The sequence below is a fragment of the Diceros bicornis genome, chromosome 31 (genome assembly GCF_020826845.1).
Source record: "Diceros bicornis minor isolate mBicDic1 chromosome 31, mDicBic1.mat.cur, whole genome shotgun sequence".
Classification (NCBI taxonomy): domain Eukaryota; kingdom Metazoa; phylum Chordata; class Mammalia; order Perissodactyla; family Rhinocerotidae; genus Diceros; species Diceros bicornis.
This window is the reverse complement of record NC_080770.1, coordinates 19,733,915-19,806,003: the sequence shown is the minus strand read 5'-3', so window position 1 is coordinate 19,806,003 and position 72,089 is coordinate 19,733,915. Positions and strand designations below refer to the sequence as shown.

The 72,089-nt window shown below is 34.4% G+C and overlaps 2 protein-coding genes and 5 pseudogenes across 2 annotated transcripts; 5 read left to right on the top strand and 2 right to left on the bottom strand.

Annotated features, from left to right (window-relative positions):
* Positions 1 to 10,450: 10,450 nt before the first annotated feature.
* LOC131395407 (olfactory receptor 10AG1-like) lies at positions 10,451 to 11,394 on the top strand (annotated as a pseudogene).
* A 3,566-nt stretch (positions 11,395 to 14,960) lies between these two features.
* On the top strand, positions 14,961 to 15,958 carry LOC131395406 (olfactory receptor 10AG1-like; annotated as a pseudogene).
* A 13,808-nt stretch (positions 15,959 to 29,766) lies between these two features.
* On the bottom strand, positions 29,767 to 30,895 carry LOC131395405 (olfactory receptor 5T1-like). The gene has a single exon (XM_058527292.1). The coding sequence runs from the start codon at positions 30,757 to 30,759 to the stop codon at positions 29,767 to 29,769; it is 993 nt and encodes a 330-aa protein (XP_058383275.1). The 5' UTR covers positions 30,760 to 30,895.
* A 10,816-nt stretch (positions 30,896 to 41,711) lies between these two features.
* LOC131395404 (olfactory receptor 10AG1-like) lies at positions 41,712 to 42,669 on the top strand (annotated as a pseudogene).
* A 941-nt stretch (positions 42,670 to 43,610) lies between these two features.
* On the top strand, positions 43,611 to 50,781 carry LOC131395403 (olfactory receptor 10AG1-like; annotated as a pseudogene).
* Positions 50,782 to 57,979: 7,198 nt separating this feature from the next.
* Positions 57,980 to 58,945, top strand: LOC131395093 (olfactory receptor 10AG1-like). Its single transcript, XM_058526893.1, has one exon. The coding sequence runs from the start codon at positions 57,980 to 57,982 to the stop codon at positions 58,943 to 58,945; it is 966 nt and encodes a 321-aa protein (XP_058382876.1).
* A 5,964-nt stretch (positions 58,946 to 64,909) lies between these two features.
* Positions 64,910 to 65,809, bottom strand: LOC131395096 (olfactory receptor 10AG1-like; annotated as a pseudogene).
* Positions 65,810 to 72,089: the final 6,280 nt, after the last annotated feature.

Sequence of the window (72,089 nt, the reverse complement as noted above, 5' to 3'; positions counted from 1 at the left end):
GTTTAATTTTTAGTTTATTTTCTGTTAAATTTACTCCCTCCTGTCTTCCTATTACATCATCTTAAAATTCACCAAGACAAATGGATATACAAATTTTTAAATCAGAAAGTATTATCATAGAAAGTATTACACATCTGAGTACTAACCCTAGATTTTCACAGTGTGCATGAAATGCCTCTCCTTAATGTGCATAAATAATAAAATGGGAGCAAATACACTTACCTCACAAGATTGGGTTGAAATAAATTATAAAATCAGTGTGAAAATTATTTAAATCTTAAAATAGTCCCGGATGGCTAGAAAATGCAATGAGTTAAACTTACTTTTCAACTTGTTGTACGAAGCTGTCTTCTCCAACCAAACCGTTTGATGTCTTTTCTGGCTATTTTCCCATTTTGTTAGGACTTCTAGAACAGTGGTGAACAGAACAATAAATGTTATTCTGGAGGTAGATACAACTTGTTTGCAAACAAAGACAGAGCATGGTGTTTTGTTTTGTTTTGTTTTTCAGTTTTCTTTCTTTGAAACACATAACACTGTGACCATTTTGTCCTCCACAAGTTATTATCCTACTAATCTTTTTCAAATTTTAAGCAAATACCAATGTAAAATTTTTCTCTATACATATACTCTTTATCCCTGCAAAGTCCTTGGGTGTATTTTTGAGAAATATTTCTGTCAAAATCAATCATGGCCATTCTTTTAATATATTATAGTTTTTTAAGAAGTTTCTAAATTTCTATAAAATAAATATCACCTAATAATAGATGACATGTTTATTATAGACACTATCGCTAACAGAATAAAATCATTATTTAAATCACAGTATTGTGTTTTATTTCTGGAATATTTCTCCATGTTGTCAAACTGTTTCTCTGTCAGTAGAGTATAAAGAAAGGAAATTGCATGATAAACAAAAAGTTAAAGAGTCACCTGTATCTGGACAGAAAGCCTCTACCATTGAAACATATTTAAATATTGTGTCTATTATATTTAGGAGCAGGGTTTCAGCATGGTGACCCGTGTGTTTCCTTCAGCTTGTCATAGATCAAAATGTATTTAAAGGAATGAAAAATGTGCCGTGTGCAGGCCTGACTGAATTCAGTGACCTACAGATGATTTATATTCCTAACATGGAACACACTACATTTTTGTCATATTGAGACGACCATACAGCAAGAAGAGAATGAGCAAACTATCGTTAGAAGGAAAAGAAAGTCACGTGTCTTCTTTTCCCAGGATGTTCTCCCAGTTTTATGTGACAGATTTTCCTAATACATTGATTAAATAGCTTTTTAAGAGTGGGATTATGAAGAAAAAGCCTCATTTAATCCTTATAGAACTCGAGAGTAAAAAAATATAATTAAGCTAAATATTGATATTTATTTTAATTCAGACAACTCACACATTATTCACCATAACTCACACTCCCAACTGAATTATAATAATTCTAGCTTAGTTTGAATGGTTCTGTTAATAAAATAACATAAATCCACAATTGTTAACATAAAATATTGATGTATAGTTTAGGCATCACGAAAACTACATTTATGTTTACAAATTTCCTCATTTTTTCTCTTTCTTCCTCCATCTCTCCCTTTCTCTTTCTTTCCTCTCTCTCTTTCGAGAACACACAGAATACAAGCAAAAATATTTATTAAATTGAGTCAGAGACCAAACAGGAACTGGGCAGAGAGGAAGAAGCACAGTGAAAAGACATAACATGATGCAAGCAAATTTTGGGAAAGGCACCAATAGGTGGTCTACTAAAAGAATTCATTGCAAAATACATGTTAACTGACATACGCAGGGGAGATTTCATCTACATTACAAATCTAACCGTTACTTAATCAATGTACTTGAGATCAGACAACTGTGAAAGATTAAGTATATTATATTTAGAAGCTAAAGCCCTGCATTAAAATCTCAGATCTAGCACCTGTTGACAGTGTAACCTTGGAAAAGTAACTTTATTCTTCCAAACCAAACAATAACTAAGATTATCCAAATTTTCAGGCATATCTTGGGCACTACATGAACATGGTGTGATTTCAGAGTGCTTATTTATGAGACGCATTAAAATACTTTGTATTAAATTTTAAGTGTTCGTTTTATGCGACGAGTGCAAATGATTGAAATAAGACATTCAAATTTTATTTAACTACAACAAAATAAATAGGTAGCTGTAATTTTTCCTCTAAGCATTGAGCAGTGAACTGGCTCCAAACCAGAAGCTAAGTATTTCTTATGTTAAATGTACATATGTTTGTTATATGACAATATACATTAAAATGCAATTCTCATGAGATTAAGCCCAATGAATCCCAATACTAAATGTTATCAGGCACCTTAAAAATGCTTCTTTGTCATTATATTCCGACTTTGGCGTATCAGTAAAATAATAGTGTGTTTTCTTAAATTCCCCCGATAATTTGGTTCATAAATTTCTCTTAACCCTCAATATCTCTGATCTTGTCTGTAGGGCAAGAAGGTGGTTTATGAATGGGGATATGTTTTATTCCCAATCCATTAGAGCAATTATCCACCTCACCTTAGTTCATCGAGAAAGGATAGACAAAACGTATGGGGTTTATTTCTTTCATCCAAGGTGTTCTTTAGACAGGTATTTCTGTCAACTAATATTTAAGGAAACTGGAACTGATTGTGTTTACATTTAGTTGATTTCACGTTAAGAGATAGAGACTAGAAAGATAAAAATATAGATCGCAAATTTTTAAAAAAACATGATCATTCCGGAAAACTAAAATCAGTTCCTCAACCCTCATGAGGACAGTACTACAAACACTAGTCTTGAGAAGAAGGAAAGCTGAGACAGCAGCTACCACATGTCGTTAAGTGGCTACTATAGGGTAGAAATTTTGTGTATGTTATCTTATGTAATCTATACAGAAACCTGCAAACTAAATCACTCAGCATCCATTTGTAGACGAGAAAACTGAGGACCAGCTAGACCTATAAGTTGACCAAGCTCACACAATAAATCTCTAGTAGAACAAGGATTCAATATAGGTTTCTGTGTTGCCACACATTAAACTATTTACACTTGACCATACTGCAGACTCATTTTGACATGCCATAATTCTGGAAATGTTGTCCCCTAGACATAATGCAAAATAACATCCTCATGTACCAGAATTCTTTTATAAACCCATCAAGCTTAAGTACCATGATATTAAAAAAAAAAAAAAAAATTTGTAGTTTCTAGGTAAATTAGCTAAATAATAAAATACATTTAAAATTCATTTGTATCTTTCCATGAGAAAAAAAGTTATGATCCCCCAATAGCATATACCCAGTGGCTGGTTGATAGATAATTTTCTCTCCATTTAATAATTTTTCTAAATTTTAAATATAGTCATTTATTTCTACTATCCTTATTCTGACTATTATCTTCCATCAAAGAAATTAAAGCAAATTTCCAACTTAGAGCTCTATTGACCTAAATGTTTTGAGAGTCTTTCCTATTTGCCCTCCTATGTTCCCTGGAGTTCCCTGATTTAATTTTTAATTCAATTCTGAAATAACTAGAAATGTCTCTCTCAAATTCAAATGTCAAAACATAGAATGTAGTTTTACATTCAAGGTATAGCTTCTAAAATATTTTGAAAGTGATAAAACACTTTCCTCTTACCTGTGGAAATGAACTGCTCACTCAATTAAGGTGTGCTATGAATCTTAAGCATTTGGACCCTTATACCAGGTTCTCCAGCTCTTCTTGAAGTATGCAGGGATGTTTCAAGGCGGAAACACACTAATCGTCTTCTGGGAAAGAAAAGAAACAAGATGATTTTGTTTTTTTTCCACAGTAAACAAGTGAAAGGTCCTGGAGCAATGAACCATATAATAATAAATGATTACGTGAATGAACTTTGGTCTCTAGTATATAATGATCCCTCAGTGGAAAAGGAATACGCATAGAAGTGGAAAAGAAATCTAATGATACGAACATAGTCCCAGCTCTGATACTAAATAACTATGTGCCATCGGATTCATGACTTAAATTCTCTGAAATCCAGTGTTCTCTACCTGGGAAAATAATCTGTTTACTTCTCTCAAAATCCAGTAAACACGTACATAATGAAATAATAAGAAAGCATAACCTATGATAGAATTCATAATCACTTAATAAATATTACTATAACTGCTAAAGTGCTACAGTTCTAAGTGTGAGAGATACAGTTAAGCTCACTGAGAGTTTAATAGAGGAGATAAGATATGAACACATAAATAGGAAGTATTGACAAGGGAGATGGGACAATATACAGATAACTATAACATTTGATGTAAAAGAACATTAGTATTAGAGATCTGGGGGAGATCAAGGTCAGGCTTTTGGAGTAGTAGGGTCTTGTCTTTTCTTGGGGATTCCACATACTAATCTATAGATTAGTACCTGGTGATGTACTTAAAGAATTTTTCAAAAAATTGTGAAAAATAGATGCCTGAGCCCTAAACGCTGAGATTCTAAATTAGTAGTTGGGCAATGTTGGCCATGGAATCTGAATGTTAAGAAAAAGACAAAGGAAAGAAAGAAAGAATAGAAGAAAAGAAGGAAAGAAAGGAGTAAGGGAGGAAGGAAAGAAAAATGATATTTGTAGATAGCCCAATTGCGAACAAAGTACCTATCACGTAAACGCAATCTCAAATGATGTACCTATTCAAAGTAACCCTAATTAAAATTAAAGAGGCATTTTTGCAGAAATTGATAAAGTTATTCTACAATTTCTATGAAAATGCAAAGGAACTAAAGTAGTCAAACCAGTTATGAAAAAGAAGAATAGGGTTGAAGGATTCATATAATTTTATTTCAAGATTGGCCACCAAGTTATAACAGGCAACAGAGTGTGGCCTTGGTGAAAAGATAGCCATCTAAACCTATGGAACAAAATATAATTTTCAGAAATAAATTCACATGATATACTCAATGGATTTTTCACAAAATAGCTAAGGAAAATCCATGGAAGGATAGTCTTTTTTTAAAAATGACATTGAATATGTAGAACAGCCTTATGCCACAAAAGAGAGACATTGACTCATTCTTTGCACCATATATAAACCTTGTCTCAAAATGAATCTTAAACCTTAACATAGGACCTAATACTATAACATTTCTAGAGAAACATAAGACAGCATTTGTGTGACCATGAGTTAGTCACAAATTTTTATGTAAAACACAAAATGCATGAATCATAGGAGAAAAATTGTAAAATGTTTTTCATCACAATTAATTCTTCTGCTTTGTGAAAGACAGTGTTGAGGGAATGAAGAAACCAGCCACAGACTTGTACCAAATATTTGCTAAACAGCTGTCCAATGAAGAACATGTATCCAGAATATAAAAAGAACTCTAAAAACTCAATAATATGAAAAAAAAGAAAGGATAAACAATAAAATAATGGACATAACCTTGAACAGATACTCCACCAGAGAAGATACACAGATGGCAACCCAGTGCATGAACAATCTGTTCAATACCATTTTTGTGATTAGGGAAATACAAGTTAAAACCACGATGTGATCCCATACACCTATCAGAATGACGAGAATGTTTCAAGTATGGTAATAAATGACAATAGCAAGTGCTGACAAGGGTACAGAGCAACTGGAGCTCTCATTCACTGCTGGCAGACAACACAATGGTGTAGCCACTTTAGAAAGCAGTCTGATAGTTTCCTATGAAGTGAAACACACAATGACCACGTGACCCAGCAATTTCACTCCGAGTTATTTACCCAAGACAGGAAGGAAACATATGTCCACACAATTACCTGCATACCAGTATCTATAACAGACTTACTCACTCTATTCCAAAACTGGAAATAATCCAAATGTCCATCAACTGATGGATGGATGAACTAACTGTGAACACCCATCGTCTTGACTCATTCCTGAACTTGTTGTTTTATGATGGACTTTCTGATATAGTCACGGTGGTTGTGTTGCCAATAAGAAACTAATTTTTCATCAAATCTCACATTTAGCAGACTAGTCTACTGTCCCCAACAAATTCACTGGTGATTAAGGACTGTTTTACTTAAAAATTATCTCTTATTTAATAATTGATGTCCCAATACTATTTCCCTACAAGTCATTATAATCATCCTTGTTTCTTTCCCATTTATTTAGCTATCATGGTACTTTTTTTTTTTTTTTCCAAAAGACATCAGCTAATATAGAGTAAGGTATGGTAAGCCTCTGGAGAATAATTTCTAATGATTCTAGCTTATATTTTCACAAGCTTTATCCATTTGACACATTGATGTTACCTCTTTCTGATTTAAAAATTAACCTATGATTAATATAAGGACAGACTAAGAATAGAGCCTTCACACAAAGATATTGTAGAGGATTTCAGGTGTGGTAATGAATCTTTTAACTGTTTCCACCCCGTAAACGAGCAGAGATGGAGACAGCCCTTAGGAGAAATTGGAATCAGTTATCTGAACAAGGTCAGGATTGTTTTTTCATCTCTCTGTTCTGCTTCTCCACCTGTTTTCCTGAGTCTCTGTAGAAAAGCTTTGACTGTAGGGCAGAATCATAATAGTGACATCCCCAGAGTTTCATACCTTATTCTTTACTAATGCAAAAACTATGAATGCATCTTTGCATTTTCAGAGAAATAATATGATGTAGAGTTAACTATTTTGCCACAATATGGAATCACCTATTCTCCAAGATTTCTTGCCTGAACTATTAATTATTTTTGTGGAGAACAGCAATAGAAATTAAAATTAAGATGCTAGGGATATTCGTTGCGTTATTTTGCCAAGTCTTTCCAGTTGAGCATGATGACACTTGAAAAGAGAGAATCATTATAGTGCCCAAACAAACAAATTGCAAGAAGTTACCACTAAGAATATCAAGTTTGTCTTTTTTTCCTTCAGATGTTTCCCATTAAAATACTGGCAACTCATTTGGATTCATTTTCAATCATACTGGACTGGTAAATGATGAGTGAAGCTTTTTTTTTTTTTTTCCATCTCTCTCTCTTTTAGCATAATACTTGCTCAGATTGCTTATTTTTGGTATAACCTTAATTTACCCAGCTAGTTCTTTCATTGTCTAAATAGATATCACCACATAAGTAATACCATCTAAATAAAAACCCCAAACATACAAATGAATTAAGGCGATAATTTGTTACTGTCTTTTTACCTTATAAAATGAGAATTACTGATGATCAAATGGCTATATATAGTGCCAATCTAAAATACATAAGTATTTACCATAAATTATTCTGCTGTGTAAATTTCATGTTAAAACTTAAATATAAAGGTATACATGTTACAGCATGCTATTTTGTGTTTTAAACTTGATTTAAAAACAGGTGAAATTTAAATTTACATATAGGAGAAACACACTGTTAGTGACCAAGAGTGAGGACTGTGACAGAGTTTGGCTTGATGCTCTCCAGATATATTTCTGTTTCTTTGACATACGGTAAACAAGATTCCCTGGCCCCCTCATGTCAATGTTAGACCACGTGATCAGCTTCTACAATGGCATATGGGTAGAAGTGATATGTCTATTACGTGTTGAGGCTTTCAAGAGTGCATTTGTTTCCTTATTTTCTGTCCGTCTTTAATTCTCAGCTCTCTGAGTGCTGAAGATCAAATAGGGAACTGCAAAGGGGAACTAGGAATGAGTGGGACTCAGATGAAAGGAAGAAGAGTTTCTTAATCACTGACTGCAAAACTACTGTGTTATGAGTGTAAGATGTTTCTTTATTTTGTGAAGCCACTGATACATCTGAGATGTTGTTTCAGTTTTTAGATTTTTTTTCAGGAGATGGAGATATTTAATTGAATAAAGAAATATCCAGTTCTCCATCTGAATGATAGGCTAGGGATTAGGTTGGTCTACTCTGATGGTGGATGGATATTCAATTTGTCTCAGCCTGCAACTGACAAGCTGAGGTAAATCAAGAGTGTAGTTCTCATTTGTAGATAAACATGAAAGAAGCCCCTACACAGATATTGAATCAGTCATAGTAAAGCATACAGAGGGGCAATGTAGGAGAGGCATGCTGTAGTAAGGAGAAGCAGGCTTAAAATTCAAAAAGGAATGCAATTTTAGAAACACATTGTCAAACGGTCAAAGAACTCCATAATAGGAAACAACAAATGTAATTACACGTAGAAGTGGCTATAGGGCTTGCAACTTCATGCCTGATAATTTTATTTCCATACCCGCCTGGAAGTAGTTGAATTGGGAAAAGGATTTTGACCGGAAAGTTTCTTACTTTTTTCTTTTTTCTGTCTCAAATAATCTTTTCTAAAATTACATTTTCAATCAGCTAGATAACTTCTCTGATGCCCAAGTAGACATCATAACACGAATGAAACATCGAGACTTTTGTCAGCAGACATTATATGCTTTAATTTTAACAAAAGTTAATCTAGGAACAGAGCATCCCACCAAGAGACCAAGCAAATCATGTTCATGTGATGAAACATGTGACACATTTTTCTAAAGTGTGGATGATCCATATCTGGATGAATTATGGAAATAAAAGTAAAGAAGGCAAAAATCAACACCAATTGCTATAGGTCCGAAATACAATGGATAGAAAGATTTTTAACTTTTTCCTGAAAGTAATACTAGATGATCAGGGGATATTTCCCCACCAGGGATCCCCACCCATCCACCGGGGGACTCCCCTATAGTGGGGGAACTTTATGCCACGAAGAGGCTGAAGAGAAGGACAGGTCATCTACAGAGACAGTAGTTTTAAAAATTAAAACTGGATGATTCCCAAAATGAAGCAGTCTTCTGGAAATTAAATTGATACACAAGAGAAAATGTCCTCCAGGTGCACATGACTGCTTCCTATTTAAGAGCAGCTAATATTTGAAGCTAGCAAGGATATTGTGAAGCTAGCAAGAATTACAGGGACTTCCTGACATGAAAGAACTTAAAAAGTTTATAGGTTAAAAAACCACCTACACTCAGATAGTTTCATGCCAATCTATAAAGGTAAGCTATAATTGTGTCAGACTATTTTATATAAGGATAGTTCCAAATTTGAGGATCAAGATAACAGAGAATAAAACAGAAAAGCATGAAATTCTGAGATTTTTATCTGAAAATGATTGAACTACTTAAGATATCTCATATAGTTCTTAACTTTCTTAATTATAAAGTAAAATAAAATTAGATATATTTAAAATAATGATATTTATAATAAAAATTATTGACTTAAAGTAATTTTGAAAACTAGTACAAATGGAAAAATGGAAATATGAGAGGATATTTGCTTAGTTTTGGTTGTCAGAGTATTAAGGCAAAAATATCAGCTGATGAGGTTAGAAGGTGGAAACAGATACAGTAGATATGATGAGATAGGAAAACACATTAATATTTGTTTTGGAAAGTTGGAGAACAAATATTAATAAAGAACAAATATTAATAAAACGGGAACTGTCAAACAGTGTTGACTGCCCGATATTGGATTACATTAACATGAAGTGAAGCAAAACAGTGTGTAATGTGTGTGTATTTGTTTTTCTTCAGTCCCATGCATATGCTATCACAATTTGCATGCCCAAAGTAAATAATAATTGAGTTTAATCAAAGTTACACTTTATTAGGCACAATTACGAAGGGAAAATAGAAGTAGGGAATTGTATTTTGTTGCAAGGGAATTATACCACAATGGAACATAAAATCTTAGGTATTGAGAGAAACGTGAAAAAAATATTGTGATGTATGGGTCACATTCTTGATTGAGTTAAAAATTAATTGATACTTATCATACACTGTCAAGGGGGTAAAAGGGAAAGTTATTGAAGAGCATGATGGGATTAATGCTTTCCATATTTAGTATAAGTGATGGGAGAGGTACATAGGGTGGAATGATAACATTGCATGTATTTATTCCCTCAAAAACAAATGATTGGTTTAAGAAGATGGATTCTCCTTGGAATATAAATGGGAGAAACTAAAATTCATTTTGAAGAAGAATTAAACAAAAGCTTTATGGGAAAAGATTTGAAATGAAAGAAGATGGAATAAGTCAACCAACACAGAAAAAAAAATGATGAACCCAGACAAAAACAATAGAAGAAGCCTGTTTCACAATTCCACACTTAATAATAGAGTGATTAGATATTATTAGACATAATAATTAGATATTATTCTTGCTTAATAAACTCTAAATAACAGTGCACACTTCTCATTATATTTGGCATCATTACATCCAAGTATAAAAAATGTATATTAAGATTTTATTTCTGGGATTGATTTTAATTGCACATCGGTTCATTTCTGAATTTTCAAATCTTTTTTCCTAGAAACAGAGCAAAGTAATGGTGGAAAAAATTTAAGAGATTATATAGATACATTCATGTATCTATCCAGTTAATAGAAGAGGAAAATGTGGTTCAAAAACATTAGTGAATTAACCATCTTGAATTTGCTATATCTGCAGATGAAGAACAAATTAAAAACAGAAGAACCTAATATCACCACAAAGACAGAATTTGTTCTCTTGGGATTTTCTGATATTCCCAATCTCCAATGGATCCTTTTCGGGATGTTTTTAGTCATCTATCTGAGTATCCTGATGAGCAATAGCATCATAATACTGATAACAAGAATTGACTCTGCTCTCCAGACGCCCATGTATTTTTTTCTTAGCAATTTTTCCTTTTTGGAAATCTGTTATGTCACAGTCACTATTCCAAGAATGCTCATGGACCTTTTGACCCAGAAAGGAAACATTTCTTTCTTGGCCTGTGCTACACAAATGTGTTTTGTCCTTATGCTTGGAGGCTCAGAGGGTTTCCTTCTGACAGCGATGGCCTATGACCGCTATGTGGCCATTTGTGACCCTCTGCACTATCCTCTAGTCATGAACCACAAGGTCTGTGTCCAGCTAGTGGCTGCCTCCTGGATCAGTGGAGTTCCAGCTGTAATCGGACAAACGTGTCAGGTTTTCCCTCTGCCCTTTTGTGGGTCTAGCAAAATTAATCATTTCTTCTGTGCCATCCCCCCAATACTCAAGCTAGCTTGTGGAGACACATTTACGAATGAGATAGCAGTCTATGCAGTTGCAGTAGTATTTATCATGGTTCCATTTCTTTTGATTGCTGTGTCCTATGGCAAAATTATCTCCAACATTCTGAAATTGTCATCAGTCAGAGGGAGGGCTAAAGCCTTCTCTACTTGTTCTTCTCACCTGATAGCTGTGGTCTTATTCTATGGAACAGCTACTATCACTTATTTATAACCCAAACCTAACCAATCTGAAGGAACTGGGAAACGGCTCTCTCTTTTCTACACCATTTTGATCCCAACAGTGAATCCTATTATATATACTCTCAGGAACAAAGACATCACGATTTGGCACTGAGAAAACTACTAGGTTGTTAATGTTGACTCAAAGACTTGAAATTACAGAAAGAATTTGCTTATTTTGCAAGAAGTTACCACTAAGAATATCAAGTTTGTCTTTTTTTCCTTCAGATGTTTCCCATTAAAATACTGGCAACTCATTTGGATTCATTTTCAATCAAACTGGACTGTTAAATGATGAGTGAAGCTTTTTTTTTTAAATCTATCTCTCTTTTAGCATAATACTTACTCAGATTGCTTATTTTTGGCATAACCTTAATTTATCCAGCTAGTTCTTTCATTGTCTAAATAGATATCACCACATAAGTAATACCATCTAAATAAAAACCCCAAACATACAAATGAATTAAGGCGATAATTTGTTACTGTCTTTTTACCTTATAAAATGAGAATTACTGATGATCAAATGGCTATATATAGTGCCAATCTAAAATACATAAGTATTTACCATAAATTATTCTGCTGTGTAAATTTCATGTTAAAACTTAAATATAGAGGTATACATGTTACAGCATGCTATTTTGTGTTTTAAACTTGATTTAAAAACAGGTGAAATTTAAATTTACATATAGGAGAAACACACTGTTAGTGACCAAGAGTGAGGACTGTGACAGAGTCTGGCTTGATGCTCTCCAGATATATTTCTGTTTCTTTGACATACAGTAAACAAGATTCCCTGGCCCCCTCATGTCAATGTTAGACCACGTGATCAGCTTCTACAATGGCATATGAGTAGAAGTGATATGTCTATTACGTGTTGAGGCTTTCAAGAGTGCATTTGTTTCCTTATTTTCTGTCCATCTTTAATTCTCAGCTCTCTGAGTGCTGAGGATCAAATAGGAACTGCAAAGGGGAACTAGGAATGAGTGGGACTCAGATGAAAGGAAGCAGAGTTTCTTAATCACTGACTGCAAAACTACTGTGTTATGAGTGTAAGATGTTTCTTTATTTTGTGAAGCCACTGATACATCTGAGATATTGTTTCAGTTTTTAGATTTTTTTTCAGGAGATGGAGATATTTAATTGAATAAAGAAATATCCAGTTCTCCATCTGAATGATAGGCTAGGGATTAGGTCAGTCTACTCTGATGGTGGATGGATATTCAATTTGTCTCAGCCTGTAACTGACAAGCTGGGGTAAATCAAGAGTGTAGTTCTCATTTGCAGATAAACATGAAAGAAGCCGCTACACAGATACTGAATCAGTCATAGTAAAGCATACAGAGGGGCAATGTAGGAGAGGCATGCTGTAGTAAAGAGAAGCAGGCTTAAAATTCAAAAAGGAATGCAATTCTAGAAACATATTGTCAAACAGTCCAAGAACTCCATAACCGGAAACAACAAATGTAATTACATGTAGAAGTGGCTATAGGGCTTGCAAATTCATGCCTGATAATTTTATTTCCATACCCGCCTGGAAGTAGTTGAATTGGGAAAAGGATTTTGACCGGAAAGTTTCTTACTTTTTTCTTTTTTCTGTCTCAATCTTTTCTAAAATTACATTTTCAATCAGCTGGATAACTTTTCTAATGCCCAAGTAGAAATCATAACATGAATGATACATCCAGACTTTTGTCAGCAGACACTACATGCTTTAATTTTCACAAAAGTTAATCTAGGAACAGAGCATCCCACCAAGAGACCAAGCAAATCATGTTCATGTGATAAAACATATGACACATTTTTCTAAAAGTGTGGATGATCCATATCTGGATGAATTATGGAAATAAAAGTAAAGAAGGCAAAAATCAACACCAATTGCCATAGGTCTGAAATACAATTGACAGAAAGATTTTTAACTTTTTCCTGAAAGTAATACTAGATGATGAGGGGATATTTCCCTACCAGGGACCCCCACCCATCCACCAGGGGACTCCCCTATAGTGGGGGAACTTTATGCCACGAAGAGGCTGAAGAGAAGGACAGGTCATCTACAGAGACAGTAGTTTTAAAAATTAAAACTGGATGATTCCCAAAACGAAGCAGTCTTCTGAAAATTAAATTGACACACAAGAGAAGATGTCCTCCGGGTGCGCATGACTGCGTCCTATTTAAGAGCAGCTAATATTTGAAGCTAGCAAGGATATTGTGAAGCTAGCAAGAATTACAGGGACTTCCTGACATGAAAGAACTTAAAAAGTTTATAGGTTAAAAAAACAACTACACTCAGATAGTTTCATGCCAATCTATAGAGGTAAGCTATAATTGTGTCAGACTATTTTATATAAGGATAGTTCTAAATTTGAGGATCAAGATAACAGAGAATAAAACAGAAAAGCATGAAATTCTGAGATTTTTATCTGAAAATGAGTGAACTACTTAAGATATCTCATATAGTTCTTAACTTTCTTAATTATAAAGTAAAATAAAATTAGATATATTTAAAATAATGATATTTATAATAAAAGTTATTCACTTAAAGTAATTTCAAAGACTAGTGCAAATGGAAATATAGAAATATGAGAGAATATTTGTCTGCTCAGTTTTAGTTGTCAGAGTATTAAGGCAAAAATATCAGCTGATGAAACTAGAAAGTAGAGACAGATACAGTAGATATGATGAGATAGGAAAACATATAATATTTGTTTTGGAAAGTTGGAGAACAAATATTAATACACTGTAATGGGAACTGTCAAACAGTGTTGACTGCCTGATGTCGGATGACATTAATGTGAAGTGAAGCAAGACAGTGTGTGTGTGTGTTTGTTTTTCTTCAGTCTCATTTATATGCTCCAGCCATTTGCATGCCCAAAGTAAAAAAAAAAATTCAGTTTAATCAGTTAGACTTTATTAGGCACAATTACGAAGGGAACATAGAAGTAGGGAATTGTATTTGGTTGCAAGGGAATTACATGACAATGGATCATAAAATCTTATATAGGTCTGGAGAGAAACAGATAAAAAAATATTGTGATGTATGGGTTACATTCTTGATTGAGTTAAAAGTTAATTGATACTTATCATACACTGTATAGGGGGTAATAGGGAAAGTTATTGAAGAGCATGATGGGATTAATGCTTTCCATATTTAGCATAAGTTATGGGAGAGGTACATAGGGTGGAATGATAACATTGCATATATTTAGTCCCTCAAAAACAAAGGATTGGTTTAAGAAAATGGATTCTCATTGGAATATAAATGCGAGGAACCTAAAACTCATTTTGAAGAAGAATTAAACAAAAGCTTTACGGGAAATGATTTGAAATGAAAGAAGAGGGAGTAAGTCAACCAACACAGAAAAAAAAAGAAGAACTCAAACAAAAACAATAGAAAAAGCTTGTTTCACAATTCCACGCTTTAAATAATAGTGATTAGATATTATTAGACATAATAATTAGATATTATTCTTTCACAATAAACTCTAAATAACAATGCACACTTCTCATTATATTTGGTATCATTACATCCAAATATGAAAAATATATATTAAGATTTTATTTCTGGGATTGATTTTAATTGCACATCAGTTCATTTCTGAATTTTCAAATCCCTTTTCCTAGAAACAGAGCAAAGTAATAGTGGAAAAAGTTTAAGAGATTATATAGATACATTCATGTATCCATCCAGTTAATAGAAGAGGAAAATGTGGTTCAAAAACACTAGTGAATTAACCATCTTGAATTTACTATATCTGCAGATGAAGAACAAATTAAAAACAGAAGAATCAAATATCACCACAAAACAGAATTTGTTCTCTTGGGGTGTTCTGATATTCCCAATCTCCAATGGATTCTTTTTGGGATGTTTTTAGTCATCTCTCTGAGTATGCTGATGAGCAATAGCATCATAATACTGATAACAAGAATTGACTCCTCTCTCCAGACCCCCATGTATTTTTTTCTTAGCAATTTCTCCTTTCTAGAAATTTGTTATGTCATCTTGGGAGCTATCCCAAGATTGCTCATGGATCTTTTGACCCAGAAAGGAAGCATTTCTTTCTTGGCCTGTGCTACACAAATGTGCTTTGTCCTTATGCTTGGAGTCACAGAGTGTCTCCTTCTGGCAGCGATGGCCTATGACCGCTATGTGGCCATTTGTGACCCTCTGCACTATCCTCTAGTCATGAACCACAAGATCTGTGTCCAGCTGGTGACAGCCTCCTGGATCAGTGGAGTTCCAGCTGTAATCGGGCAAACATGTCAGATTTTCTCTCTGCCCTTCTGTGGGTCTAACAGAATTAATCATTTCTTCTGTGACATCCCCCTAGTACTCAAGCTTGCTTGTGGAGACACATTTGTAAATGAGATACCAGTCTATGTAGCTGCAGTAGTGTTTATTATGGTTCCACTTCTTTTGATTGTTGTGTCCTATGGCAAAATTATCTCCAACATTCTGAAATTGTCATCAGCCAGTGGGAGGGCTAAAGCCTTCTCCACTTGTTCTTCTCACCTGATAGTTGTAGTCTTATTCTATGGAACAGCTACTATGACTTATTTACAACCCAAACCTAATCAGTCTGAAAGACTCGGGAAACTGATCTCTCTTTTCTACACCGTTTTGACCCCAACATTGAATCTTATTGTATATACGCTGAGGAACAAAGACATTATGGTAGCACTGAGAAAACTATTTGGTTATTAACATTGACTCAAACACTCGAAATTATAGAAAGAATATGCTAATATGTTTATCATGTAGATACAATGTAAAATATCTTCTACTTTTGTTCCTATGTTCCTAAATAATGATAATTAATATCATCATAGCAGCATCACATTATGTTATGGGACGTTACTTTCATAGGATTAAAATAAGGGCTTCTGTATAACCAAAGCAAAAATTATCTCAATTGCAATGATCTATTTTGAAGATCAATCTTCCTTCTCACTGTGAACTAGTGAGTTAAGAGATTGCCTGAGCAATACAATGATAGTCAACCTAGTGCGTCATATAACCAGGAATTAGGGTCATGTTCTGTGATAAATTTTCTTTAACTTTTCCCACTCTTTCATATATATTTGCTGCCTTTCTCTGTCCCTATGAGTGGACTTAGCCAATGAGAAACACCAGCAGCAGCTAAGATGGTGGAAGCAGGGGAATCTTAGTCTTTTCTTTGCATTTTTCCTTGTTTCTATCTCATTGTTGTCCATGTCGCTGTAAAACTACAAACCCTGAGAGTGTTCCCTCCTCTATTATTCCAGCACTTTCTGGTCTCTGGTAACATCATTCTTTCCTCTTGTTGCTACAGATTTTGCTTTGCTAATATCTATTTAGGATTAGAAGTTTCTGGAATTTGCACTATGAGCTATCCATATAGGTGTGCAGTGAGTTGAATATTGGCCCCTCTAAATATATGTCCCTCTAGAACCTGTAAATGTGACCTTATTTGGGGAAAAAAAAAGGCCTTTGCAGTTGTAATTAAGTTAGGGATTTTGAAATGAGATCATCCTGGTTGAATGTGGGCACTAGCTGTGACCTGTGTCCTAATAAGACAGAACGGCAGAGCAAGTTTAGGAAATAAATACAGAGACACAGAGAAGCACATCACGTGAACATGGAGCAGAGATTGGAGTGACACGGTGATGAACCAAGGAAGGTCAAGAGCCACCGAAAGCTGGAAGAAGCGAGGAAGGATCCTCCCTTAGAGTCTTTGGAGGGAGTGAGACCCTGCCAACACTGTGATTTTGGACTCTGGCTTCTAGATCTGTGAGAGACTAAATTTTTGTTGTCTTAAGCCACTCAATTTGTGGTAATTTGTTACAGTAGATCTAAGAAAGTAATATACCATGTGTATAGTCTTTTCATCAAAGTCCTTTTATATGAATTCTCTGGAATGAATTCTGTGTCTTTTGGGGGCAATAATTTGGCATTTTTTTGTTATGAAAGAAAATTCAGAATACTTATGCTTTTATTTTAAAAACTGTAACAATGAAACCTCATCTTGTAGAAATAATATTTGTCCAAGAATGATTATGACATGTCTTTGTTTAAGAAGGTTTATTGAACATGTATCTGTTCAAGAATGTTTATTAAATTTTTTTACGTGCAAAATAAAACTGGAAGCAAAGGTAAGGTAATCTCAGTTGGAAAGCATTAAGACACTGGAGTAAAGTGTTTTAGAGCCCTTTGCTGAAGAAATTCCAAGCTTTCTCAACATGTGAGAAAGAATGTAAATGTATGTATAAAACATAATTCTATTTTTGTAAAACAAAGAAGGATAGCATTCTATAATTTCATATAACATTTTACATGTGCATGTCAGTATTGGGTGTGCATGCATGTTAGCAGTATCTGGGAGGATGTGGATTAGAAGAGAATTTTGGCTTCCTCATGGTGGCAGGATTTCAAATAATTTCTGATTCATTTACTATATTTTATTTCTAGTTTAGACTTATTACAAAGAGAATGTAATATGTAAATCACAGGAAATAATAACTATATTCAGAAAACATAAAACTACATAGGCGAAGAAAATTCTTACATTTCTCCCTTTCTTATTGCTTATAAATGTCTTAAAGAATATTTAGCATCTAGCAGAGAAATTTCAGTATCAGCCAAATTTTCTTTAATTTTTGAAAGAAGCAACAGATTTTTTATGAACTAATAGGAATTATGTTACATAACATTTAAAGTATTTTTTTTAAATTACTAAGAGAACTTTAACAATAGATACAGTGATGAATAAATTTAAGATTATAAAAATGGATATACATAAAAACGAATGTCAGTAAGCTTTGAATGATGATAAATGAAAGAATTCTTAAATCAAAAAAGGAAAGAGAAAAATGTCAAGAAGTATTAAATCAAGGAAGGGATTCTCAGTACTTGACAAATCAGAAAAGTAATAAACAATATAAAAAATTATACAAATACTGACAAATATGATTTTTTGGTCATTTGCAAATCAAAAGAAAAAAATTGAATGTGTATGATTATCAGAGATTATGTAAGTGGTAATTTTATAAATTGGACATATATCTCTTTTTCAGTACCAAAAAATGTGTATAAAAATGTTTTCATGTACTTGCTGACAATAATTTAAACTAATTCAAAATTACCAAAGTAAAAACAAGCAAAAATTTAAATGCTTAAAAAAACCACTAAAAATGTTGGATATTAAAGCATTTAAGAAATTAGGTTTATACGAAATAGCAAGTTAAGATAACATAAATTTATTTAAACTTAATGACAATAAAATAGATATGTTAAAGTTTTGGGGATTTCACCATATCAATCCAAATAAGAAAATATAGCTCTCTGAATATGCCAAATAATTAAACAAATATTTCCAATCTCTAAAAATGTTAACCTAAAAGAAAACAAACACATTTGCATTATTTTCTCCAGTTTGATTATTTGAAAGGCTTCACCAGACTCCACAGACCGTACTCACAAAAGAATTTTAATTAAGGTCAAATAACACGGTGCAATCTCTGGCAAGTTCCACCATGCCAGCACTGAGTAAGCATGGCGCATGCGCAGAGAAGCACCTGTGGAGTCTCGTGAAGCTGCTATGCACCACTGTGCATGCGCCCTTCCCTCTGGTACAGGTAAGCACTAGAGGTCTGAGAGACACTCAGCACCAGGAACTTTCCAGGGCTTTTATTCCCCCACATGTAAGACTGCACATTTACTTGAGATTGGGTGAGCTGTATAAGGAATCTAGGTTTTTAGAGAGTTCGGAGAACAGGAGTTGGGCTGGGGTTGTGATTTTTCTCTATGTAATCAAGCCAGGATTGTCAAACCCTTTAGGACAGTTGCAAACCATCAATAAAGAAACTGACTGGTGTCTCCAGAGTACTATTAGACCTTACACAGCATGTCACAAAGTCCACTGGCCTTATCTTAGCCAAGAGTAAAATAGGAGGCACCCGGACACTCCCAGAGAAAAAGGTAGAACTTTTCCAGGCCAGGTGTATATCCACTCTATCTCCACAATGGTAACTATTAAATTCAATATCTAAGTTATTGTGTTAGTTTTCTAATGACTACAAACTTAGCAACTTAAAACAACACAAATTTACTATCCCACAGTTTCTGTAGGTCAGAAGCCTGGCATGGTGTGGCTTGTTTCTCTGCTTACGGTCTCAGAGGCTGAAATCAAGGGGCTGGCTGTGTGGAATTCTTGTCTTAAGGCTCTGGGGAAGAATATTTGATTCTAGGTTCTTGGAAGAATCCAGTTCCTTGACGTTATGAGACGGAGGTCCATGTTCCTTGCTGGATATCGGCTGGGGACAATTATCAGTTCCTAGAAGCCAACGGCGTTCTATGTGTCCTGCCTTCTTCCATTTCCCTTACCTTGAATCTCCAATATTTTTTCTGGCTCTGGCTGCTATATGTAGATTTAAAGGACTTATGTCATTAGGTCAGGCTCACCTTGATAACCTCCTCAATGTCAGGTCAGCTGATATTGGACCTTAATTACATCTGCAAAATGCCTTTACAATAACGCCTATATTAGCGTGTGATTGAACAGCAAGAAGGTGGTGTGTGTATAGCAGGGAGCAGAAATCTTTGGCCATCTTGAAATTGTACCTACCACAGTTACAAAAAAAAAATGACAAAATCAGAAGAAATTATAAGCATATATAAAAGCAAAACTTAAATAAAATATTGAAAAATGGAATTAGCTAAATTTGACGGAGCAGTTCTATGAAAAAAACACAGCCAGGCAACCGAATAAGTTGTATTGAAGGAGGACAAAGCAAACATTTTCACTACTAGGAATACGCAAGAAAATATGATCCCACGAACTGGTGTTATTTGTTTAAAATGTAAGATAGTCTTTTGTATATAGCATTGCTGAAACTACAAATAATAAAAAAAAATGCATAGAATTCCAAGAAAACATGAATTCCACAAATATGTAAATATGTTCATACATCTATACATTCATAATTGTAGTATCACCACAATTGTAACCATGACCAAAGTTTAGCATTGCTTAACATTTTAAAATCATTTAATGCAGTTGATTTTGAGAATATTGTACTCAATGCACACTGTAAGCTAGATGTCATTTTAGGGGCTTGATATAATTTGTCACAATAATGATTCAAAGAAAAAGGCACAGGATTTTCTTGAAAAATATGAAAGTGACTTGAAAATTTATCTTACTTTCTTTTAAAAATTTAGAAATTGAGACAATCTTGGGGAGTTTGGTCTTAGAATCAAATAGAGAGAGAGAGGGGAGAAAAAAAGAACATGGATCAAACATCTCATTGTAAATGAAAATGTGATATGAGAGTGAGCACATACATCTCAGTTATATCAAATAAACAATTTCACACAGATTGAGGAAGTAGATTGGAAATAATAGCAGGCACTGTAGGTTTTTTTTTCCTCTGATATATTTCAGATTTAAAATATTTGTATTTAACACAGACTGGATATACACCTTGAAATAGAACCCTGTTGTTGATGACAAAAAAAATAATAATAATTTTCCAACACGATTGTATTAGTCAGAGAAAGAAATAGATCACAGTAAATGAAGCATGCACGTGTAATGGTCGAAAAGTCTAGTGTTGCTCTACTCCAGGGCCCAGGCAGAAGAATCAAGGGAGAAACATTAAAAAAAGTGGAGATAAGAAAGCATCTCACATGCGCGATTTTGAGTTTGAATATTCTCCTGTGAATATTAGTGGACAATTATGTGATGCTGCTTTCTCAAGGGCATTCTTCCTCCCTGCCAAGATCTGGTATCAGGTGGTAGGGTGGATGGTCAGGGGACCTGAATTCCATAGGGTGACTGTCCAGAAGGATGGCTTTGTCCAGAATGTCTGGAAAAACAAATTAGAATGAGTGTTAAACGGAAGTATAAAGTTAAATATTAAGGTATATATGGGAAATAAATAAAACCTGTAGAATGAGAGGAATGTGTTTATATAAGAGGACCTTGGTATTTTGAAGGTACAGATAGTCTAAAATAAATATGAGTTTCAATTGTGAGAAAAAAATATCAATTTCTTATTTTCTTTTCTTTTCTTTTGTGAGGAGATCAGCCCTGTGCTAACATCTGATAATCCACCTCTGTTTTTTTGCTAAGGAAGACTGGCCCTGGACTAACATCCATGCTCATCTTCCTCCACTTTATATGGGACGCCGCCACAGCATGGCTTACCAAGCAGTGCGTTAGTGTGCACCCGGGATCTGAAGCAGTGAACCCCAGGCCGCCGCAGTGGAATGCGTGCACTTAACTGCTTGCAATGGTTGATGTGGGATATGCTATTCTTATTACTGTGTCTTGTGTTCACCTCTCTCTGGGCCCCACTCAAAACTAGCAGCTGCTTGGCTCACCTGGTAAATAGACCAGAGTAACACACCCAAATGAGAAATATGTTGCCTCCAAAGTCCAAAGAGGCTCACTAGGTGTGGTGCCCCTTTCTTTATTGTAGGAGAGACGAGGTGCAGTAGCTTATCACAACTTCACTTTAGAAGAGATACCTCGACATACTCCACATCACTGGACCTCTAAAAATTTCACTGAGATAGAAGGCCCTTGGAATTTAGTTGGATTTATTTTCCACCCTATGGTAGAGAAATATCATACTAATAACTAGAGTCATTGCTACTTCTTGCACACTAGATCCAATCAGTACAATGTCATCTATGTAGCGGACCAGTGTTAATCATTTTTGGAAAGGAAAGGTGATCAACACCCCTGCAAACTAAATTATGACATACAGTTGGAGAGTTTATACACCCCTGAGGTGAGAGAGTGAAGGTGGATTGCTGGCTTAGCCAGCTGAAAGCAAACTGCTGCTGGTGGGCCGTATGGACGAGCACAGAGAAAAAGATCAACAGCTGCATACCAGGTACCAGGGGATGAGTTAGTTTACTCAAGCAATGAAACCACATCTGGAACATCAGCTGCAATTGGAATCATGACTTGGTTAAGTTTAAGATAATCCGCTGTCATTCTTCAACGTCGGTCTTCTGCACAAGTCAAGTAGAAGAGTTGAATGTTAATGAGGTGGGCATCACCACTGCTACATCTTTAAGTCCTTGTAGGCGGCACTAATCTCTGTAACCTCTCCAGGAATGCAGTACTGCTTTTGATTTACCATTTTCCTAAGTAAAGTAAGTTATAATGGCTTCCATTTGGGCTTTACCACCATAATAGACCCCACTCCACAGGTCAGGGCACAAATGTGGGGATTCTGCCAACTGCTAAGTATATCTATTCCAATTATGCATTCTGGAACTGGGAGAATAAACCACAGGATGAGTTTGGGGACACACTGGGCTCACTATGAGATGAACCTGACTAAAACTCTATTGACCACTTGACCTCAATAAGGATCTACTCTGACGGGAGGGCCACAGTGACATTTTGGGTCTCCCAGGATCAGTGTCAGTTCATAGACAGTGTCCAGCAGTCTGGGAAAATTATGATTATTTCCTTTTCCTCTGTGCAGTTACCCTAGTATAAGTCCATAGGTCCCTTTGGGGAAGGCTGGGAGAAAGATTAACAGTATAAACTTTGGGTAGTGTACTAGGTCCTTCCTTAAGAGGACCCAATTCCCCTTCATTCAAGGAGTTCTGGGTCTGTAAACTGTATCAAGTCTGGGAACTGACTGAGGGGCTGTGACTCTCTTAATGATTTTAATTAGGCTTTGGTTCACTTGATCTGAATCTTTTCTGCTTATACAGGTCAAGTAAGAATTTAATAGACTTCCTCTTTATTTCACTTCTAGGAAAACCATGATTAACTAGCTAACACCAGAGGTCTATGTGTCTTAGACTATTCTGATTGCTGCTTTGATTCTGTTGTCCATTACTGTAACTATGCCCACCTTGTCTTAAGTGGTTGAATGCTGCCAGTTGGCCCCTGACACCTTAGGATCCAATTATTACCATTGCATTTAGATTTCCCAAATTACTGGCTACAGTTCCCATTGTAAGTTTTGGCCTATAGAGAAGACCAATCAGGAAGTTCTTTAAGAATGCTGGATCTCCCCTCATAAATTTATTTCTCATGGTGCTGGTGAAGGTATGTCTTATGGATCCTCCCAGTTTTGGGCGAGTAGGTCTTAAATGGTAGATCTACTCTGACATTCTAATTCCCTAAGACTTTGAATCCCTTTCCCTACATTAAACCAAGTCAGGCTGGATATTACCAATTTCCTCACTGTAGGCTACCTTTTGCTCAATGTTTCAGCCGACTATTCAAACTGTTCGAGCCCTTTCTAACTCTGATCTGCAACATGAAATGCATCATCTCTGCTTAGTAGACCTATATCAATCAATTTGGCCTGATCCAATGTTACGTTTCTTCCATCATTACCCCGTACCCTTTATCTACACATGTTCCCCAAATTACTATCTATATAAATTAGAAAACTCAAGTAGTTCTTTTGTAATGTAGTGTACCTCCTCATGCGTCACACTTCATACCTCACCTGTAGGGCCCTGCTGGGATTTGTGTCTAGTTACAGATCTAGAAGGAAAGAGGGATGGTAGAGATGGGTCCAGATGAGAATCAGCATTATATTGCATGATAACTGCCTCGGGGGAGGCTATAATATTTTCCTTAAGCACTGGGAGATTAATATCCTCATATGATAATGGTAAGGCTACTTCTATTAGCCAAATGAACTCATCAAAATTTAGGGGATCAATGGCCCCAGCTGCATCAGGGTCTTATCACAGCTTTCCATTCCAATTTTCAGAATCCCACTATTTCCCCAACTAACGCCTTCACTTCAACAGCAAGAGTGGGTGATTCTGGGTTGTGTTTCCAGCAATCTCAGCTCTGTAATTCCAGGAGATAGGGGCTGACAGAGAAACTTTGAAGTCATTTATGGGCGCAAGTTGGGAATTTGAATTCCTAAGCTTATCCTTTTCTTTCCCATCTTTGTCCAATGATATTAACAGCAACAAGCCAATCTTGTTATTTTTGTTAGTTTTATAAAAATGTTTGAAAGTACCATATACATGGTCATCTAGACACTTGCTTCTAATAAACATTTTATTAGGAATATGCAATGACAATATTTTGCATATCGCTATTGTCAGATCACACCACACACTATCAGTGTTCTCTTTACTACTGGAAATATAGTCATTAATGTCTTTAAATGACACTAATGGTTAATCATCTTAGATGGCCAATTGCAGAAACTCCTGAACCAATTCAGAAAATTCATCTTTAAAACTCTGATTCTCCAGAACCATTCTCATTAACAAAGTTTGCGTTAGTCAGGGTTCTCCAGAGACATAGAACCAATAGGATGTGTGTATAAAGAGAGAGAGAGACTTATTATAAAGAATGGCCTTACAGAATTGTGGAGGCTGGCAACTTTAAAATTTGTACAATGAGCCAGAAGGCTAGAGACCCAGGGGAGCCAACGTTTCAGCTGAAGTCCAAAGACTCTTCTGTGAACCAGGAAGAACTGATGCTTCGGATGATGTCCGAAGCAATACCCTGGAAAATTCTCTCTTGCACAGGGGAGGGCAGTTCTTTTGTTCTATTCAGGCCTTCAACTGATTGGATAAGGCTCACTCAACTTGTGGAGGACAATCTGTTTCACACAAAGTGCCCCGATTTAAATTTTAATCTCATGAAAAACATCATCATGGAAACACCCAGAATAATGATTGACCAAATACGTGAGAACTACATGGCTCATCCAATTTGACTTATAAATTAACCATCACAGAAAAATGCAAAAAGCAAGCGAACCAACAAAGAAAATGCACTACACTAATCAGACTCATTGATGGAAGAAAACATAAGTAGAAACATATTAAGGAATTGAAGAAGAAATATATATTATATACTGAAGAATAAACATAAATATTACAGCAGACACCGGAAGAAAGGAGACACACCAGGAGATCACAAGGAGTTATAGTTGAAGTAGTGAAAGATAATAACTGTCAATTCAGAATTTCATACGCACTGAAATATTTGAAATATCTTTCCAATATATAGGCAAATAAAGACTTTGTAAGGAAAAAAATGCAAAAACTCACACACACACAGGCATGCAAGTGAACACTCACATGTATATAAACTGAAATAACTTACAGCCAGCAAGCTCGTGCTTCAACAATTTTCCACGCAGAAGGAGTATAACAGAAGGAAACATGGGTCTAGAAAAAGAAATAAAAAACATCAAAAATGTAAAAATGATGGTAAATTTAAAAAGTATTGAACTTTTAATTTTAATTACTTCAAAAAATGAATGACAAGCAAAACTATGCTGATGAATTGTAAGTTTAAGTAATACATAAAAGTAAAATTATGACAAAATAATACAAAGAATGGCCAAATTTGATTTGTCAGTGTTTTGTTGAGAATTTTTACATCTGTATTCATAAGATTTAATAGCCCATTTACCATTTGTTTTCTCTACTTGTGATGTTACAGAATGAGTTGACAAGTGTTTCCTCTTCTCCTATTTCCTGGAAGAATCTATGAAAGATTGGTAGTGATTCTTCTTTAAATGGTGGAAATCACCAGTGAAACCCTCTGTGTCTGGACCCACTGCTTGGTATTTACCCAAGATAATTGAAAGCATATGTTCACTTAAATGCTTGTACAAAAAAGTTCATAAGGATTATGAATAATAGCCAAAGAGTGGAAAAAACCCAAGTGTCCATCAACTGATGAATGGATGAACAAAAAGTCATATATCCACACAAAGGAATACTGTTGGACAATAAAAAGAAATGAAGTACCGATAGATGCTACAACACGGATGAACCTCAAAAACATATTTCTAAGTTAAATAAGTTAGATGCAAAAGAGTACATATTGTATGATACGATTTATATTAAATATCCAGCATAGGCAAATCTATAGAAAGTGCATTAGTAGTTCTTAGGTTTAGGGGTGGGACAATAGGGAATGACTGTTAGCCAGTGCAAGCTCTTATTTTGGAGTGATGAAAATGCACAACTCTTTAAACATACCAAAAATTATATCTTAAACCTTAGATATCTCTAAAAATCATTTTCATTTGATAAAGAAAAAAAGATCACATGAAACAAACAAAGAAAAAGTGAATAGGTCCCATAAAAATACAGCAGTAAGAGAAATAGATGATAAGAAGAAATATATAAAGAAAGCAGAACATGCACATGAATTGATACTTCAAAGAAGAAAACTAAGCCAAAGCAACAGCAAAAATATCACAAGCTATGATTGAGACTTTTTTCTGAATTGAAATTTCCCTTTGAAAGAGTACATTATGTTCTGTGTCACCAAAGAATGATCAGTACTAAATTATACATACTAAAGTCAGTATTTCCTACAAAACAATTTTCAAAAACAATACTCCATGCCAAGATAAAACTGAACCAAGGAAACTGAATATGAGTATAGGATTAAAGGTAGCAAAACTGAAATTTAACTGTTAATTACTAACGTCAATATTTCTCATAGTAGGAAACCAAGAGACTGTATCTAAAAAGGGACAATGGGGATAATATAAATGTGTTTCTGTCTGTAAGTATGACTGTGTATATACGCTTGTGTATGCATCTGTATGTGTATGACACATATTTGTATTATGGACATATGACAAAGAAAAGACTAAATATATATTTAGCAATAATTAAAAATGTACCTAACATACCTTAAAAAATAAAAGACATTCAGTATAGTTTTTTAAATCCAAATATATTATGAAGTGTTTCAGAAAGGTAAAATAAAAATAAAAGCTCAGGCAAAGACATATTTAGGTAATACACATGAAAAGAAAGCATTGGTTCTAATGTTAATATCAAGAAATACAGAATGCAAGGAACAGCATCCAAATAAATTAAAAATAGATACTTTGTAATGAAAGACTGTAATTCACAGTGAAAACTTAGCAGTGAGTGTTATCTATGCAAAAAGTATTGTAGCAACAAATATCATAAATCAGAAAACTTCTCATATGGGAGACGCAAAGACATAGAAGCATTTTAACATTAGGAAAACCTAATACATCTCTATTATATATTTTTAGTCAACCAATCATTAATAAAATCATAACAAAATTACTACCAGGTAATAAGTTTGTTTTTATAGATAAGTATGTACTAACTGTTGATCACAATAAAAGAAGATTCTCTTTCTTTTCAAGAATATGTGCAGCATTTGTAAAAAATGCCAACATTAGCAAAAAATGTCTGAATACAGAAAAAAATGCAAACTGCATTCTGTTTTGAAATAAATGACAATTATAGAAAAAAACACTTCTCAAACTATTCCATTAGCCATTTAAAACTAATTAAATTACTCCTAATTCAAAGAGAAATATGGAAAAAGTCAGAAATATTGATAATGAAAGTGTGAGAGAATAAAATACGTGGGATGCCTCCGACATGGTGACACTGGAAAATCCACATCCAAACCAGAAAGTTAGAAAAGAATAGCAAAGTAGACCAATGGAAAGATGAGGAAAAATTTAAAAGGGAAAAACAAATCAGAAATTCTAAAACAACCTACAAATAGCTAAATGAAAAGTGCTAGCTCTGTTTCATATATATCTAAAGTGAATTAAATAAACTGTTTTTGACAGTACACTACCTAAAATATCCACTCATTAAGGGAATACATATTCAGCAGCAATATGTGTCAGACATGGTTCCAGGCCAAGGAAAATGGATTAGACAATAAATTAAATATAAGTTAACATGCATATTATGTAAAATAATACTAAGCACAATGGGAAAATTTAAGGAAGATGGAATACGAGGAGATACAATGGGGATAAATTGTGAATATAATGTAGTCAATGAGATCCTCATTAACAAGAGACATGTAAAGGAAAAAATCATGTGAATAGCAGTGTGCAGAGCCTTCCAAACATGAGAAAGGAAATGCAGAAAAATTGTGGGGGGGTTTATCGTGGTAAGAGATGCTCTGTGTGTGAAATGCTGAGATGTTACTTAAACTTAATAATTCCACTTTAGAGAAACATTCTGGGGTTGCACTCTATTTTCTAGAAGACTGTTCTGTTGATAATACACGGGTTTTTACAAAATATAATAATAATAACAACAATGATAATGAAAGAAAGTAAGGAAGAAAAAAACACTACCTCTTATAAGAAACTTTGAAGAAGACAAATCTTGCAATGCAGATAAGGTCTGTTGGCAACAGTGCTGCACATGTACATAGTAAAGCCTCTCTTCTGTACCCTGGTTCTTGGGCCTGGACACTGAGGAGAAGCGGCGTCACAGAGAGGTAGGAGTCATGAAAAAAAAGCCAAGCTGAGTCAGGACCAGCCCTGAGGGAACCCCATAAAGACAGCTGGGGCTTAGTTGTGGGAAGAGCCCAATCTGCCAGCCAGTTGTACCTTATTCTCCGAATTGTGCTTGTCTTTTGTCATTCTTGAGTTTAACTGTAATCTTCGTAAATGCTAATGCCTAGTCTCTGTATTCTATGAGAGAATAAAAACGGGTTTAATGTCCATGCTCTGGATGAAATAGGAAAATAATAAAAGAGAGAGAAATGTACCCTCACAAACAACAGGATAATGGACACCAGGAATTTGAACACATACTCTGTGGTCCTTAAACCACAGGCTGGGATTAGATTGCTGCAGAGGCATTGATCTAAGGATGGAGCAGAGTGCTTTGAACTGGAGTCAGATGTCAATGACCCCATGGAGAGTGGATTGGGACTATGTGATCTGTGGTTTGTTATCAGTTAGGTGGTATTTGCTCAAGCTAAGGAGATATAATTATAAAGTTATTTATGATTGCAGCTACTGGAGCCTGTCCAATTTGAGTGACACAGAGATGAAAGATAATACTTACAATTTAATGTAATTGTTGCATACATATATGCCTATGTGTGTGCGTAAATAAACCAATATTTGCATATTGAAATCTTAACCCCCAGTACCACAGAATGTAACTGAATCTGGAGATAGAGTCTTTGAGGAGGTAGTTACCTTAAAATTAGGCATTTAGAGTGGGCCTTAATCCAATATGACTGTTGACCTTAAAAGAAGAGATCAGGATATGAAGATTCAGAGAGAAAAGATCATGTGAAGACATAAAGAGAAGATGATCATCTGCAAACCAGGAAGAGAAAGGCTTCAGAAAAAATCAACCTGGTCAACACCTTCACCTAAAAGTCTAGCATCCAGAAAAGTGATAAAATAAATTTCTGTTGTTTTAGCAATCCAGTCTTTGGTACTCTGCTATGGCAGCCCTAGCAAAATAATACAACCGTATCAGCATATATGTGTATATATGTGTGTATATATGTTTCTGTGTACGCGGGGGACATATATTTATATATGTATATAAACAGAAGCAGATGCATGACAGTTTTCTGCACGTGTAAAGACTGTGTGGATATTGGGTTGACTGTGACCTTTGATTAAAAATTTCTGAGAAGAACAGAAAGAAACTATGAAACCAAAAAAAAAAACACTTTAATCATAACTTTTCAATATGGAGACAACTAACATTAACCTTAATTGGTTTCAATTTAATGTTTAATCTGAAGAATATACTTTACTGATAAACCAATTTTTCCCAAACACTCTCTTCACTGCCTCTTTTACATCTTTGTTCCTTAAACTGTAGATGATGGGGTTCAGCATGGGGACGGCAATGCTGTAAAAAATCGACACTATCATGTCCCGGTCCAAAGAGTAGCTGGAACTTGGTCTCACATACATGGAGAAGACTGTTCCATAGTAGAGTGACACTCCAGTTAGGTGAGAGCCATATGTAGAAAAGACTTTTCGTCTCCCTTCAGCAGAATGCATCCTCAGAATGGCCACCAGAATGAAACCATAGGAGACCAGGACGATCAGGATAGTGACTATCTCAATAATGCCCGTGAAGTAGAACACTAGAAGATGGTTTTTGCTTGTGTCGGAACAAGAAATGGCGAGGACAGGAGGGATGTCACAAAAAAAATGTCTAATTTCATTGGATGCACAGAAGGATAGAGTAAATGCCGCTCCTGTGTGCACGGAAGAATTCAAAATGCCACAAAGATAGGAAGCAACGATAAGCGGCACATAGACCCTGGGTGACATGCTAACTGAATACAGCAGAGGGTTGTAGATTGCTACATAGCGATCATATGCCATTGCAGCCAGGAGAAAGCATTCTGTGGTCCCAAATGTAACATAGAAAAACATCTGTGCTGCACATCCAAGGAATGAAATAGTTTTATCCTTTGACAAGAAATTGAGCAACAATTTTGGAGTGACAACTGAAGAATAGCAGGCATCCAGGAATGATAACACACTCAGAAAATAGTACATAGGGGTGTGCAGCCGGGAATCCCCAATGACCAATACAATCAGTCCCAAATTTCCTACCAGAGTGAAAAGATAGATTGCTAGAAAGAGCAAAAATAGGAAGACTTGCACCTCAGAATCATCTGTGAAGCCCATCAATATAAACACAGTAATTTCACTCACATTCTTCACGTGGATTGTGTATAAATCTACATCTGATGGCAACCCTGGCATTTCAGTTATTTATATGTTCTAAATGCAGTATTTTTGAAAATAGAACCCATCCAATTATAGCCTCGTGTTTGCTTCTGAGAGGGCCTGTTGGAATCCTTGGCAGTGAGGGAATAGGCAGTGATGAAGAAGTTGGGTCCAAGTGGATGCGTTACCCTGTATAAATAAGTAAAGAAATTATTTCATTCAGTTGTTTGGTAAGTTTGTCTTGTTAAAAAACAGCCAATTTACTTGGTTTAATTTTTAATATATTTTCTGTTACATTTACTCCCTCCTGTTGTCCTATTACATCATGTTAAAATTCACAAAGACAAATGAATATACAAATTTTTAAATCAGAAAGTATTATAATAGAAAGTACTACACATCTGAGCGCTAACTCTAGATTTTCAACAGTGTGCATGAAATGTCTCTCATTAATGTTCATAATTAGCAAAATGGGAGCAAATACACTTCTCTCACAAGACTGGGTTGAAATAAATTATAAAATCAGTGTGAAAATTATTTAAATCTTAAAAGATTCCCAGATGGCTAGAAAATGCAATAAGTCAGACTTACTTTTCTACATGTTAAGAAGCAGTCTTCTCCAACCAAACCGTTTGATGTCTTTTCTGGCTATTTTCCATATCATTAGGACTTCTAGAACAGTGGTGAATAGAACAATAGACGTTATTCTGGAGGTAGATGCAACTTGTTTGCAAACAAAGACAGAGCATGGTGTTTTGTTTCGTTTTGTTTTTCAGTTTTCTTTCTTCGAAACACATAACACTGTGTCCATTTTGCCCTCCACAATTTATTATCCTACTAATATTTTTCAAATTTTAACCAAATACCAATGTAAAATTTTTCTCTATACATATGTTCTTTATCCCTGCAAAGTCTTTGGGCGTATTTTTGATAAATATTTCTGTCAAAATCAATCATGGCCATTCTTTTAATATATTACAGTTTTTTAAGAAGTTTCTAAAATTTCTATAAAATAAATATTACCTAATAATAGATGATATGTTTTTTATAGACACTATTGCTAACAGAATAAAATCATTATTTAAATCACAGTATTTTGTTTTATTTTTGGTATATTTCTTTACGTTGTCAAACTGTTTCTCTTTCAGTGGAGTATAAAGAAAGGAAAGTGCATGATAAACAAAAAGTTAAAGAGTCATCCGGATCTGGATAGAAATCCTCTATCATTGAATCATATTTAAATATTGTGTCTATTATATTTAGGAGCAGGGTTTCAGCATGGTGACTCGTGTGTTTCCTTCAGCTTGTCATAGATCAAATTTATCTAAAGTAGTGAAAAATGTGCCGTGTGCAGGCCTGGCTGAATTCAGTGACCTACAGATGATTTATATTCCTAACATGAAACACACTACATTTTTGTCATATTGAGACGACCATGCAGCAAGAAGAGAATGAGCAACTATCATGAGAAGGAAAAGAAAGCCACGTGTCTTATTTTCCCAGGAGGTTCTCCCAGTTTTATGTGACAGATTTTCCTAATACATTGATTAAATAGCTTTTTAAGAGTGGGATTATGAAGAAAAAACCTCATTTAATCCTTACAGAATTCTAGATAAAAAAAATTTAATTAAGCTAAATATTGATATTTATTTTAATTCAGACAAGTCATACATTATTCATGATAACTCACACTCCCAACTGAATTATAATAAATTCTAGTTTAGTTTGAGTGGTTATATTAATAAAATAACTTATAAATCCTCAATCAATAATGTAAAATATTGATGTATAATTCAGGCATCACAAAAAATACATTTATGTTTACAAATTTCCTCATTTTCTCTCTTTCTTCTCCCATCTCTCCCTCTCTCTCTCTCCCTCTATCTCTCTCTCTCTCTCTTTCAAGATTACACAGATTACATACATAAATATTTATTAAATTGAGTCAGGGACCAAACAGGAATTAGGTAGATAGGAAGAAGCAGAGTGAAAAGACATAACACAGTGCAAGCAAATTTTGAAAAATGCACCAACAGGTGGTCTACTAAAGGAATTCATTGCAAAATACATGTTAACTGACATACACAGGGAAAGTTCAGCTACATTACAACTCTAACCTTTACTTAACTGATGCGTTCTGGACCAGACAATTGTGAACGATTATATTTAAACATTATATTTATATATACATTACATTTAAACACTAAAATCCTGTATTAAAATCTCAGATTTAGCACCTGTTGACAGTGTGACCTTGGAAAAGTAACTTTATTCTTCCAAACCAAAGAATAATTAAGATTGTTCAAATTTTCAGGAATATCTTGGACACTACATAATCGTGGTGTAATTTCAGAGTGTTTATTTATGAGATGCATTCAAATATGTTTTATTAAAAGTGTTAATTTTATGTGATGGGTGCATATAAATGAAATAAGACATTTAACATTTATTTAAGTATGACAAAATAAATAGGGAGCTGTAAATCAATTTTTCATCTAAGCATTGAGCAATGAACTAGCTCCAAACCAGAAGCAATGTCTTATGTTAACTGAACATATGTTTGTTGTATGACTCTTAATATACATTAAAATACCATTCCTATGAGATTAAGCCCAGTGAATCCCAATATGAAATGTTATCAGGCTCCTTAAAAAGGTACATCTCTGTCATTACATCCTGACTTTGGGCAGGTCAGTAAAATAATAGTATGTTTTCTTAAATCTCCCTGATAATTTGGTCCATGATAAATTTCTCATAACCCTTGATGTCTCTGATCTTATTTGTAGGGAAAGAAGATGGTTTATGAATGGAGATATGTTTTATTCCCAATCATGTCCCATTAGAGCAATTATTCACTTCACTGTAGGGAATTGAGAAAGGATAGACAAAAAGTATGAGTTTTATTTACTTCATCCAAGGTGTTCTTCAAACAGACATTTCCTTCAACTAATATTTAAGGAAATTAGAGCTGATTGTGTTTATATTTAGCCGATCTCACTTTAAGAGATAGAGGCTAGAAAGATAAAAATATAGGTACCAAATTTTTAACAAAACATGATCATTCTGGAAAACTAAAATCAGCTGCTCAACCCTCATGTGAACAGTACTATAAGCACTAAGTTTGAGAAGAAGGAAAGCTAAGAGCAGCTACCACATGATATTAAGTGGCTACTACAGGGTAGAAGTTTTGTGTACATTATCTTATGTAATCTACACAGCAACCTGCAAACTAAATCCTTCAGTGTCCATTTGTAGATGAGAAAACTGAGGACCAACTAGACCAATAAGACCAAGCTCACATAGTAAATCTCTAGTACAGCCAGGATTCAATCCAGCCTTTCTCTGCTGCCGCACGTTAAGCTATTTCCAGTTGACTATACTGCAGACTCATTATAACATGCCATAATTCTGGAACTGTTATCCCCTAGAAATAGTGCAAAATATCATCCTTAAATATTTGAAATATTTTACAAAGCCATCACCTTTAAGTACCATGATACTAAAACAAAAAAATAAAAATAAAAACTTGAAGTAGTTCCTAGATCAATTAGCTAAATAATAAAACACATTTAAAATTCATTTATATGCTTCCATTTAAAAAATTTATAATCTTTTAATAGCATATACCCAGTGGCTGGTTGATAGATAATTTTCTTTCCATTTAATAATTTTTCTAGACTTTAAATATGGTCATTTATTTCTTTTTTGTGTTTATTTTTTTAAATTTTTTGTTTATTGCAGTAACATTGGTTTATAACATTGTATAAATTTCAGGTGTACATATCTACTACCCTTACTCTGACTATTATTTTCCAACAAATAAATTAAAGAAAATTTCTAATTTAGAGCTCTATTGACCTAAATGTTTTGGGAGTCTTTCCTATTTGCCCTCCTGTGTTCCCTGGAGTTCCCTGATTTAATTTTTCATTCAATTCTGAGCTAACTAGAAATGTCTCTCTCAAATTCAAATGTTAAAACATAGACTGTAGTTTTACATTCAATCTTATAGCTTCTAAAATATTTTGTAAGTGATAAAAAACTTTCCTCTTACCTGTGGAAATGAACTGCTCACTCAATTAAGTTGTGCTATGAATCTTAAGCATTTGGACCCATATACCAGGTTCTCCAGCTCTTCTTGAAGTCCACAGGGATGTTCCAAGAAGGAAACACACTAATTGTCTTCTGGGACAGAAAAGTAACAAGACGATTTTGTTTTTTTCCGCAACAAACAAGTGAATGGTTCTGGTCAAGGAACTACATAATAAGAAATGATTACATGAATGAACTTTGGTCTCTAGTATATAATGATCCCTCAGGGGACAAGGAATATGCATAGGATTGGAAAAGAAATCTGATGATACAGAACATAGTCCTAGCTCTGATACTAAATAGCTATGTGCCATTGGAATCCTGACTTAAATTCTCTGAAATCCAGTGTCCTCTTCCTGGGAAAATAATCTGTTTACTTCTCTCAAAATCCTGTAAACATGTATATAATGAAATAATATGAAAGCATAACCTATGATAGAATTCATAATTATTTAATAAAGATTACTATAACTTCTAAAGTGGTACAGTTCTAAGTGTTATGAGAGATACAGTTAAGCTCATTGAGAGTTTAATAGAGGAGATAAGATATGAACACATGAATAGGAAGTATTGACAAGGTGGATGGGACAATATACAGATAACTATAATACTTGATGTAAAAGAACATTAGATAGAGATCTGGAGGAGATCAAGGTCAGACTTTTTGAGTTGTAGGGTCTTGTCGTTTCTCGGGGCTTCCACATACTAATAAAGTACCTGGCAATGTACTTAAAGAATTCTTCAAAAATTTTTGTAAAATACATAGATGCCTGAGCCCTAAACCCAGAGATTCTAAGTTAGTAGTTAGGGAATGTTGGTCATGGAATCTGAATGCTAAGAAAAGACAAAAAGAGAGAAAGAAATAATAGAAGGAAGGAAGGAAAGAAGGCAGGAAGGAAAGAAAGAAAAATGATACTTGTAGATAGCCCAATTATGAACCAAGTATCTATTAATTAAATGCAATCTCAAATGATCTATATATTCAAAGTAACCCTAATTAAAATTAAAGAAGCATTTTTGAAGAAATTGATAATGTTGTTCTACAATTTATGTGAAAAGGTAAAGGAACTAAGGTAGTTAAAACAGTTATGAAAAAGAATAGTGTTGAAGGATTCATATAATTTTATTTCAAGATTGGCCACCAAACTATAATAGTGAAAAGAGTGTGGCCTTGATGAAAAGATAGGCAACTAAACTCATGGAACAGAATATTATTTTCAGAAATAAATTCACACAATACACGCAATAGATTTTTCACAAAATTGCTAAGGAAAATCCATGGAAGAAGGATAGGCTTTTCAAAAAAATGATGTTGAATATGTAGAACAGCCTCATGCCACAGAAAAGAGACATGGACTCATTCTTTGCACCATATATAAACCTTGTCTCAAGATGAACCTTAACCTTAACCTTAACATAAAACCTAATACTATGACATTTCTAGGGAAAACATAAGACAGCATTTGTGTGACCATGGTTTAATCACAAATTTTTATATAAAACACAAAATGCATGAATCATAGGAGAAAAATTGTAAAATGTTCTTCATCATAATTAATTTTTCTGCTTTGTGAAAGACTGTGTTGAGGGAATGAAGAAACCAGCCACAGACTTGTACCAAATATTTGCTAAACAGCTATCCAGTGAAGAACTTATATCCAGAATATATAAAGAACTCTAAAATCTCAATAATAAGAAAACAAAAGAAAAGATAAACAGGTAAAATAATGGACATAGCCTTGAACAGATACTTCACCAGAGAAGACACACAGATGGCAACCCAGTGCATGAACAATCTGTTCAATACCATTTTTGTGATTAGGGAAATACAAGTTAAAACCATGATGTGATCCCATACACCTATCAGAATGACGAGAATGTTTAAACTATGATAATAAATGACAATACCAAGTGCTGAGAAGGATACAGAGCAACTGGAGCTCTCACCCACTGCTGGCAGACAATAAAATGGTGCAACCGCTTTAGAAAGCAGTCTGACAGTTGCCTATGAAGTGAAACACACACTGACCATGTGACCCAGCGATCTCACTCTGAGTTATTTACCCAAGACAGGAAGAAAACATATGTCCACATATTTACCTGCATGCCAGTATCTATAACAGCTTTACTCACTCTATTCCAAAACTGGAAATAATCCAAATGTCCATCAACTGATGGATGGATGAACTAACTGTGAACATCCATCGTCTTGACTCATTCCTGAGCTTGTTGTTTTATGATGGACTTTCTGATATAGTCACGGTGGTTGTGTTGCCAATAAGAAACTAACTTTTCATTAAATCTCATATTTAGCAGACTAGTCTACTGTCCCCAACAAATTCACTGGTGATTAAGGACTGTTTTACTTAAAAATTATCACTTATTTAATAATTGATGTCCCAATACTATTTCCCTACAAGTCATTATAACCATCCCTGTGTCTTTCCGATTTATTTAGCTATCATGCTACTTTTTTTTTTTTTTTCCAAAAGACATCAGCTAATAAAGAGTAATGTATGGTAAGCCTCTGGAGAATAATTTCTAATGACTCTAGCTTATATTTTCACAAGCTTTACCCATTCAACACATTGATGTTACCTCTTTCTGATTTAAAAATTAACCTATGATTAATATAAGGACAGACTAAGAATAGAGCCTTCACACAAAGATATTGTAGAGGATTTCAGGTGTGGTAATGAATCTTTTAACTGTTTCCACCCCCTAAATGAACAGAGATGGAGACAGCCCTTAGGAGAAATTGGAACAAGTTATCTGAACAAGGTCAGGATTGTTTTTTCATCCCTCTGTTCTGCTTCTCTACCTGTTTTCCTGATTCTCTGTAGAAAAGCTTTGACTGTAGGGCGGAATCAAAATAGTGACATCCCCAGAGTTTTATACCTTATTCTTTACTAATGCAAAAACTATGAATGCATCTTTGCATTTTCAGAGAAATAATATGATGTAGAGTTAACTATTTTGCCACAATATGGAATCACCTGTTCTCCAAGAGTTCTTGCCTGAACTATTAATTCTCTTTGCGGAGAATAGCAATAGAAATAAAATTAAGATGCTAGGGATATTCATTGCATTATTTTGCCAAGTCTTTTGAGTTGAGCATGATGACACTTGAACAGAGAGAATCATTATAGTGCCCAAACAAATTGCAAGAAGTTACCACTAAGAATATCAAGTTTGTCTTTTTTTCCTTCAGATGTTTCCCATTAAAATACTGGCAACTCATTTGGATTCATTTTCATTCAAATTGGACTGGTAAATGATGAGTGAAGCTTTTTTTTTTTTTAATCTATCTCTCTTTTAGCAAAATACTTGCTCAGATTGCTTATTTTTGGCATAAACTTAATTTATCCAGCTAGTTCTTTCATTGTCTACATAGATAGCATCACGTAAGTAATACCATCTAAATAAAAACCCCAAACATACAAATGAATTAAGGCGATAATTTGTTACTGTCTTTTCACCTTATAAAATGTGCCAATCTAAAATACATAAGTATTTACCATAAATTATTCTGCTGTGTAAATTTCATGTTAAAACTTAAATATAAAGGTGTACATGTTACAGCATGCTATTTTGTGTTTTAAACTTGATTTAAAATCAGGTGAAATTTAAATTTACATATAGGAGAAACACACTGTTAGTGACCAAGAATGAGGACTGTGGCAGAGTCTGGCTTGATGCTCTCCAGATATATTTCTGTTTCTTTGACATACAGTAAACAAGATTCCCTGGCCCCCTCATGTCAATGTTAGACCACGTGATCAGCTTCTACAACAGCATATGGGTAGAAGTGACATATCTATTACTTGTTGAGGCTTTCAAGAGTGCATTTGTTTCCTTATTTTCTGTCTGTCTTTAATTCTCAGCTCTCTGAGTGCTGAGGATCCAATAGGGAACTGCAAAGGGGAACTAGGAATGAGTCGGACTCAGATGAAAGGAAGCAGAATTTCTTAATCACTGACTGCAAAACTGTACTGTGATATGAATGTAAGATGTTTCTTTATTTTGTGAAGCCACTGATACATCTGAGATGTTGTTTCAGTTTTTAGATTTTTTTTCAGGAGATGGAGATATTTAATTGAGTAAAGAAATATCCAGTTCTCCATCTGAATGATAGGCTAGGGATTAGGTCAGTCTACTCTGATGGTGGATGGATATTCAATTTGTCTCAGCCTGTAACTGACAAGCTGAGGTAAATCAAGCGTGTAGTTCTCATTTGCAGATAAACATGAAAGAAGCTGCTACACAGATACTGAATCAGTCGTAATAAAGCATACAGAGGGGCAATGTAGGAGAGGCATGCTGTAGTAAAGAGAAGCAGGCTTAAAATTCAAAAAGGAATGCAATTCTAGAAACACATTGTCAAACAGTCCAAGAACTCCATAACCGGAAACAACAAATGTAATTACACGTAGAAGTGGCTATAGGGCTTGCAGGTTCATGCCTGATCATTTTATTTCCATACCTGCCTGGAAATAGTTGAATTGGGTAAATGATTTTGACAGGAAAGTTTCTTACTTTTTTCTTTTTTCTGTCTCAAATAATCTTTTCTAGAATTACATTTTCAATCAGCTAGATAACTTCTCTGATGCCCAAGTAGACATCATAACATAAATGAAACATCCAGACTTTTGTCAGCAGACACTACATGCTTTAATTTGCACAAAAGTTAATATAGGAAAGAGCATTCCACCAAGAGACCAAGCAAATCATGTTCATGTGAGGAAACATGTGACACATTTTTCTAAAAGTGTGGATGATCCATATCTGGATGAATTATGGAAATAAAAGTAAAGAAGGCAAAAATCAAGACCACTTGCCATAGGTCTGAAATACAATTGATAGAAAGATTTTTAACTTTTTCCTGAAAGTAATACTAGATGATGAGGGGATATTTCCCCACCAGGGACCCCCACCCATCCACCAGGGGACTCCCCTATAGTGGGGGAACTTTATGCCACGAAGGGGCTGAAGAGAAGGACAGGTCATCTATAGAGAAAGTAGTTTTAAAAATTAAAACTGCATGATTCCCAAAATGAAGCAGTCTTCTGGAAATTAAATTGATACACAAGAGAAGATGTCCTCCGGGTGCGCATGACTGCTTCCTATTTAAGAGCAGCTAATGTTTGAAGCCAGCAAGGAGATTGTGAAGCTAGCAAGAATTACAGTGACTTCTTGACATGAAAGAATTTAAAAAGTTTACAGGTTAAAAAAACACCTACACTCAGATAGTTTCATGCCAATCCATAAAGGTAAGCTATAATTGTGTCAGACTATTTTATATAAGGATAGTTCTAAATTTGAGGATCAAGATATGGAGAATAAAACAGAAAAGCATGAAATTCTGAGATTTTTATCTGAAAATGAGTGAACTACTTAAGATAACTCATATAGTTCTTAACTTCCTTAATTATAAAGTAAAATAAAATTAGATATATTTAAAATAATGATATTTATAATAAAAATTATTCACAAAAGTAATTTTGAAAACTAGTACAAATGGAAATATAGAAATATGAGAGAATATTTGTCTTCTCAGTTTTAGTTGTCAGAGTATTAAGGCAAAAATATCAGCTGTTGAGGCTAGAAGGTAGAGACAGATACAGTAGATATGATGAAATAGGGAAACATATAATATTTGTTTTGGAAAGCTGGAGAACAAATATTAATAGTGTAATGGGAACTGTCAAACAGTTTTGACTGCCTGATATCAGATAACATTAATGTGAAGTGAAGCAAGACAGAATGTATATGTGTGTGTGTGTTTGTTTTTCTTCAGTCTCATTCATATGCTCCAGCCATTTGCATGCCCAAAGTAAAAAAAAAAAAAAAAACAATTCACTTTAATCAGTTAAACATTATTAGGCACAATTACGAAGGGAAAATGGAAGTAGAGAATTGTATTTGGTTGCAAGGGAATTATATGAGAATGGATCATAAAATCTTATATAGGTATGAAGAGAAACAGGAAAAAAAAATTGTGGGGCCGGCGCCATGGCTTAGGGGTTAAGTGCGCGCACTCCGCTGCTGGCGGCCCGGGTTCAGATCCCGGGCGCGCACCGAGCACCGCTTCTCTGGCCATGCTGAGGCTGCGTCCCACATACAGCAACTAGAAGGATGTGCAGCTATGACGTACAACTATCTACTGGGGCTTTGGGGGAAAAAAAAAATATTGTGATGTATGGGTTACAATCTTGATTGAGTTAAAAGTTAATTGATACTTATCATACATTGTATAGGGGGTAATAGGGAAAGTTATTGAAGAGAATGATGGGATTAATGCTTTGCATATTTAGCATAAGTGATGGGAGAGGTACATAGGGTGGAGTGATAACATTGCATATATTTATTCCCTCAAAAACAAAGGATTGGTTTAAGAAAATGGATTCTCATCGGAATATAAATGCGAGGAACCTAAAACTCATTTTGAAGAAGAATTAAACAAAAGCTTTATGGGAAAAGATTGAAATGAAAGAAGATGGAATAAGTCAACCAATACAGAAAAAAAATGATGAACTCAGACAAAAACAATAGAAAAAGCCTGTTTCACAATTCCACGCTTAATAATAGAGTGATTAGATATTATTAGACATAATTAGATATTATTCTTTCATAATAAACTCTAAATAACAATGCACAGTTCTCATTATATTTGCTATCATTACATCCAAGTATGAAAAAATATATATTAAGATTTTATTTCTGGGATTGATTTTAATTGCACATCAGTTCATTTCTGAATTTTCAAATCTCTTCTCCTAGAAACAGAGCAAAGTAATGGTGGAAAAAATTTAAGAGATTGTATAGATACATTCATGTATCCATCCAGTTAATAGAAGAGGAAAATGTGGTTCAAAAACACTAGTGAATTAACCATCTTGAATTTACTACATCTGCAGATGAAGAACAAATTAAAAACAGAAGAATCAAATATCACCACAAGGACAGAATTTGTTCTCTTGGGGTGTTCTGATATTCCCAATCTCCAATGGATTCTTTTTGGGATGTTTTTAGTCATCTCTCTGAGTATCCTGATGAGCAATAGCATCATAATACTGATAACAAGAATTGACTCCTCTCTCCAGACCCCCATGTATTTTTTTCTTAGCAATTTCTCCTTTCTAGAAATTTGTTATGTCACCGTCACTATCCCAAGAATGCTCATGGACCTTTTGACCCAGAAAGGAAGCATTTCTTTCTTGGCCTGTGCTATACAAATGTGCTTTGTCCTTATGCTTGGAGGGGCAGAAGGTCTCCTTCTGACAGCAATGGCCTATGACCGCTGTGTGGCCATTTGTGACCCTCTGCTCTATCCTCTAGTCATGAACCACAAGGTCTGTGTCCAGCTGCTGACAGCCTCCTGGACCAGTGGAGTTCCAGCTGTAGTCGGGCAAACACGTCAGATTTTCTCTCTGCCCTTCTGTGGGTCTAACAGAATTAATCATTTCTTCTGTGACATCCCCCCAGTACTCAAGCTTGCTTGTGGAGACACATTTGTGAAGGAGATACCAGTCTATATAGCTGCAGTAGTGTTTATTATGGTTCCATTTCTTTTGATCGTTGTGTCCTATGGCAAAATTGTCTCCAACATTCTGAAACTGTCATCAGCAAGCGGGAGGGCTAAAGCCTTCTCCACTTGTTCTTCTCACCTGATAGTTGTGGTCTTATTCTATGGAACGGCTACTATCACTTATTTACAACCCAAATCGAATCAGTTTGAAAGACTTGGGAAACATCTCTCTTTTCTACACCATTTTGACCCCAACATTGAATCCTATTGTATATACGCTGAGGAACAAAGACATTATGGTGGCACTGAGAAAACTATTTGGTTATTAACATTGACTCAAACACTCGAAATTATAGAAAGAATTTGCTAATATGTTTATCATGTAGATACAATGTAAAATATCTTCTACTTTTGTTCCTATGGTCCTAAATAATGATAATTAATATCATCATAGCAGCATCACATTATGTTATGGGACGTTAGATTCATAGGATTAAAATAAGGGCTTCTGTATAATCAAAGCAAAAATTATTTCAATTGCAATGATCTAATTTGAAGATCAATCTTCCCTCTCACTGTGAACTAGTGAGTTAAGAGATTGCCTGAGCAATACAATGCTAGTTAACCGAGTGTGTCATATAACAAGGAATTAGAGTCATGTTCTGTGATAAATTTTCTTTAATTTTCCCATTCTTTCAGATATATTTGCTGCCCTTGCCTGTCCCTATGAGTGGACTCAGCCAATGAGAAACACCAGCAGCAGCTAAGACAGTGGAAGCTGGGGAAGCTTAGTCTTTTCTTTGCATTTTTCCTTGTTTCTATCTCATTGCTGTCCAGGTCGCTGTAAGACTACAAACCCTGAGAGTGTTGCCTTCTCTATTATCCCAGCACTTTCTGTTCTCTGGTAACATCATTCTTTCCCCTTGTTGCTACAGATTTTGCTTTGCTAATATCTATTTAGTGTTAGAAGTTTCTGGAATTTTCACTGTAAGCTATCCATATAGGTGTGCAGTGAGTTGAATATTGGCCCCTCTAAATATATGTCCCTCTAGAACCTGTAAATGTGACCTTATTTGGGGGAAAAAAGGCCTTTGCAGTTGTAATTAAGCTAAGGATTTTGAAATGAGATCATCCTGGTTGAATGTGGGCACCAGATCCTGTGACCAGTGTCCTAATGAGACAGAATGGCAGAGGAAGTTTAGAAAATAAATACAGAGACACAGAGAAGAACATCTCGTGAATATGGAGCAGAGATTGGAGTGATGCGGTGATGAACCACAGAGGGTCAAGAGCCACCGAAAGCTGGAAGAAGCAAGTAAGGATTCTCCCTTAGAGCCTTGGGAGGGAGTGAGACCCTGCCAACGCTGTGATTTTGGACTCTGGCTTCTAGATCTGTGAGAGACTAAATTTTTGTTCTTTTAAGCCACTCAACTTGTGGTACTTTGTTACAACAGATCTAAGAAAGTAATATACCATGTAAATAGTCTTTTCATTGAAGTGCTTTTATGTGAATTCTCTGGAATGAATTCTGTGTGTTTTGGGGGCAGTAATTTTGCATTTTTTTCTTATGAAAGAAAAATCAGAATACTTATCCTTTTATTTTAAAAACTGTAACAATGAAACCTCATCTTGTAGAAATAATATCTGTCCAAGAATTATTATTACATGTGTTTAAGAAGGTTTATTGAACATGCATTTGTTCAAGAATGTTTATTAAATATTTTACAGTGCAAAAGAAAACTGGAAGCAAAGACGAGGTAATCTCAGTTGGAAAGTGTTAAGACACTGCAGTACAGTGTTTTAGAGCCCTTTGCTAAGAAATTCCAAGCTTTCTCAACATGTGAGAAAGAATGTAAATGTATGTATAAAACATAATTCTATTTTTGTAAAACAAAGAAAGATAGCACTCCATAATTTCACATAACATTTTACATGTGCATGTCGGTAGTGGATGTGTGTGCATGTTAGCAGTATCTGGGAGGATGCGGATTAGAAGAGAATTTTGGCTTCCTCACACTGGCAGAATTTCAAGTAATTTCTGATTCATTTATTATATTTTATTTCTAGTTTGGACTTATTACAAAAAGAATGTAATATGGAAATCACAGGAAATAATAACTTTTCATTCAGAAAACATAAAACTACATAGCAAAGAAAATTCTTACATTTCTCCCTGTCTTATTGCTACAAAATGTCTTAAAGAATATTTAACATCTAGCAGAGAAATTTCAGTATCAGTCAAATTATCTTTAATTTTTGAAAGAAGCAACAGATTTTTTATGAACTAAAAGGAATTAGAATATATAACATTTAGAGTATTTTTTTTAAATTACTAAGAGACCTTTAACAATAGATACAGCGATGAATAAATTTAAGATTATAAAAAGGGGTATACATAAAAATGAATGACTGTCAGTAAGCATTGAATGATGATAAATGAAAGAATTCTCAAATCAAAAAAAGAAAGAGAAAAATGTCAAGAAGTATTGACTCAATGAAGGGATTTTCAGTACTTGACAAATCAGAAAAATAATAAACAATATAAAAAATTATACAAATACTGACAAATATGATTTTTGGATCTTTTGCAAATCTAAAGAAAAAAATTGAATGTGTATGATTATCAGAGATTATGTAAGTTGTAATTTTATAAATTGGACATATATGTCTTTTTCAGTACCAAAAAATATGTATAAAAATGTTTTCATGCACTTGTTGACAATAATTTAAACTAATTCAAAATTACCAAAGTAAAAAAAAGCAAAAATTTAAATGCTTAAAAAAACACACTAAAAATGTTGGATATTAAAGCACTTAATAAATTAGGTTTATACGAAATAGCAAGTTAAGATAACATAAATTTATTTAAACTTAATGACAATAAAATAGATACGTTAAAGTTTTGGGGATTTCACCACATCAATCCAAATAAGAAAATATATATCTCTGAATATGCCAAATAATTAAACAAATATTTCCAATCTGTAAAAATGTTATTAAACCTAAAAGAAAACAAACACATTTGCATTGTTTTCTCCAGTTTGATTATTTGAAAGGATTCACCAGACTCCACAGACCGTACTCACAAAAGAATTTTAAGTATTGTCAAAGAACATGGTGCAAGGCTCCGGCAAGTTCCACCACGCCAGCGCTGAGTAACCACGGTGCATGCGCAGAGGAGCACCTGTGGAGTCCCGTGAAGCTGCTATGCACCACTGCGCATGTGCCCTTCCCTCTAATGCAGGCAAGCCCTAGAGGTCTGAGAGACACTCAGCTCCAGGAACTTTCCAGGGCTTTTTTCCCCCACATGTAAGACTGCACATTTACTTGAGATTGGATGAGCTGTGTAAGGAATCTAGGTTTTTAGAGTGTTCAGAGAACAGGAGAATTGGGCTGGGGTTGTGATTGTTCTCTGTTATGTAATCAAGCCAGGATTGTCAAACCCTTTAGGACAGTTGCAAACCGTCAATAAAGAAACTGACTAGGGTCTCCAGAGTACTATTAGACCTTACACAGCATGTCACAAAGTCCACTGGCCTTATCTTAGCCAAGAGTGAAATAGGAGGCACCCGGACACTCCCAGAGAAAAAGATAGAACGTTTCCGGGCCAGGTGTATATCCACTCTATCTTCACAATGGTAACGATTAAATTCAATATCTGTTAAGTTATTGCGTTAGTTTTCTAATGACTACAAACTTAGCAACTTAAAACAACACAAATTTATTATCCCACAGTTTCTGTAGGTCAGAAGCCTGGCATGGCGTGGCTTTTTTCTCTGCTTACGGTCTCAGAGGCTCAAATCAAGGGGCTGGCTGTGTGGAATTCTTGTCTTAAGGCTCTGGGGAAGAATATTTGATTCTAGGTTCTTGGAAGAATCCAGTTCCTTGAAGTTATGAGACCGAAGTCCGTGTTCCTTGCTGAATATCAGCTGGGGACAATGATCAGTTCCTAGAAGCCAACAGCATTCTATGTCTCCTGCCTTCTTCCATTTCCCTCACCTTGAATCTCCAATATTTTTTCTGGCTCTGGCTGCTATATGTGGATTTAAAGGACTTATGTCATTAGGTCAGGCCCACCTCGATAAACCTCCCAAATTTAAGGTCAGCTGATATTGGACCTTAATTACATCTGCAAAATGCCTTTACAATAACGCCTATGTTAGCGTGTGATTGAACAGCAAGGAGGCGGTGTGTGTATAGCAGGGAGCAGAAATCTTTGGCCATCTTGGAATTGTACCTACCACAGTTACAAAAAAAAAAAAAAGACAAAATCAGAAGAAATTATAAGCATATATAAAAGCAAAACAAATAAAATATTGAAAAATGGAATTAGCTAAATTTGATGGAGCAGTTCTATGAAAAAAACACAGCCAAGTAATCTGATAAGTTGTATTGAAGGAGGACAAAGCAAACATTGTCACTACTAGGAATACGCAAGAAAATATGATCCCAGGAACTGGTGTTTTTTGTTTAAAATGTAAGATAGTCTTTTGTGTATAGCATTGCTGAAACTACAAATAATAGAAAGGCATAGAATTCCAAGAAAACATGAATTCCACAAATATGTAAATATGTTCATACATATATACATATATACATTCATAACTGTAGTATCCCCACAATTGTAACCATGACCCATGAAAGTTTAGCATTGCTTAACCTTTTAAAATCATTTAATTCAGTTGATTTTGAGAATATTGTACTCAATGCGCACTGTAAGCTAGATGTCATTTTGGGGGCTTGATATAATTTGTCACAATAATGATTCAAAGAAAAAGGCGCAGCATTTTCTTGAAAAATATGAAAGCAACTTGAAAATTTATCTTACTTTCATTTAAAAATTTAGAAATTGAGACAATCATGGGGAGTTTGGTCTTAGAATCAAATAGAGAGAGAGGGGAGAAAAAAAGAACATGGATCAAACATCTCATTGTAAATGAAAATGTGATATGAGAGTGAGCACATACATCTCAGTTATATCAAATAAACAATTTCACACAGTTTGAGGAAGTAGATTGGAAATAATAGCAGGCACTGTAGGTTTTTTTTCCCTCTGATATATTTCAGATTTAAAATATTTGTATTTAACACAGACTGATATATACCTTGAAATAGAACCCTGTTGTTGATGACAAAAAAAATAATAATAATTTTCCAACAGGATTGTATTAGTCAGAGAAAGAAATAGATCACAGTAAATGAAGCATGCACGTGTAATGGTCGAAAAGTCTAGTGTTGCTCTACTCCAGGGCCCAGGCAGAAGAATCAAGGGAGAAACATTAAAAAAAGTGGAGATAAGAAAGCATCTCACATGCACAATTTTGAGTTTGAATATTCTCCTGTGAATATTAGTGGACAATTATGTGATGCTGCTTTCTCAAGGGCATTCTTCCTCCCTGCCAAGATCTGGTATCAGGTGGTAGGGTGGATGGTCAGTGGACCCGAATTCCATAGGGTGACTGTCCAGAAGGATGGCTTTGTCCAGAATGTCTGGAAAAATGAGTGTTAGACGGAAGTATAAAGTTAAATATTAAGGTATACGTGGGAAATAAAACCTGTAGAATGAGAGGAATGTGTTTATTTAAAGAGAACTTGGTATTTTGAAGGTACAGATAGTCTAAAATAAATATGAGTTTCAATTGTGAGAAAAAAATATCAATTTCTTCTTTTCTTTTCTTTTCTTTTGTGAGATCAGCCCTGTGCTAACATCTAACAATCCACCTGTATTTTTTGCTAAGGAAGACTGGCCCTGGGCTAACATCCATGCCCATCTTCCTCCACTTTATATGGGACGCCGTCACAGCATCGCTTACCAAGCAGTGCGTCAGTGTGCGCCCGGGATCCGAACCAGTGAACCCCGGGCTGCCACAGTGGAATGCGTGCACTTAACCGCTTGCACCAACAGGCCGGCCCCGCAATTTCTTATTAAAACAAAAGTTTCTTACATGATATATGTAGTTATAGATAGATATGTATATAGATAGGTAAGTAGGTAAGCAGATACATAGATAGATAGATATAAGTATATGTAGTTAAACTGTTCTATTGAGGGGAAAAAAACAGATATAACTAAATCTGGAAGAAAAAGTATAACACTTTATGTCAATATGAGTTTTGTATTGATATTCTTTATTATTTTAGAACACTGTAAGACTCTGAGAATCAAGATTCAACAGCTACTCAACATGTAAAGTTTTTATGCTCAAAATTTGCACTCAAATCAAAGCTGAAAATTTGGATTTCTCACTTTCATTATAATAGGGGAAATTGAAAACAAAATTGACACTAAAACACTTAGGTGATTATAGAACCCTATATAAGTACAGTATGTTTGTGTTAATCAATCAGGTAAATAACTGAAACTTATTTGGACCAAATTCCTTATAATAAGCAAAATATTGGTTTATCTTTATTTATATATGCTTCTATGACTCACTACAGAAGAACATGTATACTATGTTAAGGGAGATTAAACCTATAATTTTTTTTCTAAAATAATTTTCTAGAAGTGATTTTTCTTATTAAGAAGGGTAGAATTAAAATAATAATTTACAAATGTGGGACTTCTCATTTCTTAGTCATCTTTTGATTTTTTTTTCCCCTCATAGGATGGTTCCTTATTTCTTAAAAGGAAAACTAAAAACTTTAAGCCAACACTTCAGTATTTGATCTTTTGGGTAACTGTCTATTAATTATATACTATAATAGTTAATACTGTTCAATTTGGATTTCCATATGCTTCATCTCAGATATGTTATTAAAATAAGAAATTTTTAATGAGAACAATTAACTAATGGCAGATAGCGAGAGACTTCAGGTTACAGGGACTAGGCAAAGTTCCTGAAATCATATCGTCTATGCAATTTATTCCATTATTATTAAGCCAACCAATAGGTCAAAATAGGTTTGTTGACTATCTGCTGCATAATGGGATATGGCAAGTGAAAGATCTTGAAATATAATGCCTGGTGATAATGATGTTTATTTGATTTTGATAGATAAATGAAAGAGGTATACAATTTTAAAGCAAAGTTCATGCAGAGTCAGTACTATAGGTAAGGAGAGACACGTGCTGTACTTACAAAAAGCTCCATGGAAGTGTTGCCTTACTGAAAAATACAATTCAAAATTTTGTGGTGAGCATTCCACTGGGATTTGGGACAGATATAAAAGTTTCTGCTGTAGGATTCTGTTTGTTAATATATAGAGTAAGAAGACTCGCTTTGCTCTGTCCACAAATGAAAAATGAAAATGCATATTTCTAGAACCCTTCAATTCCATTTAAATGCAAACCTACTATTATACATTAAATATGTTGATATGTTTAGAATTTAGCATACATTCATCATTGGATTCAGTTTTGCTCTTTGATGTCAGGATATAAAATGCTGGAATTTGAATGGAGATAAGAAATGGTATATAACTAATTCCTCAAACTCCTCTTGTCAATAAAAAGCAAACCAAAAGGATAAATGAGTAATTTCACTATTTTTATAGATGGAACACCAAAAAACCAAACAGAATCCAAGCTCACTTCAACGATGGAATTTGTTCTTAGGGGACTTTTTTGTATTCTCAATCTCTGGATATTTCTTCTTGTGATATTTTTCTTGCCTATGTGATAATCCTCATGGGAAATGGCATCATTATTCTCATAACCAGAGTTGACTGGGCTCTCCAAACTCCCAGGTATTTTTTCCTCAGTAATTTCTCCTTCTTGGAAATTTGTTATTTATCTGTCATTTTTCCTAGAATACTCATAAACCTTTGGACCTAGAAAATGAAAAAAAAATATATTTTTCCTTCATGCTTAGAAACCTAGAATGCTTTCTCCTGACAGTGATGGCCTATGACCTCTACACGGCCATTTGTCACGTTCTGCGATATCCTCTTGTTGTGAACGCAAGCTCCGTATCCAGCTGATGATGATGAGCTCTGGGATCTGTAGAGTTCCAGCTGACATAGGGCAGATATGCCAGATTTTCTCTCTGTCATTTTGTGGATCTAACCAAATCTATCACTTCTTTTGTGATATCCCCTCAATTCTCAAGTTGGCCTGTGGGGACACTTTTCTGAATGAGATGTTGGTCTTTACACTTGCTCTGCTCTTTGTAATTATCCCCTTTCTGTTGATACTTGGCTCCTGGAGTAAAATCATCTCCACCATCTTGAAGTTGCCGTCGCCAACAGGAAGACCCAAAGCTTTCTCCACCTGCTCATCTCACATGATAGCTGTGACTTTGTTCTGTGGATCCAGGATCATTACATATCTATGACCCAAATCCAAACATTCTTCCAGAACAGACAAATTTCTCTCTCTTTTCTATTGTTTTGTCACCCTGATGTTTCACCCCATGATATACATTCTGAAGAATAAGGATGTCATGATGGCGTTGAGAAAATGTTTACCTCAATGTTTAATGCATTCATCCCTGATTTGAACTTATTACCTATTTTCCCACTTAATTCTGCTATTGTTTAATCAGAAGTTATCTTGTAGTTTACTTTCCTGCCTTAATATGGATTGATTATCCTTACTCATTCTTGAACTTTCCATTTTATGTTGGACTTTCTGAGATCAGGGTTATATCCCAAGTGGTATTTACAACAAGATACTATTTTTTTTTTAGTAAATCGCATATTTAGTGAACTAGTCTGTCAGCCCAAATTCACTGCCCGTCTGAGACTGTTTACTGAAAAATAAAGTTTTTTTAATCTTGTAATTCATATCCCAATATTTTTTCCATAAATTGGTAGTGTATGTTCTAGTTCTCCCCTTTATTGTTATCACTTACTTAAAAAAAAAGGTTTCAGCTAGTAAAGATTACCGTATATGGAAAGCCTGTAGAGAATTGAATGACCACAGAACATGGATACACTTGAACATGTAAAAGTTTGCACTGCAGAATAATGTAGAAAAGATGATCTTTTAATAAATTATAGTAATTTAAATGTATAAAAAAGAACTTGACTCACTTCATATAATTTGTAGAAAAAACAATTCCTGATAGTGTGTAAACCTAAATATGAAATGCAACTTAATTAATCTTTTCAAAGGTAATGTATATTAACTTCACGACCCTAGTGTGAGAAAAATATTTTTAATAAAATTATTAGCTATAGTGGAAAACATTGATAAGTTGAACTGCATTGACTAAGAAGTACCTTTCATCCAAAGAAGCAGTTCAGAGTGAAATTCTTCAACAGCAAAGTTTTAAACACACCACATATAAAGAAGTGTTCCGAATCAAATCACAGGAGAAAATTGACATCAAACTTAAAGAGAGATTTCACAAAAGAGGATAATCTGGATGGCCAGGAGAGAAAGAAAATAACTCACTAGTAACCAGTAAAATGAAAATTAAAACCAAATGAGATCTATGACACACTCATCAGACAGACAAAAATAATACAGAAATAACCATCCCACGTGTGTAAAGGATGTGGAGCGATGTCAGCTCCTGCCCCAGGCTGGTGTTGGAATTGGTGCCCCACTCTAGCAGACAGCCTGCCTTTACCTAGAGGATCTCACTCCTAGGCATGTACCAGAAGTCCATGCATATGTCTGCCCGGGGACACGTCCAAGAATGTTCATCTTCGCATCATTCGTAATGTCAAATCCTTATCAAATTAGAATGGAAATGATTGTGATAACTTCACACAGAAGAAAATCAGAGAGTGATAACAATGAATAAAACACAATTACATACAACATGGATGGAGCATATTGTTGAGCTAAACAAGCCATAATCACACTGCACATATCTGTACATATCCTTTCAGTTAAGGTTAAGAGACAGAATTTGGAATGCCCATTAACTATATATACACATATATTTCATTTTTCCCTCTATTTCCTAAATTTTCATTAATGAACATATCATGTTTGTAATGGAGAGAAAAACCTAATGCTCTTTATCATTTTTATGCCATACTTTTATTTTTTCCTGAAATTAATTTCCTGAAAAAAATAAATTGCCTTTTACCTCAAAAAAAATAAAATTGACAACAAAAATATGATTCAAGACTGGTGATACTACTGAATCATTTTGACGAGATGAATCAAAACTTCTATAAATAGACATACTTAAAACTAAGCCACATATAATTTCCAACATTTAAAACAAATAAAGAAATAGATTCCATTTCTAGTTAAGATGCACTGGGTCACAGAAAGCCAGTCTTGTCGCAAGCACTAGAAAAATTTGGATAAATTACAAAATTCATATTTTGGAGGCATCATATAGCTGTGGGAGAAAATAGAGTAGGTGACAATATCAAAGTTGAGGCTCATTAAGTCAGAGAAAGAAAACCCACACTATTCTTAACAATTAGTTGGCTGACAATCTTTTGCAAGTACAAATTTGTTGCAATATCATATTACTGCATAACTTCAAATGTGTGCCAGTTTATTGATTGATTCAAAGAGTAAACATAATTGTGATACTGGTCAATGGTGCCTGCTTCTTCTCCATATATATATGCCTAGGAAAATGTCTCCGATTTTTTTTTAAAGTTAGATCATTGTTCAGAAGAAAATTTAATCATTGTGTGTGTGTAAATGAATTTGAGTATCCCTATGTTAAAGAGATTATTTTCCTCTCTTTTCTGTGAAATGTTACTTCATTTGTTTAGTTCAATTTTCTATTTATATTTTGGACTTTCCATCAATATTTAAGAACAAGCCAAGAATACTTTATTTGAGATATTGTTTGTAACTTTTGTCCTGCATTCTAAATTTGAAGTCAAACTTTCCATATTCAAAAATTATAAAACCTTTTTCTTAGAATGCTTCATCAATTCACTCTCTAAAACATTTAAACCTGTGTATCATTTGGAGTTTTTCCTTCTCTAGTATAATGTGTTAAGAAATTTTATCATTTTTTATCCAAGATTGCCTAGTTGTCCCAAGAGAATTTATTTTAAATGTCCATTCTTCACCAGTGTGGTAAGCTGTCTTTATTAAATGACAAATCCTCATTTGTACTTGAGCCCTTTTCTGGAATTTCTGTTCTATGGCGTAAGAAGATCTCTTTATCCTTGCATACCACTACACTGTGCTAATTTTAATGTATTAGAACTCATTTTCAGCATAGCTACTTCTTAGATGTGGATCCACAGTAGCTCAGGCCTGGCTGGTCTCTCACCCCCTTACTGTGCTCCTTTGCATATGGTCCCCTGTGATACTTTACTCATCACCTGCTCCTCACTGGCCTTCCATGATTTCTGGCACATGGCTCCTGAGACTTTGTACTTAACTTTCCCAATCACTCTCTATTATCACATTACTAGAGGACTTTCCTCTCTTGTAAATATTTTCTCTTCATAATCATAAACCCTTAGAAATCACTATTTACTAAATAATAGGAAGCAAGTCCTATGTTTGTCATGAGAAGTTGGCTCCAAGCCAAGATTCTTAAACAAGCTAAGTGTTGGAAAAAAATTGACGTGCCCAGAATTGAAGCCCAGAATGTACAGACTATTTGCTTGGCCGTTTCCCGTTATCTCAGCTGGGCTTATTCCAGATTCTCATTTTATTGTAAATAAAGTTTGAAAGAATTCACATCTTAAAGGTATAAAATAAAATTAGGAAAAGATTGTGACATGCTACAAAATAAAGGAAAAAATTTCTCACCTATAATCTTGGGTTAAAATTTTAATTTTTTGAAATATGTTTAATATATTTAACAGCTAAATCTCAGGTTGCTCAGGTGCTAATTGAGAAACCAATAACACATTAGTTTTATACATAAAAATATTTGTCATCAAGATATTTCTTTCAACTATTACACAGGCCAGCCCTCTAACTAGGCATCAAGGAACTACTATAGAGGAGAATATAAGAAAAACATGTTCAAGAGCTCAGTCTAACAGGAACAGAGGTTCCACATGGAGCATTCATAATAGATAAGGTAAGAATTGGATGTGTGTCAGTTTTGGATGCTCTCAAATAATATTGCCCAGCACCCTATTCATGTCTAAGAAATAAAATGTGCTGTGCACTCTCTCCCATGGAGAGGCTGAAGAGAAAGTGCTCTGGGTAGAGTGAGAGCTCTCTGGAAAAAATAACATGTGACAAATGAGAGAGGGCCAAAGTCATGCTTTTAATTAAAAATTTAAATGTGTCAGGTGTAAGAGATCCCTGGGGTGGAGATAACTACTTTTATTTAAAGAGCACTTTATGTTTAGAAGGAACAGAGTATTTTAAAGGTGGCTTGACTCTCTTTTGATGAAACAAGTGGGTTCATCTACAGAAATTTAAATATTTAAACCACCTATGGTGAGAAAAATCAGGAACACTCCAAATAAGAAAGGTAAATATGAACTACTTTATACTGATATTAAGCTTTAGTGCATATTATTTTTACATTTGAAATTAACATTCAACATATAGTAGCAAAGGTATCATTTTATTTAAGCAGCTCCTATATATTTCTGACTCTGTTATATATAATTTACAGTGAAATAATGGTAATAAATTAGAATATTAAATCACTTTGAAGTATTGAAAACTAATAATTGAAGTATTTTTTCTAGGTATAGTTAATGCTATAGGAAAATCTCATTTTGAACCAACATACTGTAACAAATAAGTATTATATTTATGTATTTAGCTTGATATTGTAATAAGAGATTTAAAGTAAAACAATCCATGAAATAAATTTATAATCATTGGGGATTCAAAAAACGTTTATTCTAAAGAAAAAATATAGAAATAAGGACTTTGTTATGTCATGTAAGAGTTTTAAGTTTAATATTGTCTTTTAAATTAATTTCAAGGTTTAAGTCGCTAATTTATGTCAAGTGTGCAAATATAGCTGAAGCTACGGTAGCTTCCCATATCTGATTGAATTAGAATATTGTTACACATTTCCTGAATCATTTGTATTTATTAAGGGAATAGAGGCATGAATTTAAAATAAAACTATTAGAACATTAAGTTTTATTTCCTTTGATTAATATGAACTTAAACATGTAGAAGAAAAAAGAGTAACATACATAATTTTGTATGGCGAGCACGCAGAGTAAATCTCTGCTCTTTCTACTTGTTCCCCTCTTGGGAAAAACATACACCACTCTTACATGATCTTTATAGTATACATTTATGATTTCATCACCAAAACATTGGGTTTGCACGACTGTAAGTTGTATTTTATTTAGCACTGGAAGTAATTCTATTCAAAGAATGAGTGAAATTATTTCTATTAAATGCTGCCATTCGTAACAGTCATACATAAAGATTGAAATTTTTATTCTCTTGCATATCAATCCTTTTTCTCCCTTTTAACAGTGAAGATTCCAATTAAGCAGTGTCTGTTGCTTCACCTAGTTTCAGAAGCAAATACTGATCACCACATTAGGTGTGTAAGAGTTTTCTAAGATCTGTATTGTTCCCAAGCAGGACAACGGTCACAGTCCTTACCTCTCAGATCATTTAATATTTGTGAAAGAAAAGGCATACAAAAAGAACTAGCCAAATTGCTACACTATGGTTTGAACAGTCATGTGTACTCTTGGTATAAGGTTCACAGAGTAGAGATAATAACATAAACAAACATATTGAGAATTCATGGAAAATTTGCATCTTAAGAGTTTGATATTTTTAGAACACTCTGATGATTGCTTTAGGATCTCATTCCATTCTCACAATAACCATGTGATACAAAAAAAAGTAAATTAGAGAAATATTTTCATGTTGCTTAGAATAGAGAGAAAAATTTAGAAGAATAAAATTTAGTTTTTAATAACAACAATAATAGCTACCTTTATAGAGACTTTTGTAAATGCTAGGACATTTTCAAGTTGTTTCTCATATACAGTCATGTGCCGCATAAACAATGTCGCAGTCAATGATGGACCACATATACAACGGTGGTCCCATAAGGTTAGTGTCATACAGCCTAGGTTTGTAGTAGGCTATATTATCTAGGTTTGTGTAAGTACACTCTATGATGTTCACTTAACAATGCATTTCTCAGAATGTATCCCCATCGTTAAGCAATGCAGGACTGTATTAAATGAATTAATTCCTACATCATTCTGAAGCATTGGCACAATTGTAAGCCAATTTTATAGATGAGTAAACTGTGGCATAGGGAGATTAAGCAACTTGCAAGAGGTCAGCTAGCAGGTGGTGGAGCCATAATTCAAATCTAGTTCCTCTTGGTAGGACTGTATTCCTTATCCACGACACTATGTTTATGATAGACAAGGTCCAAACACACCAGGATGGAGCAATGAAAGGCAGGGCTGAGACCGATCTTGGGTCAAGAGATGCCTGGGGTGCAATGTCTAAAGAGGCACACACTCCAGGATTGTGCAATGTAGAATCGGCCCTGAGAAGAAGTGAATGTCTCTTAAATTTTATACCTGAGGAGTCTCACTCACCTTACTCTAGTACTGGCCCCGATAAAAGGCAGGAATAGGAAAAAGTAATTCAATAAAAAGCAACTCAACCACTCTATTAAATAAAATTTTACTTGGCAATGTGTTACTACCCTGGGGACTAAAGACTTAAGAACATAATATCATATTCATAATATAGCTATAGAACCGTAACTAATAAACAATCAGATTAAAATTGATAGGCAATTTTGCTGACATTTTCTCATTTAATTATCACAGATGAAGAAGCAAACCTTAGAAAATTTAAACAATAGCTTCATATCACACAGATAATAAACCCTGGAGTTAGTATTCAAACTTCAGTTCAATAAAAAAAAATAGACACTGACTTACAATCACAAATCTATGCGTACGTGATCAAATTATCCATCTTTAGTAAGCTTCAATATCTTTATCTGTAAGGAAAGTGAGTTTAGAAATGGTTATCTGAAGTGTTTTTGTTGAGGAACAGCAAAGATAGTGGAAGTGCACACAGCACACAGGGTAAAACACAACAGCCAATATCTCCCCTCCCCACTGCCCACACACCTGCACATGGTAATGAAGACACTCCAGGCCATTCCTGTTTTCCCAGGGTTACCTTCTGTCTTGTTTCCACCTGTATCTGTGTTCCCAGGCAACTTCTCCTGAATAAAACCTTCTTATATTCCCCACTTAGTGTCCTACCAAGATACGTGTTTTATTTCTCTGTGTGCCTAAAATAAAATTCTGTCTCATTCTTTTTGGTGAACTGCCTAATAATATAAACTGTATAATAAGGACACATATAATCAAGAACATCAAATGCTGGAAGGGAAACGAAGGATTGAAATCGGCAGTTGAAAATATCAGGGGAAGATAATTTCTGATATAGTTCTACTGAAATGTGATAGAGAAAAATCATAGAGAAATACAATTGAATTATCAAAAAGTATAAGTAATTAAAAGTGAGATCATATGGCAAAGCTGTGGGTCTATCTCCACAGTTGCCAATTTTTCCAGAGTCTGTGCTGAGCAAGGCATAGTTTGGTTTATCCTGGGCTGTATCCAGAAAGTATATGGAATGATCTTAATGGAAATTTCAAGGGAGTTTGTACAATGATAATCCATAGGATTTAAACTGAGAATGTGGGACATACATAAATAGTAACATATTAAATTAGAAGCAATTGCAGTGATCATGAGAACCAATCTTGATGTCCTGATACAATTTAGAGAGCCGACACTGATCCATGAAGGTAAAATGAAAAGTACATGTTGAATTTTCTCTTTCCACAGATGAAACACCAAGAAAAACCACCAGGAGAAAATCTAACTGAACTGATGGAATTTGTTCTCTTGGGCTTTGCTGATGTTCCCCGTCTCCAATGGTTCCTATTTGCATTATTCTTAATCATCTATATCATTATCCTGATGGGAAATGGCACCATATTTCTAATAACAAAACTGGACCCTGCTCTCCAGGCCCCCATGTATTTTTTCCTTGGAAATTTTTCCTTTGTGGAAATCTGCTATGTATCAGTTACTCTCCCCAGAATGCTCACGAATCTTTGGACCCAGAGAAGAACAATTTCTTTAGTTGCCTGTGCTGCACAAATGTGCTGCATTCTTGTGTTGGGAGCCACCGAGTGTTTCCTTCTGGCGGTGATGGCCTATGACCGCTGCGTGGCCATGTGTAAGCCTCTGCATTATCCTCTACTCATGAGCCACAAAGTTTGTGCCCAGCTGGTGGCTGGCTCCTGGGTCAGTGGAGTTCCCGTCCAGGTAGGGCAGACACTTCAGATTTTTTCTCTGCCCTTTTGTGGTTCTAACCACATCAACCACTTCTTCTGTGACATCCCCCCAATTCTCAGGCTAGCCTGTGGGGACACCTTTGTGAATGAATTCATGGTCTACATAGTTGCTGTGTTATTTGTCACAGTACCATGTCTGTTGATACTTATCTCCTATGGCAAAATTATTTCCACGATCCTTAAATTGCCATCAGCCACGAGTCAGTCCAAAGCCTTCTCAACCTGTTCATCTCATCTTATGGTCGTGACATTGTTCTTTGGATCAGCCATTATTACCTATTTAGGGCCTAAGAAAAGTCACTCAGCAGGAACTGATAAAGTGCTTTCTCTTTTCTACACTATTGTGACTCCCATGTTTAACCCCATGATATACAGTCTAAGGAACAAGGAAGTCATTACTGCACTGAGAAAATTGCTATGTAAATGATTTACTTCATTACAAAATAAGTTATACTTGCAAGAATTGGCTCTTTTATATTGGTATTGAAATTTCAACAGAAATTTTTATTAAATTCTGTTTATCTGTCTATACAATTGTAATTTTTTTCCAAGTTAAAAATTACTTATAATGTCTTGTTATGCATTTATGTACATGTCATCAAATAACAAATCTTTCTATTGGTAATTCTATAATTTTATTATGCAATGTCCTCTGTCAATAACAACTTCTGACAAGGATTGATGTTATAAACTCAATTGTAATAGAGACTCTGTTATATCACTTATTGGAAACCATATCATTCATTTCCATAGAATTGTAACAGCCACTTTAAGAACCACTTTGGCAATGAACATTAAATAAATATATATATATATATATATGTATTTGGTCTACTAATGACTCTACAAGAAATCATTTCTCAGAGAAAAAAGAACCTTTCCTTGGGGATGTAGTGTTATAAATGATTTTGGTACACTAATAGTAGTGAATATTAAGCATGATTTATGTTTATATCAGATTAAATATTTCTATATAATATAGTCCTATGATATGATAAAAATAAAATGTGTTATTAAAATATTTGCATATGATAAGAGAGGAGATAGTCACGGGCTAATTTTTAAATATATTTTCCTAGAGATGATAGTAGTGAGGGGAAAATGAGGGAAAGGAAATAAGATTTCAAAAAATATATCTGCGGGGCCGGCCCCGTGGCTTAGCGGTTAAGTGTGCGCACCCCGCTACTGGCGGCCCGGGTTCAGATCCCAGGTGCACACCAACGCACCACTTCTCCGGCCATGCGGAGGCCGCGTCCCACATACAGCAACTAGAAGGATGTGCAACTATGACATACGACTGTCTGCTGGGGTTTGGGGGGGAAAAAAAGGAGGAGGATTGGCAATAGATGTTAGCTCAGAGCCGGTCTTCCTCAGCAAAAAGAGGAGGATTAGCAAGGATGTCAGCTCAGGGCTGATCTTCCTCACAAAAAAAAAAAAATATATATATATATATATCGGCTATAAAAACACAGATATCACACACATAACTTGTATACCACAAAAAAGCATTGAAAATGATCAATAAAAACATGATAATCGACGTTAATTATGGATATCTTAGAGTAAAATATTCTCTTATTTTCTCTTCTGTTTTACTCTTATTTATAGTTTACTACAATGTCTATGTTATTCACATAATCATGAAAGCAAGCAATAAATTTGTAATCATTGTGTATCAGGAAACTCATTATGGTCAATTTCTTGTTTTAATACAATTAACCTTGTTAATTTTCCATATTTGTGCTTATTTAATGAATCCTTTGTATATGCAGGTAACACATCTCTAAGGAACCGTGACCTGTCCTCAGTATTTAAGGCTAAAAAAGAATGTGGTGAAGCTTGACTTGCTCTTAAAGCTTTAGCCCAGAAGTGAAAAAGTCAGTTCTACTCACAGGTATATAAACAGGCCTTTCAGAAACTATGGAAATGATTGGAGATAAGGAAAGAATAAAAGAAAGAGAAACATAATAACAACAAAAAAATTCCAGGAAAATATTCTAGCAGAAATTGGGTAATTCCTGAAGCTATGAGATGTGGAATGGAGTGAGACAGATATTGAGAAGTTCTCTCATTTTCAGTGTTCCTCCTGCCTAATATAGAAAAAAAACAAGCTGAGAGAAAAGAGATAACTAACAAGATGAAGAATACTTATGAAATATTAATAACTCTAATAGATGTGAACTAGTATAAAACTTCTTTTTATAGAGGGGCAAATAAGAGCTATGTTCTTGAAGCACTATGATTATTTTGTGCTAGGTAATGAAGTTCCATACCCCTCAAAAATCTGTGAACAATACCAAAAATTATTTACTCGGTTATTTAGACGAATTACAAACAAAAATCTAAAATAGTCACCACTATCAATGGAAACAATATGGCAAAAATTTATTTGTACCACTAATTTTTAAACATGATGAATATGTGCAGCTAATATATGTGCTTTGTAAATTATTAATATCTTTTTTACCAAGATAATCTTTTGTCTGTTATTATTCAAATTGTATTATTCCTAGAACAATTCATCTACAGTTCTAAGAAACTGACTTTTCTTCTTTATAAAACACAGACATTTATTTACCTAGGTACTCACTCTTGTGTGTGTTTCTGTATATGTGTATGCATGCACTTCAGAAGAAGATAAAAGCTTTCCTGGACTGAAGTTAATTGATAAGGGAGAAGGGGGAGATCAGCAATATCTGTGGAATCTTTAAGCAGCTTGAGTTTAGGAAGGAAAAAGCTAAATATATTTACAGTTTGAATTTGCATTTGTAGTTATGGATTCTTGGCTATAAAAGAATATGCAAGGTGTAATGGTAGACAATCTATTCTCTCTTCTTTCTTTATAAAAATGTATATATATGCATATATATAATACAGTTGTTACTTGGAATAGTAATGTGCCATATGTAACTCTTTTGTTGATAGAATGTTCCTTTAGCTGAAACATTAAAATATTCAAAATATACTTATTTCGGGCCAGCCCCGTGGCTTAGCGGTTAAGTGCGCGCACTCCGCTACTGGCGGCCCGGATTCGGATCCTGGGCTCGGATCAACGCACCACTTCTCCAGCCGTGCTGAGCCTGTGTCCCACATACAGCAATTAGAAAGACATGCAACTATGACATACAACTATCTACTGGGGCTTGGGGAAAAAGAAAAGGGGGAGGATTGGCAACAGATGTTAGCTCAGAGCCGGTCCTCCTCAGCAAAAAGAGGAGGATTAGCATGGATGTTAGCTCAGGGCTGATCTTCCTCACAAAAAAAAAATAAATAAATAAAAATAAACTTATTTCACTAAGTCAGAGAATTAGTACAGAGCACATAGGTGGAAGTAGAATAATAAAATTAGAAGATAAAGGGAAATTGATCATATGGACTAAAGTTAGAGTTAAGAAGAAAGAAATTGTATAAATTATGCAACAAAGTTTTTAGAAAGATAATGCTAAGTTCAAAAGACAGTTGTTGAACTTTGCTTTAATAAGCCCTAGACACAAAAGGTATACATATGTATGTATGTATGTTTACCTTTTGTGTGTATGGCAGATGATAGAATATAGATAGATAGATTGATGGATTAGTAGATGTATTGATTGATAGATACATAGATAGAGTGTGTGTGTGTGTGCATGTGTGTGCACACCAATATATTTGTGGAGTTTAATTTCTAGATGGTTTCATGCAACTAATTATATTTGTGATGATTATGGTTGCCATGCACATATACTGATATATATGATCTGTCTTTGAAGGGCATTATTCTGTGACAGACCAAATATTTGGCAAAACTGTGAGTCTATTAATTTATCAATAGGCAGCCCTATACATTTGGTTTCCATATTGAAAGTACATATAAACATTAGAAAACTGTTTCATATCCTAAATCAAATAAAAAATGATTCTTCAGAAAACCTTTGCCCTTTTCTCTTTAAATGAGGTCACATTTAGAATTGTAAGTAAAATAAGACAACTAATTTAACAAACAATCTGCTTCTTTCAGTATAAAGAATGACAATAAATGATAATTGGAAACATATAAAATAAAATAAAATTAGTTAATTAATTAGAAAACATTTCTAGAGGCTGATACTTTGAAAATTGCCTAGCAGCAAGAAGAGATGATAAATAGAGGAAAATAACGTGATTCATGTAGGGCTGATATAAAGCTAAATGGTGTTCCATGTCTACAAACAACAACAGGTGCTGGAGTCCCAGAAGCCCAAATATTTTTTCATGCATATCTTGAGAATCCAAAGCAGAAAAAACTCTGCCCAAAGGTTTAAAAAGGCAGGGAAATTTGGAAGCTCTTATAGAAGGATTTACATTGGCATGTAGTTAACGTTAAAATAATTTCCATGTTTAAATGTGTAGCCTTCATTATCTGGAAAACTAGATTTCATCAGATGCCTGCTTCTCTAACATTCTTGAATTTTCCAACAGGACTCCTTGGATCCTGGATCATAATTATATGTTCTGTGCACTATTACCATTTTATAGACACAGTAATTGATACAAAGAACAGTTGAGTTACTCAAGAATGCACAATTTAGAGCAAATTAGAAATAAAAATCAGTTGTCTTGATTTCTGAACTAATGTTCTTTTCATTATACCGTGTCTTGTGCTTATGTAAGAGCAGAAAAATAGCACTCCCACAAATATTGTAATCTTCAATACCATCCTTATCACCATGGAAAATGTATTTAATACTTGATACATGCAAGAAAATACGTGAGGTAGGTTAAGATATTTACACTCATACATACATACAAAAACAAAGGTGATATAGGATATCATGCTAACTGAGGGAAGGTTAAAATGTAAGCCATTGAAATGAAAATTAAAACTTATAAACCAAACGTTACAATTAAAATATAAGCCCTTATAAAGAGAAACTAATCTGAAGGGGCAAATATTTACAAAGATAATCAAAGCTGTAAAGTGATATAATAGTTGGATAAATACAGTCAACAAGTAGTAACAAAAATTTTAGAAATAGACTGAGTATCCTCTGAGTTGCACATTCAAAACAGAAGAGTGGGTGTTAAGTGCAATTTTGTTAAATCTCACAAGTCTTTTTTGCCTAAGATATGTATGATTGATTAGTTCTTGATTTTATCTGTACTCTCTGATAAATTTCATATAAATAAGAGAAAGATAAAATGGACAAGATTAGTTATGATTATACTAATTTAAATATAACTTGTAGGCAGGTGGTGTTAGGCATCTTCAATGTGTATATATTACTAACTGTGACATTAAGTAATTATGTGTGAATCTTTGTTTTAGCTTTTCTTTTTCCCCTTCTAAGTTTCAAATGTGTTCTTTTAAATTAAGTATGAGAAAAGTCGTAGATGCTTTTTTCATTGCAAATTTGATAAATCAAGTAAGCTACAGCACAGGATTCTGAGAAGTTGGAAGAGCATTGCAAAAACTGGTATGAAGCACAATGATGAAAGATATTTAAAGCAGGATGACAGAGCCAGGTCAGATGTTTGCTAGTCAATTGCCGTACACTCTGGGAAGAGCTGGGAAGGAAAGATCCAGATGTTCAGCTCCCTCTGGGTACACACGGAAACGTTTTCTGAATTCATACTGAGAAAGTGGGTGCAATGTTTTCATTTTGTTTTTAAATTCTGTTTCATAATGAAACATATGATTTACAATTTAGTTTTCTGTTTACTCCCTCAACACATATGTAGTGTAAGCCTACCATGAAAAAATGAATGTGTCATGAATATAAATGGCAATACCAGCATAATATTTGTAAATATTTGACAAATTGTAAATATTTGACAAATTGACAAATTGTAAAAGATTTCTTCTGTAAATCTTTAAACACAATTCTAACAGTTTAGATTATCTGAACATTGTAAAGATGGGTAAACGTATAATATGTTGTGAAAAAGATTTATCCTAAAGAATAGAGCATTTGAAAATTGATTAATCTGCTTGTTAAAGATGCAGTCACGGGGGCCGGCCCGGTGGCACAAGTGGTTAAGTGTGCGTGCTCCGCTGCGGCAGCCAGGGGTTCGCTGGTTGGGATCCCAGGTGCGCACCCACGCACTGCTTGTCGAGCCATGCTGTGGCGGCGTCCCATATAAAGTAGAGGAAGATGGGCAGAGATGTTCGCTCAGGGCCAGTCTTCCTCAGGAAAAAAAAAAAAAAGAAGAGGATTGGCATCAGATGTTAGCTCAGGGCTGATCTTCCTCACACACACACAAAAAAAGATGCAGTCACAAGTAACTTCAGGCAGGGAACCTAAAATGCATAATATTTGTAAATGATTACATAATTGTGAATGATTACACTGTCAGTAAAAATGGGTAGAGTGAAATTTAATTATATTTCTTTGATCACTATGAGACAAATGTATTAAAGAGTAGCCCTAAGATCTCACATTGTTCTCTTGAGTAGTAATTTTTTCAATGCTGCAATCACATCCTTGTTCCTTAGACTGCATATCCTGGGGTTAAATGTTGGAGTCACAATAGTGTAGAAAAGAAAGAGCCTTTTGTCAGTTCACGTCGAATGATTTGATGTGGGCCTTAAATAGATGATAGTAACAGAGTCAAAGAATAAAACCTCTGCTATGAGATGAGAAGGACAGGTGCAGAAGGCTTTGGACCCATCTGTGGCTGAGGACAGCTTTAGGATGGTGGAAATGATTTTGACATAAGAGTCAAGTAGCAGTAGAAAGGGAATCAGGGCAAATAATACAGCAACTGCATAGACACACTTCTCATTAAGTGAGGTGCCCCGCAAGCCAGTTTGATCAATGGGGGGACGGCACAGAAGAAGTGGTTGATTCGGTTAGAACCACAGGAAGGCAGCAAGAACACCTGATACGTTTGTCCTATCTGGACGGGAATTCCACTGAACCAGGCACCAACAGCCAACTGGATGCACATCTTGTGGTTCATGACAAGAGGATAGTGCAGAGGGTTACAAACGGACAGGTAGCAGTCATAGACCATCACTGCCAGAAGAAATGCCTCTGTGGCTCCCAGGACAAGGAAGAAGCACATTTGAGTGGCACAACACGGCAAACAAATGCTTCTAACCTGAGTCCAAAGGTTCCCCAGAACCCTGGGGAGAGTGACAGAAAAATAACAGATTTCAGTGAGGAAAAATTTGCAAGAAAAGAATACGTGGGTGTCTGGACAACAGAGTCTACTCTCGTAATTATTATAAGACTATTTCCTGTTAAGATGATTATATAGATGAGAAAGAAAATTCCAGATAGGAACCCCTAAGGTTTGGAAGATCAGAAAATCCCAGGAGAACACATGCCATGACTAAGCATAAATTGCCTTCTGCTATTTGGTCTCTGGGTAACATTTGTGAATATAAGGAATTCAATATGTAAAGTCACATTATCTGCCTGAGTTGCAGTTTGCTCAAATATAATTATGTATGTTGTGCTTTAAAAAATCGCAGTCACTAAGAATCAGTCCTATAAAAATATCTGAATTTGATGTTGAATTGTAGTAAAAAAAATGTTTATTCTTTCTCTCAAAGTTATCCATCAGAAAACACTCTTATTAGGAATTAGGTATGCTGAGAGATGGCTATATTTTCTTGTTACTGATGGTGAGATATGTAATACTGTGTTTTGTTATTCAGCTTCAGTGATAGGAATATCAGTCTAATTGGAATTATGTTAGTAAAAATAAATCAAAAATAAAAATATTAATTGTAGCAGGTAATTTGACAATTTTGTTTGGAACGGCCTTTTCGCTGAATTCTTTCTCATCTCATTTCTTTTAAAATAATTGTATTTATTCACATTTTCATTTCAGCTGTCTGGAATATTTTTTGAGACATTATGTAGTTATACGCAAAAAATAAGCTGGAGAAAGTGATTTTCTTGGGTGATCTCTGTGATTTTTTTTATTCTAATTGTTGTTATAGTCAATTTATTTCAACTGAAACAAGTCATAAAGAACTGTCTATCAAAGGGGAAAAAGATATTTATCAAATCTCAAACACTGGTTTTATATTTGAGTGTTAATTCCTAAGATTAATAGCCATGCTTTTCATTGAAGACCTAAGATAAAGGAAGAGAAATCTAAAAGGGTTTTCTGGTCCAAGCAAAAAGCTGTCCATCCAACTCTGATCATTTGTTCATTTTGCCTATTTCCATCCTTTTTTACTACAGTATTCTGTAAGTTGCACGTAAGTCCCAGTTACTTTCTGAGGTTCTCCTAGACCATCCAAGTGTTTCCTGAGCTCTATTGTCTCCCAGTACACTTTCACTCTCTCAAATAAACTCCTAAAGTACATCTTACAAATCTTTCTGTGATACCAACAGCACAAGGTTGAACTCCACAAGAGTTTGATTCACAGAGTGATTGTATAATTCAAAGTTATTCACACTAGTGGTCTCGATGGTATCATTGGTATGGTGCTGAATGAAGGACATGTACTTAATCTAGTATCTGAGGATGGTATTTTAAGCAGGTAGCCTCTTGAAGATAGGCTCATGCGCAGGAAGACAGGAGAGACTATTTGAAATCAGCTTGCACACTGTCAGTGCAGGTGATGCAAGTGGGAAGCTAAAGAGCACCTGCAGTGGTTCACCAGGCATCAGGTGTGCGAGCAGATACTGTCTTAGGTAACCCTCACAATGGTGCTGTGAGGCAGTTCTGTCACCATTGTGCTTATAAGTAAACTTCAACTTGAAAATGTTATATAAATCAACCAAGATCACAGCAAACAAATGGTATTATTGAGATTTGAATTCAGGCTTGTGCAACTCAAAATCCAAGTTACTTTTACCACAACAGGTAATACCAGGGGACTCTAGAAAATAATGTGTGTATAGTATATTCTTTCTGGGTATCTAATGCATGCAAATCACTCAATAAGCATCTGATTTATGAATGGATAACAATTTCCATTATTAACCAGCATGTACCATACACTCCAGCAATGGTTGATGTGGGATATGCTATTCTCATTACTGTGTCTTGTGTTCACCTCTCTCTACCCCCTCACACTGAGGTCCTGTCTTCATTCTTCTCCAATATTCTAACAGGGGACTGTTTTGGAAAAAGAAAAGAGAACAAAGTAAAATTAACAAGTAATTGGAAAACAAATTAGAAACAAATAATCTATAACTGACTAAGTCACAAATTTGTTCAAACGGAATTTGAGGCAAGTTCTGAGAAAACAAGTAATGATGAATATTTTAAATATTTTCCATGTACGTTGTGAATATCAAATGAGCTATTGCATGATAAAGCCTTTGGAAATGTAGGAAGTAGAATCATTAAGCAATTTCTACCCAATTTCTAATTGCCTCCTTAAATATTATAGTATCACAAACTCCCTAATATAGCAATATTCAGCATTTTCTCTATGAATTTGGAAATTTTTCAGTTTATTCCAGTAACGCGAATCATAAAGAGATTTATTATTATATTTAAAGATGTTGTATATTGATTAGACATTGTGCTGTGTTAATAAATTAATCTTAAACTTTTTAATAACCCAGAAAATTTGAGAGAACTAAGTTACAGAGAATCAATCCACAGACCCAACACTCTCTGGCTACAAACTCTATTCTAATTCCACTATATATTTCAGACTCTGATTGACACTTTCTACTTTATTAAATGATTTTATATTTAATTTCCCAAAATTATCCATCTAAATTATGATGCTATGCAATATGGAGGTGGTGGTATTATCCACATCTACCATAAGGCTGTGCACATTTTATTTTCTCAGGTGACACTTAAGTAACAGAAAGAAACGGGATGAAATTCAAGCAACAGAACCAAAGAGAGAAAGAGAGAGGGAAAGAGAGAAAGAAAGAAGGAAGGAAAGAAACATAAAAGGAATTAAGGAAGAAAGAAAGAGGAAGGAGGGAGGAAAGGAGGGAGGGATGGAAAAGCCACAATCTAAGACATCTAAGTATTTTCATAACGAAACATTCACCTTAATGACTAGTAAAATATGGTTTCCAGTGTTTTAAATCCATGCCTAACACTGGAGATAAGATTTGTATTACAAGTATAATTTTATTGCTTCTACATATGCCTTCATTATACACAGAGGTGGGCAAAGAAATGTCATATCACTACCCTAAAATTAACACAACTCACAACCTTCTTTCTCAGAAGTCCTTCAAAGTGAAAGGTAAACAGAGACTTGATTCTTTTGTCCTTATAATTGAGGATTTTTTTGCTGTGGTGGGATTTTTTTGTCAAGGACACTGGAAAACTTCTCTGTTTTATCTGCTAATGACATAACTGAGATTTCCCTGAGAAAGAAGAAATTCTGCCTCAAGATAGGTTCTCCCTGAGAGCTTGTATATTGTGTGAGATAGGGTAAAAATTTATCTTTGCATATATATAACCTGTTACTACAGCATCACTTCTTGAAATAGGCATCTTTTTCCCCACTGAATTTCCTTGGCAATTTTGTTGAAAATAAAATCACATAAACATGTTTTTTTTTTCCCCTGGACTTGCAATTTGGTTGCATTAATTTATGTTATCGATTTATCAATATTATACTTTCTTAATTACTGTATCTTTGTAGTAAATTTTGAATCAGGAAATTTGATCATCCAACTTCGTTCTTTTTTTTTTTTTTTTTTTGGTGAGGAAGATCAGCCCTGAGCTAACATCCCTGCCAATCCTCATCTTTTTGCGGAGGAAGACTGGCCCTGGGCTAACATCTGTGCCTATGTTCCTCCACTTTATATGGGACGTCGCCACAGCATGGCCTGACAAGAGGTGCATTGGTGGGCACCCGGGATCTGAACCCTGGGGCTGCCAGCAGTGGTTGCGCACACTTAACTGCTACGCCACGGGGCTGGCCCCCAACTTTGTTCTTTTTTAAGACTCACTTTGTTAGATTTACATATGAATGTTACAATCAGCTCATCATTTTTGCAAAATATCAGCTGAGGTTTGGATTGAGATTGTATAAAATTTAAAGGTCACATGGGGAGAATTACCATCATAATGATATTAAGTACCCCAATCCATGAACATGAGATTTATCTCCATTTATTTAAACTTTAAAAAATTTCTTCAGCAATATTTTGTAGTTGTCAAGGTATAAGTATTGCACTTCTTTTCTAAAATTTACTCCTAAGCATTTTATTCATTTATGCTATTGTAAATGGAATTGCATATTTAATTTCATTTTGTATTATTCATCAATAATTACACTTGTTACAACTCATTTTAATGGCTTTACTGAGATATAATTCCCTTACCAAAAAATAGCACACATTTAAAATTTGCCATTTAGTAATTTTAGTACATTCATGGAATTATGCAACCTTCATCACTCCTCATCTTGTCCTCTCTTCCTCCCAGCCCTAGTAAGCACTAATCTACTTTTGTCTATATAGATTTGCCTGTTTTGGACTTTTTACGTAAAGGTAATTATAAAATATGTGATTTTTTTGTAACTTTTTATCACAACATTATGTTTAATGTTTATCCATATTGTAGCATATGCATATATAACATTTTGCATGTCTATTCATCAGTTGACAGGCATTTGAGGTGTTTGTAGATTTTGGCTACTATAATAGTACTGCTATAAATATTCGTGTTCAAGTTTTTATGTGGACATATGTTTTTGTTTCTTTTGGGTATATACCTAGGAGTGGCATTGCAAGATCATTAGATAAATGTACGTTTAACATTTTAAGAAATGACCAAACTTTTTCCAAAGTGGCTTCCTTTTACATTCAGACAAGGAATATATGATAGTTCTAATTAATTTGCATACTCATCAATGCTTGATATTATCTGTCTTTTTGGTTATAATTTTTCTATTGGGCATGAACTGGTATCACCTGGTGATTTTGATTTGCAATTCCCTAATGGCTAATAACATTAAGAATTTTCTATGTACTTATTGTCTATTTGTATATCTTCTTTGGAGAAACATCTATTCAAAGACTTGTCCCATTTTACTTGGGTCAATTGTCGATTTATAATTGAGATATGGGAGGGTTTTTAATATCTACAATTATTATATAATGTACTTGTATTTATGTTTATATTTATTTATATTTTATATTTTTATATATTTACTGTATAATATAAAACATATTATATATAATTATAAAAGATCATGTCATCTGAAAATACGTAGTTTTTCTTCTTCTTTTCTAATCTAGATGTCCTTTCTCTCTTTCTCTGACCTTGTCGCACAGCCCCAAACCTCTCGTACAGTGTTAAATGTAAGGTTATTGTGGACTTCCTTGTCTTATTCCTCATTTAGGTGTAGATCATTCTGTTTTCCACCATTAAACATGATGTTAGATATGGAATATTCATAGCTGGCTTTTATGAGTTTCAAAGATTCTCTTCTTTCCTAATTTGTTGAAAATTTTTATCATGAATAAGTAGTGCATTTGGTCAAATGCTTTTTCTGCATTGTTGACATAATCGTGCACTTTTTGCCCATTAAAATGGTGGGTTACCTTGATTTCTAGATGTTGAAGTAGATGTGCAGTCCTGGGATAAATTCCACTTGGTATTGTGAATAATCCTTTTTTATATGTGTTGGATTTGGTTTGTAATATTTCACTGTGGAACTTTTCTTTATATTCATGAGGAACGTTAGTTTGTAGTTTTCTATTCTTGTTAGGTTTTTAATCATTTTGGTAGTAGATTACACTTTCCTCATAAAATGATTTGAAATTTGTTACCTCTTTTTCCATTTTTTTGAAAGAGTTTGTGAATTGGTATTATTTATTTATTTTTTTAATATTTGGTAGCATTCACCAGTGAAGCCATCTGGTCCTTGGCTTTTTTGTGTGTGGAGATTTGTAAATTACCAATCCAATACTTTCATTGTTATAGATCTGTGTAGATATTATATTTTATTTTATGTGTGTATCATTTGGAGTGTTATGTCTTTCTAGAAATGTGTTCATTTGTCTAAGCTGTCTAATTTGTTGGTATAAATTTTTCATGCCATCCTTTATAATCATTTTTTATTCTTTAGGATCAGTCATGATGTATACAAAAATACAGTTTTTGAACTATTGTTTATAAACTACTATTTGAAATATTTGTCTTTAAAATTTTTAAAAGAGAAAATAGAAAAATATATTTTGTGCTAAATTTTATAATTATCTATGTAATTACTTTTACCAATGTTCTCTTTTGATTTTTGTGAATTTGAGTTACTCTCTGAATGTCTGGGCAATTGATTTTTGACAAAGGTGCAAATGCTTAAACCTAAAATTCATGCCTTATAAAAAAAATTAACTCACAATGGATCATAGATTTAAAGGTAGAATGTTTAAACTATAGAATTATTAGAAGAAAACATAAGAGAAAATCTTGGTGACCTAGGATTAAGCAAGAGATCTTAAATATGTTACCAAAAACACAATTCATAAAAGAAAATATTTATAAATTGGACTTCATCAAAATTAAAATATTTTGCTCTGAGATGGACATTGTTCAATCTCCACTGTTCAATCATTGGAGGAATATTTGCGCATCATGTATCCAAAAAAGGAAATGTATATAGAATATATAAAGAACGCCCAAAGCGCAATAGAGAGAAGAAACAACTTAGTTAACAA

Excerpts from the sequence above, each read along its gene's own strand:
- LOC131395093 (XM_058526893.1), top strand. The coding sequence starts at position 57,980 with ATGTTGAATTTTCTCTTTCCACAGATGAAACACCAAGAAAAACCACCA.
- LOC131395405 (XM_058527292.1), bottom strand. The coding sequence starts at position 30,759 with ATGCCAGGGTTGCCATCAGATGTAGATTTATACACAATCCACGTGAAG.